At 46.6% G+C, this 58,033-nt stretch overlaps 1 protein-coding gene across 1 annotated transcript; it reads left to right on the top strand.

Moving 5' to 3' along the window:
• The first annotated feature begins 13,033 nt into the window (after positions 1–13,033).
• Positions 13,034–51,211, top strand: LOC119444364 (carboxypeptidase Q-like). Its single transcript, XM_049663301.1, has 5 exons — positions 13,034–13,174; positions 13,885–14,278; positions 21,894–22,143; positions 30,130–30,233; positions 50,599–51,211. The coding sequence occupies exons 1-5, from the start codon at positions 13,044–13,046 to the stop codon at positions 51,172–51,174; spliced, it is 1,455 nt and encodes a 484-aa protein (XP_049519258.1). The 5' UTR covers positions 13,034–13,043; the 3' UTR covers positions 51,175–51,211.
• Positions 51,212–58,033: the final 6,822 nt, after the last annotated feature.

The following is a 58,033-nucleotide window of genomic DNA, read 5'->3' as shown; positions in this document are numbered from 1 at the left end:
ACGATATATATGGCAACCCTAACTGGATGAAGTGTCGAGCACAAGTGTGTATGAGAATCACTACCATGTTGCATGCATGTGTCTCCAATCCTTTGTTTTCAAGAGTGCACCTAAGAAGGAAACTGTTTGTGTTCTGATTGGGTGATTCACTTCAGTGGCCAAGAGAAGAAACATGCAAATTATAAGATTTTTTAATAAGATAGCTGCATCGCACCAGCAGGACCTACCTTTCATACCATGATTGAGAGAAGGCAGATGGCACGTGACAAAATCCAGAAAATGTATCATCTATTCTAATTGTTGAGTAAGCTTCAATACCATGAGGGCCCAATGTGCCTTGGCTTTGGTATGACAGGAACAGTTTTCACAATATCAAAACATGTGCCTAAGGGACAGGAGTTGGCTCTGCCTGAAACCTATTGATGTCTCCACTATAAACGAGCAATGCCTCATGTCATGCCCCGCTAATTATTTTCCGAGAGAGAGGTAAATGAAAGGCATAGAGCAGAACATTGAAACGAGTATGAAGTTTGTTCTTTTGTAAGATCATGCCACACTTACCACAAATTAAACACTGCATTAGTTCTCTCTAATTTATTTGCTCATTTTAATAATGGTTTTATTCATTGTCTTAACTGAAACAGCATGAGACGACTATTAATATTGCACTAAAGTCTGAAAGCAAGTTAGTTAGGCAACATACATTTACATATACGGGATGAGTGAGAGGCATACAAACACACTCAGTGCTGCTTTCCAACTGAGAATATTCAAATTGAGCAACCCAATTTTAAACCTTCGTAGGTGAATGTTGCACATACAGCCATTGCATATGCATTTGCCCAAATCCAGTGCTTGTTCTATATTTCTTTCTCTTTTACAGGTAGTCATGCTGGATTACACAGAATATTACAAGTCATGTTAAACATTGGAGGCCATATTCATCAAAACAATATGGCCTTTAAGAAAATTTGGACAGGTGGTCAAAATAACAGCAACAAACAAAAAGAAAACAAATTAATAGTTGTTTGAAAAAAGCTAATAAGCTGGTAGCCTAGCATGGAGGTAATACTACCTGTGGGATCGACGATTTAGCTGGTGGGGAGGCCTGAATGGTCGGCTGAACAAAGAATGCCACAGGCCAGGCATTTTGGAGGACATGACATGACACTACCACTTTTTCAGAGCCGTACTGATGGTGACATGGTTGTTGTTACACTGTTAATGTGACAAAACCATGTGTTTGAGAAATTCCATGATTAAGTGACCCATGACATGTCTCTTGGTTCTTGAAAGTTGAGCTCCAAGACTGGTATATGCTGTGTATATCACCGACAGTAAGCAGTCGACTAACAATACCAGATTTACTTAATCTAGTCACTGGGGAATCAACCATTGCAATCATCTTTGATAAATTAGTCAATGGAGTTAGCGAGCTCTTTTGAATCACCTTTCCAACAGTGGAGTAACACTGTACTTGGTTTCAAAATATCTAGCTTCGTAACCATGTGCACCTTCAGAAGCATGCCTTGTACAGATACATTGGCAATTTATTCTCTCCACCATGGACGCTAAAAAATCTCAAAAAGCAAAATGCTACTCACTGAAAGATGCTTCATTTGAAAGAACATTTGCTTTTTTTACACACAATGCTTTATTGAATGTCACGTTCAGAGCAAGTGAATAGCACAATTATGTCTATAATTTCCTGCCCATAATGATGCTTTGCACAGACTTGCTGTGAAACAGTATTACATGAAACTACACTGACTCACTACAACTGCAGACAACTGCTCTTTAGCTTCGTTCAAGCAGCAATTACATTTCTGTACATTCATTGTCAGTGCGTCAAAATGCCTGTGCTCACATTGTTAAAGTTACATATTTACTGATGGTGAATTGCAGTTAAAGATACTGTGTCCCTGACAATGCTGGCAAAACTGATGCAGCTAGGGCTGCCAAATTTGAGCGTACACGCAAGTGTGTCTCGCCAGAGCAAATTTTTGGGGGGTAGGAAGATAGTAACTGAGTGTGGCACAAGAGGTGTGGGCGGATACGTATTCATGTTGTTGTGCGCTTTTTTATCTGACATGGCATTGACAGGGCCAGGACTGTGTCCTTGTACCTAGTGTAGGCAAACATTAGAAAGTGAGTTACCGTGAAGCTTGCTTATCTTCTGACAAAGTAATGTGGCTTTACTGACTTGCTTCAGCTGTTTAGTGGAAATGGTGTATGTCTGTATGTGGGCGATGTTTGATAAAAATGAGGCTGCCTCATTGGCGTCATGTATGGCTGTACCATGCACCAGCCTTGTTCAACACACTCTTGTCATGTATGATATGGAGCTCAAGTAGAGTTGCTGACAGCCATCGCACATTCCTTATTTCATAAAGAGGGAAATGCATAAGGCTGACCAATATCATGCTTCTGTTTCCTGTAATAGCAATGTCTGTACAAGATATATTGTCCAGAGGAACATCTGTGTACAGCAGTACCATGGCCTTTGGTCTCTTCTTGTAGCCAAGCAGTTTGATATCTGTCATGCAAGTGCATTTGCAGAGGGCAGTTATTCTACTTGAGGCACAGCAATAGTGATGTGTTGGGGAAATAGTCAAAGAGTTCAAAAGCAACTGCAACATGCGGCCTCTTTAATTCACATACTCATTCACATTCAATTGCTGATGCTGCTATGGTGTTCAGCTGGGCATGTTCTTTAGTGAACAGCAGGGTAATGTGATGGAGAGCAGCTATTGCCCTTATCACATTCTGAATAATGATCTCTATCCGGTCCCGCTGCTTCAGTGAGAGCCAGTAAAACTGAGCCTGATAAATAATGCCTGGCTGGAGTACAGACCAAACAATGTTACCGGCTACCTCAGTACATTAGTTGGTTGGTAAAAACTTTTATTAAGTGTCCTGCAGATTGATGGCCCGGGCTCAGGTCTCTGTCAGGACGTCCAGGCTTTGCCTAGTCACCGCTTCGCGGGCAGGCATGGCCTAGATTTGGTCAGCGAGCTCAGAGCTGTGCAGGGCATCAGCCCATCTCGCCGAGAGGATATTGGGATTAATGCCTTTAGTCTTTGCCTCACATTCCCAGAGCATCTGTTTTAATGTAGCAGGTTCTATGCCGCAGACCTTGCAGGTGCTGTCGGGATAGATCTCAGGGTAGAATCTATGACACGCTAGCGGGTTTGGATAAATATCAGTCTGTAGCTGCTGCCAGGTGGTAGCTTGGGCTCTGCATAACTTGTTGTTAGGCGGAGTGAAACTTTGTCGTGCCAGATAGAAGGCCTTAGTTATTTCATTGTAGCTCGTTAGCCTGTCCTTGTCTGCGTCAAGCACGAGAGCTGTTCTGTAACGGTCAATTATGTCGCGTGCAGCGGAGTTTGCTGTCTCGTTAAGGTTGGCAAGTTTAGGACAGACTGCGCCCATGTGGCCGGGGAACCAGATCACAGTGATAGGGGTCTTCCGAGCTTGAGTTCTGCTTTGGAGAATCCGGAAAGCTTCCGGCGAAATTCTTCCCTTGGCGTAATTTTGGACAGCTGTGCGCGAGTCGCTCAGGATAACTTGGGTTTCTATGTCAGACATGGCAAGTGCAATAGCCACTTCCTCGGCCATTTCGGGTTGTTTCGTGTTGATAGTGGCTGTGTGTGTAGCTTTACCGTCGGTGTTGACTGCCGCTGCGAATCGTCGGCCATCCAGGTAGCCAGCTGCGTCTGTGAATCTTGCTTCTTTGTTGTTGTGATATTTCCATAGCAGTGTTATGGCTCTTGCCTTTCTGCATCCCTGGTTGTAAGACGTATGCATGCTCCTTGGTATCGGGGCTACTTGGATCTTGTCTCGTATCTCTCTTGGCATATTGACTTTGTCGCCGTGTTGACGGTGGTACGCATTGTTTAGCGTTTGCAAAATGTGTCTTCCTGTGCTAGTGGTGGTGAGCCTTTCGAGGTCGAGATCCTCTGTGCTTCTGCCACCTCATTTAGGGTATTGTGTAACCCAAGCTGTACTAGTTTCTCGGTGCTGGTGGATTCGGGCAGTCCGTGTGCAATCTTGTATAACCTACGGATGATTATATTCATCTTATTCCTCTCGCACCTGTACCAGTTGTGCATAGCTGCTACATATACAATGTGGCACATGACGAAGTAGTGGATCAACCTGATGAGGCTGTCTTCCCTCATGCCACTCCTCTTGTGAGTGACTCGTTTAAGCAGTCTGACTGCGTTTGTAGTCTTATGCATGTTTTTTAACGGTCTGTCCGTTAACCCCATGTTTTTTATCAGCATGCCGAGGACTCTAATGTGATCGACAATAGGGATAGTGCCTCCGTTATTCGTGCCGAGCTTGATTTGATCATACTCCCTCTCTCTGGCGCAGCCCTTCAGTGGTCTCCCCTTGAGCGTGGGTCGATATAGTAATAACTTTGGTGAGCATCTGAGCCTGGTGTCAGCCAGATGTTCCTCCACTGTGTTGATAGCTTCCTGCAGCGCTGTCTCGATCTGTCCGTCATTGCCACAAACGGACCAGATCGTGATGTCGTCTGCATAGATTGTACGAGTGATGTTTTCCACTTCTAATTTGTTAGCAAGACTAATCATGATTAAATTAAAAGCATGCTCAGTACATGCTCCTCCACATTTAGGAGCAATCCTTCTTATCAGGTGGAGGGTTGACATTGGTCTCTTCTTTATTTTGCCTAGTTATTTGATCCTGTTCTGAGCTGCTGAATATTGAGACAAAGGATCTGCAATTCTCCCTTATGTAACAAACATCAGTGCAGTAGCCAGGAACTTTTTGGTGGTGTGTGTGTGCGCACGCGTGAGTGTTTGGGGGAGGGTCATGTATTTGACCTTGTGCAAGGGTGTGACGGGGGCCAGCGAGCATGTCTGCACGTCGTTCTATGCTACACACACAGAAATTTCGAGTTCGGAGGCTAGGGGTTACGTTCCCAGTGTGCCCCCCCTGGCTATGCTACTGACAAGCATGCTGCAAGGCAATGCTGGTCTAGTCTGGTACGGTTGGAAATGCCTCTCTCAAGTTAATTGCCTAGAATTGTTAGAAAGCTATATTGTGGCTCCAGGTGTGTATTGTACAGAATGAGTGATGCACGAATGATGGATGTCGCTACACCTATTGCCGCCTGCAAATGTGAACCACCATTCAGGCACACAGCAGTAGTGGGCAGTAGCACAAGTAAAACGGCACAATTGGCAAGGCTTCATTATGCATACACTGGACTTAAATGTCATTTGTGATTAAGATGCCTGGGACATGCATATGAGTATGCTTTGTTTCTGTGGCTATTATCTGGTTTCCGTGCATCCCCTGAATGGGCTGTATTATTGTTGCATCCCCCTTGACAACAAACATTTGCTTGTGAGTACTTGTTCTTGCTGCCTTTCTTATCGCATTTTTTCTTGATGCTCAGGTCCCTGTCTTAACAATGCGGCCTCTGGCTGTTTTACTTTGAGTAATATAGACTTGTATGGCATGAACATATCTGAATATAAGCAGTATAAGCACTCAATACCAGAGCTTTTGAAAGCTGCTACTATGAAATTGATGGTCAAGCTCAGAAAGGGTCAGCTGAAGCGGCCACAACCAATGAGTTACTGAAGCTATAAAAGCTGCTTTTTTGAATAACTTTTCAAAGACAAATACAGCAATATGTGTGCCACATTTTGCAAGAATTCGCGTTTATCTGACACATACTCGTTTTTAGAAATTGTCCCAAGTATCACAAGCACACCGAATGTAGAAGCTTCAAAGTAATACAATGAAAGCCACACCCTCTCGACCATGTGGAAGCAAAAAATCTCCTAAGGTAGGGCACAGCTCATTGAGTTAAAAAGAAAAAAAGAAACAAGAACACATGTGGTCGTTCATTGAAATTTCTATTTATTTTTAAAAGTGCAATTCAGAACAAGTTACTGCATAGTGTATTAATGTACATTCACATGTCCCTCTGCATGCAACACAATGTTGAATATATGCACTAATCATGCATGCCTTCCACCAGTGTGTATTATTTGGATCGAAACTGAGTGAATCAAATGGCATGTGGTTCATTTCTAGTTCCAGGCATAACTTGCCGGCTGATAGCACTAAGGACTAGAAACAATAAACAAATTGACATTAGTTAGGTGGTTTCTTTTAATGCAGTGAAACCTAACTGATGTCCGAGTACGCATTCACAAGACATGTTCACATGAACATGTCACTAAAATACTTCGAAGCCTGACACACATGCGCGCGCGCACACACACACACACACACACACACTCGCTCATTCATTCACTCACTTATTAAGAAGCTAGCTGACACCACAAATAGCTGCACTTCTTACATCTGCGCGGCAGCTAGTTCTTTTTCTTAGAATCTGCCTGAGAAAAGAAAAGCTTGAGCATTACGCGCGTAGCGCCCATTGGCTCCGCGCCGTCCGCGAACACTCACCACCGCAGCTAAAAAAGCCGCGTAAAACAGAAGACAAGTGGTAATCCGTTCAGTCGACGCCGTACGAGTGCGACTTCGGCACGACTGTGGGCGAGGATTCACTAGCTAGCCGCTAGCATATCGTGGCACAGCGGGGAAGGCCCCGAGCACGCGTCCGTGCGGAGAACCACAGATAACGAAAAGGCGATGGCTTCGCGGCGGCCGATCACCGCCGTTCTGCGCACCGGTGCACGTAATTCTTTTGTGTGGTATAAAGGCCGATGGCCGCCCAAATGCTACTCGTAAACACACATACCGACGCACGCGCAACTACGAAGAGCAAGATGTACGGGCGTCATCAGCAACGCCGACGACAGTGGCGCCATAGAATAAAGAACCAACTGGTGGCGCTTCGCGGACTTTGGCTTCAGTTTCACTTTTAGTTGATACGAACAGACGCGAGGACACTCTGGGCCGAAGCCATCGAAGTCCTGCATGGTCTGCTTCCAAATTCAGATGTCGGGGCCGATCTTGCAGTGCGACAGGGCATTTTAGTCGGCGAGACGAACAAATCGACTATTATATCACTTTGAAGAACTTAATTGGCACTCTAGAAATGTATAATTTCGCAGTAAAAAGGGAAAATTTTGAACAATGCATCTCTCATTGCTCGTTTACTTCCAACGCATGTGTAAAATAAAATAAAATAATACAGCGAATAAGAAATAGAACTCCGTTTATGCTAAAGGGAGGTTTGTCTCTTGGAAACTCCCTTTTAAAAACGATGTAAAATTGAGGCTCTCCCTCCTTATTTCCTCCCCATTTTGCGAGGGAGCAACATGGAGGACGCTAACCATTTCTACACCACTGTAAGGGAGCACGGTTTTCAGGCACGTAGTCCCAAGGGAGGTTGCAGCCCTTAGAGTACCCTTTTCGGCTTATTTCAGTTTACAGTGTAGGACAAATGCTGCTCATTTAGCTTAGTGCTTCCGGAAAGGGCATTTAACAAAGCAACATCTTAATCGTTGAGTAGTATCGTGCATTTGCAAGACGTGATGTTATTTGGGCACTTAATAAAAGGAGCAAGGACCCTAATCCTTGAATTAGGTGTCTGCTAGTGGCACTCGCACCCCGGCATTGGTGTACCCTGTTGTAGGGCGGGAAACCGAACTCAGTGGAGCAAGCCAACGGAACTGTCGGGAAACCGCCACGCACAGCGGAGCGGGCGAGCGAGCGAAAGAGGTGCTCTTCGCGGACGGCGCACGAAGAGCACCTTACGCGCCCATCTGGCGATGGCGTGAGAGCATGTAATGAGCGCCGGCACGCAGCTGGCGCGAGCGAGCGAGCGACAGAGCAGGGGCGCTCCGGGAGAGAAGCGAGAGAGGAGGGAGTGATGACATCCCTCCGCTGTGGTAGGTGTTCACTCTGTGAGGGGGTGTGTAGCTCTAATTAGCTTGTTTTTATTTTAATTAGTAATGAGCGGGTACCCCTTGGTTGAGTATGACGTCACTGATGACGTCACTTATGGTCTTGTTGTTTCACGGGAACCTGTACTGATGCGGTGGGTACCTAAAGTGTACGATTGTGTGCTTCGGGCGTACAGCAATCGAATTTTTTTAATTGTTTCTAATTATTCCTTACACTTAATTAGCTCGTTACTGTACTAGAAATGTGCTCTCATGTAATATCTATCATCAACTATAAGTATAACCGTCGATATATACTTGTTTGTATTTAGTTTTTATTTACTTTTAATTTCATCCCACCTCTGACAAACCGGAAGCCGGTCCCTAACCGGAAGTTGCTGCGCAATAAACAAGAGTGTCACTCGATCACTGCTCGTGCTACTAAGGAGGGAATCCTAGGCGGGAGAATAACAACCGAGATGGGTTTATAGGATGTTGAATGCTGCAAGTGACATTTCTTGTGTGTACGGCGATAATTTAAAATTTTGCTCAGTTAACTGTTTCATGACGCATCATCCTAAGTGAGGAAGTCAGCTAAGAGCCCAGTTAATAGCTGTGGCTTCGATCAATATTTTGCTACAATTTGTCCTTCAGCATTGCTGTTTATTTATTTATTCTAAATACGCTCAAATGCATTGTAAAGGGGAGGTGGTAACAAAGGAACAGTAAGTCATAAAAAAGTTATACAGAAGACGCGGTAATGCAGGAAACAATAAGGCAGATAACAACACGAAATAACGATAAACAGAAACCGCGGGATACAAACAAAAGAACTCGCTATATGGCATAATTACAATGAGAAACTTCCGAGCTCTTCCACTACGGTGAAGATGGAAGTCAGCGAAGCTGTGACAATGGTGGGTCTGCTATAGTGAATATTGCTATATACAGTAAGTTTTTATATTATCATTATGGACTATATTGAGCGTCTTCGGCATGTCCGTCAAAGACCAAGAACATCGGTGTTTTGTTTTTGCCCACCGCGATAATCAAGTAGTGCGATTGCTGCGCCAAGTCCGCCCCATCGTCACAGACTAGCGTATGAGCGACAGTGTTTTGATAGCCGTAGCACACTGCACGGCATTGTCAGGATCCAGACGTCAGGATCGTGGAAGCTGTCGTTAAACGAGCGTCCGTCCCATAGCGAGTCCAAAGGGCAACTGCTGATAACAGCGCTAGCGCGATCTCTACGTCGCGAGACAAAGGGGCACAACGATTGGTGGAACATGCCGCCGCCATGTGCCGCGACACCTCTGAAAGAGGCCTGGGTGGTGGCGAGGGGTATAACAATGGGTCATCCATCATCCGTTTTGACACCTGTGCTTAGGCACAGCTGCCGGGAAACCGCCGCGCACATGGAGCCGAAAACTTTTGATCTACTTCCGGTCTATCTATCCACTTCAGTGGCCGGACGCGATGTCTTGGAACCTAGCCTATAACAGCTTCGCTTTAAAAATGCGAATAAGTATTTTCTGAACAAATCACGATCCGTGATGGAAACAAGATGAGCGGGAAGGTAGTTTCAGTCACGTGAGGTGTTCGGTATGAAAGAGTGTAGAAATGTGTTTGTGCGAAAGGATATACACCCAACTTTACTAATGTGATCAACGCGCGATGAAAGTTACGTAGGTGCAGGGATGAACTCAGCATGTAGATGGTGATGATGGTAAACTTTGTGAAATAAACATAAGCGAGAAACCTTGTCCGGATAGTGATAAGTGAGACAATGATAAACTGGCTTTCAGTGCTGTTGCGCTGGACGTACGAAACTAATTGGCTAGTATCAAAAGAGTGCCATTGCTCTGAAACAGCTCAGTGGCGTTATTATGGTTATCGCGGTAAGGATCCCAAGCAGCCGCGATATATTCTAATTTGGAGCGCGCCAGGGTTCTTTAAAGAAGCAATTTTAATTTTATTGGATATTTACTGAAATTTCGACGTAAATATCCTACAATTTGATTTGCGTTAATAATTAACGTGAGTTTTCTGTTAGATCGGACGTTACATTGATTCCGAGGTATCGATAGCACGAAACTTGTTCAAGCGTAGTATTTTTAACTTTATCAACTGGGCGGTGTTCGTTTGTGCGAGAAACGCGCATTAATTTGCATTTATTAAAGTTTAATTCCATAAGCCACTTGTCGCATCAAACCATTAAATAATCCTAGTATGATTGTACAAATATATGTTCATCGTGCTCACTGCAAATTTCTCGATATACAACACAGTCATCGGCGTAAAGATGAATATTATGAGAAACAGAACTTGGTAGATCATTAACGTAGATTAAACAAACCAATCGGCCAAAAAGTGAGCCCTGTGGCACGCCAGATGAAAAATATGTTAGTGAAAAATCGCGATGGTTAACCGAGACATACTGAAGTCGATTGATAAGAAAATATTCTAGCCATGCCAGTAGTTTATTATCTAGCTTCAATGCTGAAAGTTTGATCATAAGAAGTGCGTGCCATACCTTGTCAAATACTTCGGTGAAGTCTAAATATATACAGTCAGCTTTCGAACTTCTGTCCAGTACGGCGTGCAAGTGATGTGTGAAAGGGAGTAGTGTATTACATAAGTAGGATAGATGGAAACCGTGTTGAGCACCCGTGAACAAGTTGTTTGAGCCTAAGAAGTTGACGATTTTAGAGTACAGCATATGCTCCATAATTTTACAAGGCCTTAATGAAATTGGGCGGTAGTTAAGAGGACAGTGCGAGTTACCAGATTTTTGCATCAGAACCACCTTCCCAACATTCCGGTCTGACGGTAAGGAACCATGATCGAGTGATTGTGGTGGCTCAGTCTCCAATAATTTGTGCCCGCTTTCCAGTAAAGCGGAAAGCACTGGACCCATTTCATGGTCGCATGGAATGTCCTTCATTAGTGAAAACACCGTAGCCTGCAAATCTTTTTGTGTCCTGAGAAAGTAAGAGTAAGGTGTACGGACAGCTGAACCGCATTGATGAGTAGACTACCATGTTTTAGTAGCTGCTCTTTTTTCCATTTTACTGCTTTACCTGGCTAAGCACCTTGTGGTTAAAACCAAATGCATAAACCTGTGTCGCTTCAATGTGGAAGTGCTTGGTAAAGAAATCACTTTGCTTTCGAAGGGAGCTGATTCCCACGCGAACGGTGTATCTCACGTGAACGCAATCTGCTAGACAACTCGGAACATGCAACCTTCTCTCTGCACTACCTCCGAGTAACCACCACCACAGCTCCTGCTACTTCGAAACGCGCAAGCTTTGTTGCGTCAAGTGCTCAGCATGTACCACCAGCAGTGTTCACACGCAGCAGTGTTCACACGCGGCCCGGGCCTGGCCCGGGCCCGTTTTCACATTGGGCGGCCCGCCCGACCCGATCAAAACGTTTATGGCGAGACCCGGGCCCGGCCCGGGTCCGGAAATAATCTACGTTACCCGCCCGGCCCGGCCCGCCACCCCTTTACCTTAAGCCCGAGCCCGGCCCGAGCCCGACTCGAAACCGGCCCGAACCCGGCCCGAGACCGAAAACTAACATGTTTTTCAGAGTTGAGAAGCCCGAGAATAACTCGCAGAAAGCCCGAGCCCGGCCCGGGCCCGCGTCAAAAAACCCGAGCACGGCCCGGGCCCGGGTCAAAAAGCACACTCCGTGCCCGAGCCCGTGAAAAAGCAACTCTACCCGGCCCGGCCGGGCCCGGGCTTTCGGGTAAGCCCGAGCCCGTGCAGTGCTCTAATGCAGGCATCATCCGCACGTAAGCTGTGAGCCCACGCGAGCTATCAGGGAGGCCACTGAACCACTTGCCCATGAAACTAATCATTGTTTACCACACTGAAAATCTCTCATGCTTGAAGAGCCATATTTATTTACTCATGCTTCCTTGGGAATATCTTGTGCCGTCAAACTAATGGAACGCTTTTATATTTGTTAATTTATGTGACACTCTTTCTTTCGTTTTGCTTTATTTGTCGCTCATGCTTTCATGGAGGCAGGGTGAAAGTTCTAACGTTGCACGAATGGACGGTGGCTGAATGCAAGGAATAATAAAGGTTTTGCTCGGGTGACCATGTTTTTCAACCTACGCAACCGCCTTCTCGCGTCACGTATATTTAGTGTCGTGTGTCTGCTTGGACATTTATAGATTCTCGTGTTCGGAAACAACATGATTATCAATGTACTTATGCATTAGTCATTTCGGTTTCGCGATGTATTTGCTAACGTGTTCTAAAGAAGCTTTCGTCGCATTCCCAAGAGCTTCCTTGCCACCTAGGATCTGGGTGCTTGAAAAATTCAGTTGATATTTTAGGCACAGGCTCAGGAACCCATGACTACACTGCCAGCTAAAGCGTCGAAGTGGTTGCTCGTGATAACAACTTGACAGAGACAAACTAATCACTAGAGGATTGTTTCCTATTATTCTGGAGGTGGCCGCGTTGTGTTGAAACCAAGCGCTATCATATGCGCGCCGAGCATGTTACCGCACTCTTCACAGTAAAAGCTTTCTCGTTAATATTCGGAGTTATAGCTCAGCGGGTTTACTGGTCAACGGAACGAGCGGGCGAGCGGAGAGGGCAGCGAAGCGCCGCACGAAAGGAAGAGTTTTAGCTCAGCGACCCCTCGCTGGGTTGAACTGAGTAAGTCAGAACTGAGCGCTTTGCTGAGCCACCTGTCGAACAAGGTTGGAGTTAGTGTCAGCTCGCGGCTAAGCGCTCGCTTCGGGTTCCCGATCGCGTTCATCCACGTCAAATCGTCGCCAAATGGCGTCGTTGCTGAAACCTCTGCCAGTATACGGAGGTCCTCTTCAGTGGTGAAACACATCCGAGGCTTTTTCGCCTGCCCGCGAGCGAGCGCCGCGTTTGAATAGAACGCGGACGACATGGGGCTGTTCGCTGCGGGTGGTCGCCATGTATGTTTCGCAAAAACGCTGGTCCGCTGCGCGCGCTCCGCTGGGGAGAGGAAACCACCGTAACGAAGGGCCCGCTCCGTAAGTAGGCTGGCCGCACCTGCGTACCGCACTGCGCAGTGGCGTCTCCGCTCGCCCGCTGGGCCCGCTGGCCCGGAAACCCGCTGAGCTATAACTCTCTATTGTCTCGCAGAAAAATTCCCCGCTGGGCTACCTTACGCAACTCGCACCTTCTGCGAAATTGGCCGCAGGCATTTAAGATGCTGAGAAGCGGGATCTCTACAGGAGCGTCATGGTTCGTGGCTTTTCTGGCTGTTTCAAGCATTTGCAATGGAGCGTTTTCCAAAGAGGATATCAGGAAATCATGCCACGACCGAGAAGTTCTTTCCAGGTAATGCATAATGACTCTCTCTGAACGAATAAATTTATGAAAATGTTTAAGTGGGATCAAATGCAGTGTGTGGGACTGCATAGTCAAATATCAGGCATTCACTTCTCGTGCTATAGCAGTAAACCGATGAAGATATTTGCACATGGCCTTCCTATCAACGTGTCAACCTGAAAATACCAGAACTGAATAATAATAATGAATGTTGAAAATTTATTGATAATGATCCCAGATATAATAGATGCGCTCGCGCCCCGGCCCTAAATAGTTAGTTAGTGGGGTTTAGCGGCGCAAAAGCGACTCAGGCTATGCTGCGGCCTTAAGCAAGTCCACCGTGCATTCCTTAGATGGAATTGTATAAATGCAGGGAAGTTTACTTAGAATTAGTACTTGTTATTCATTACGGTTCTAGATACACTAAGCTAGGACGCATTCGTCGTCTTCTGGACTTTCATGAGTGGACATTATTGCGCAATTCAGTAAGTGATAACCTCGATTTTACTTGTCTTTCAGATTTACCAGGTATTGTGCAAAGTACAAAATAGTTTAAATATAAATGGCAAATATAACCATGTGACCAATGTAGGCTCAGCGAATTTAATACCCTAATAAAATTCGTAGAATAACTTCATATCCATTGTTGCTTCGGTTGCGTCCATACCAGTCCAATAATACCTAAATTCTCATTACTGTTCCCGCCGCCTCCCGAGCAGGAACATTGCGGATGAGGTTCGAGGATATGCCCCGGTCATTAATTCCATCATCAATGAGGTTGTTCACGGTTCTGAGCGGAACAAGACCTACGAAGAGCTGGCGTTCTTCGTCGACACCTTTGGTACAAGATTCACTGGTACACGTGCATTAGAGAGAAGCATAAACTACATGGTGAAGTTGCTGAAGCGTCGTCGCCTTGATAATGTGCACACGGAGCCAGTGAAAGTGCCGCGTTGGGTTCGAGGAACTGAAGAGGCTTGGATGATGACACCGCGACTGAAGAAGCTGCCCATTTTAGGACTCGGATACAGCTCGGCCACGCCTCGTCGCGGTATTACTGCACCAATCTTAGTCGTCGACTCGTTCGAAGAACTACGGAAAAATCGCCAAAAGGTACGTTTTCCCTCAACTGGCGACCCAGCCAATTTCATTTTCGGAATATGCGTACGCAATTCTGAAAAGTATGGCGAGGGAAAAAGGCGGTCACTCTCGCTTTCTCTGTAGTGCACATCCGCGAGGCAGTTTCTGTGCTCGCACTGCATGGAATAGTCCAAGCTAGGTCTGGCGGTTGTGTAGTGAAGAAAGTTTTATTGAGTTTCATAGCGCAAGTGCACCGTGCATTGCCGGGAAATGATTGAAGCGCGCAGGACCTGTGGGTAAATCGAACGATCTGTTTTTGTAGGTATTCACCGCGAAGGCTGCCAACCTCGTTACTAAAGGTAAACGCGTGAATGAGCAACTTTAACTGAACAAATATTACGATGTGTACTTTTGGTAATCATAATTTGTTAACTGTAAAACAAACATCACAGTTTGCCTTTAAAAATATTTCATTTTGAACGCGGCCGTGACAACATTGAAGCAAAAACGTTCACATTTCTGGGTTGCTTGCATCAATGTACCAGTCCTTTCTGACTGCGCAATATTTAGCAATGTCGTCTTCAACTCAATCTTGACGAACAGTAGTGCGGTATGGAACATGCCGCATAATACACTGCTAGGATTTTTTATATGTTTTATAGAAATATCCTGGCAAACCAAATCTGGAACTGTGTATATATGCAAGGAACCAACCATTGTGTTAGTAGAAAGAATTGCTTTCCTCGTGGCCTTTAACATCGCAAAGGTACACAATGCTTACAACATATACATAGAAATTTGAATTGTCGCACTAACCCCTTACAGAGCAGCCCAGAATACTCTAAATTATACAGTACATAACTCAGCTTGGCAGCGTTTCCTAGGCTTGCAGAGCAGACGCAATGATATTAACAAAAATACAAGAGACTCGTGCAACATTGCATAATCATAGCCCAATTTTTAGCGACGCTGTTCTTTCGATAGTTGCATCGTAGGTTTCAGTTACTACCCGCAAGTTTATTTATTTTACGGATGTATTAGTCACGGATTTAAATGAGCCTGCGAGTTGGCGGCACTATTCGGCACATTCAGCGAGTTCTGAGGCTGGGCGGTATTCGGATGCATCCGGGCGGTATGGAAGTATAGCATGCAGTATCGAAGATGGCTCACGTCCGTATAGTAGAAAGAAAGGGGAAAATCCAGTGGTGGCTTGGGTGGCTGTGTTGTATGCATATGTCACGAAAGAAAGCACCAAGTCTCAATTAGAATGGTCGGAAGCTATGTACATGGAGCGCTTATCACCGAGTGTTCGGTTAAAGCGCTCTGTTAATCCGTTAGTCTGCTGATGATAGCTTGTAGTGGTGCGATGAATAGTATTGTACTCACTGAGAAGCTCTTGTACGACTTGCGAAAGAAACACACGCCCTCGGTCGCTAAGCAGTTCGCGTGGCGCGCCGTGGCGAAGAAGCTGCACAAGATGAACAAGGCAACATCACCAGCTGAAGCTGTTGGAAGAGCGGCGGTTTCGGCATATCGATTGAGATGGTCGACGGCCACAATAATCCATCGATTGCCCGCAGGAATGGAAGGAAGGGTCCCGTACAGGCCTATGTCGATTCTATCAAACAGGCGAGCCGGACACGGCAAAGGTTTTAATGGGCCAGGCGTGTGACTAGTTTTGCGGCGTCGACACACAATGCAGGAACAAATGTACTTGCGGACGTATGTGTACATTCCACGCCAGTAGAAACGCTGGCGAAGTCTATCATACGTTTTCAAAACGTCAGCGTGCGTGTTTTGTGGGCTTGCGTGGAGCGCAAATGGCGAGGTATAACAAGAAGCCATTTTCGACCATCGGGCTCATAGTTGCCGCGGTACAGCATGGCATCCCGGAGCGCATATGAGGTACTTGGCATTGAATGGCGCGAGAGAGCTGTGGGGCTGGTGTCGCCGAAGGCATAGAGAGAAGGTCGAGCAGCGAGGCTATCCTTGAATCCTTGCGCTGTTCTGAAGGCATGTTCAGTGATATTGATGCTAGCGAAGGAAGTTGCGGAAAGGGAAACCGGCGCGACGTCAGTGGGCACGGGCGAGCGGGAAAGTGCGTCGGCGGCGGTGTGCTCGCATCGTGAGCGGTAAATGACGCGAATATCAAATTCTTGTAAACGTAGCGTACAGCGTCCAAGTCGACCCGACGGATCCTTCAATGAAGCCAGCCAACAGAGCGGATGGTGATCGGTGACGACATCAAAGGAATGGCCGTACAAGTAAGGGTGAAATTTATGTAACGCCCTAACAATTGCCAAACATTCCTTCTCGGTAACCGAGTACTTGTACTCTCCCTCGGTGAAGGCACGAATCGTATAGGCAACTGCGTACTCAGAGAAGCCTGGCTTGCGTTGGGCAAGGACAGTGCCAAGGGCGATCCCACTAGCATCCGTGTATACCTCGGTCAGAGTGGTAGGGCCGAAGTGATGTTGAATGGGCGGTGAAGTCAAGATACGACTTAATGTTGCGAAAGCCTTATCACACGCCAGCGACCAACCAGACAGATAGCTATCGCCGGTGAGCAGCTTCGTCAGTGATGCTATTATTATAGAAGCGAAGTTATTCACAAAGCGGCAAAAGTATAAGCACAGACCAAGGAAGCTGCGAAGCATTTATCGGTGGTAGGTTTCGGGAATTCAGCAACAGCACAAAGTTTCTGCGGAGCGAGAAGGTCGCCGTCCTGCGAAACTACGTGACTCAGTACGATGCGCTTGCGAGCTCTGAAGCGGCACTTCTTGATGTTATACTGAAGGCCTGCGCGCGTCAGACAGCTCAGTACCTCGTTAAAATGACGGAGGTGACTGTCGAAATCAGGGGAGAAAACGACGACGTCATCCAGATAGCACAGGCAGGTCTTTGATTTCAACCCACGCAAGACAATGTCCATCATCCTTTCGAATGTCGCTGGGGCACTACATAGGCCGAAGGGCACAACATTGAATTCGTACAGTCCATCGGGAGTCACGAAGGCAGTTTTCCGGCGAGCAGATGGTGTCATAGGGACCTGCTAGTGACCGGACCTTAAGACTAGTGATGAAAAGAATTCGGATATTTGCAAGCAGCCCAGGGCATCATCGATGCATGGCAGGGGATACACATCTTTGCGCGTCGCTTTGTTCAATCGGCGGTAATTGACGCTGAAGCGGATTGAGCCGTCTATTTTCTTGACAAGAACAGGCGACGACCAGGGACTGCAGGATGGCTGAATAATGCCACGCTGAAGCATTTCAGCGACTTGTTCGGCGATCACACTACGCTCAGCAGGGGATACGCGGTAAGCGCGCTGTCTTAGAGGCGCTTGTGAGCCGGTGTCAATCGGATGGAGAACAGTATGCGTGCGGCCTGATGACGTCTTTTGGCAATCAAACGAGCCACGAAACTGGTGTAGAAGTGCAAGAAGTTTCTCGCGGTGCGCCTCTTTATGGTCGTCGTCGATGATGGAGACGAACATACGTTAAGGTGGGCAACAAGGCGTACCAGCAAGAGGTGTCGGGGCACTAAGTTGCAACTTGTCCGCGTTGTGAAGGCAGAAGATGGAGGATACGACGAATGCTTGAATTGTGCCTATACATTCTCCACGGAGTAAGGTTGAGGGAACTGGCAACGGCAACAAACAGGGATGTAGCGCCGTTGGGAATGTCAAGAACGGCAAAGGGCAACGTGAGATTCCTGCGGCGTTGAACGGTCTCGGAGGGGGTAAATAGAACTGTGTACTCACCAACAGCACCACAGGACACGGGGATAAGGGCTGTACTACTGGGTGGTATGCTCGTATCGTCGCCGACAAACAACTTTTCTATCGTAGGCGCAGACGACGCGGAACACAACGCAGGGAACGCCACCTCGGCACGAGCACAGTCAATAACAGCATGACGGTGCGAGAGAAAATCCAAACTGAGAATGACATCATGCGAACAGGCCGGTAGCACAAGAAACTCAACAGGATAAACAACATCTTGAATTACAACGCGGGCTGTGTAGGCGGCTGACGGCTAAATATAATGTACGCTGGCGGTATAGGCAGGGACAATCCCTTTTAAGTCGTGGTAACCTTCCGAAGCAAGCGGCGAAGTCTCATATCTATCACTGAAACGGCAGCACCAGTGTACACAAGCGCAAGGGTACCAAAGCCATCCACAATACGGTCGATGAGGTTTGCTGGAGAAATTTGAGGAATTGAAGTTTTTCAACGACGGCGCAGTTTGTGCCTCGGGAGCTGCAACATTTAGTCTTCCGCGTCAGAAGGGCAGGGTCGACGGCGCATAGGTGACACAGAGCGACGTGGAGGGGATGGAGATGGGCGGGTAGCGGAAGGCATGCGCTCGGGCGAAGAGAATCGTTGTAGCCGCGCTGTGTCGTCAAAGCGTCCAGGATCGTACGCCAATGGTCGCATGACATTTATTTGAACAGGAGGGCGACGGTGACAGAAGCGTGCCACATGTCCTGCATAACCACAAGAATAACATATAGGGCGACTGTCCGCAGTGCGCCATGGATTCGTTGGGACTGGTCGGCTGAGCGGAACTGGTGGGAGCCGAACGGGTGCCGACGCGGAATAGTAGGTCGGTTGACGACGCGACCCAGCAGCGACGACTTGCGCGTACGACAAGGATGCAGGCTCCGGAGGTGGCGGACGAGCGAAAGGCAAAGCGTCAATGACCTCAAGCAGCTCGTAGGTCAGTGACCTCATGAGGGACATGAATCAGTTCGTAGGTACAAACTGCTTGATCTGAATGAACAGTGCATTCTGGTCGCCTAGAGTCAAGGTCGCGATCGAGTCGCTTCGTTCCAGAGGGCGTCGAGTTTGGGCGCGTTGCTTGCGCAATTCATCGAAACTATCACAAGCTGACAACATCGGCCACGGTTTGTGGGTCTTTCGCCAATAACAGTTGAAATGCGTTGTCGGCTATTCCTTTGGGGATTTGTTTGATCTTATCCGACTCGTGCATCGACGGGTTTATACCCTGACACAAGTCGACGACGTCTTCAATATAACTGGTGAAGTTCTCACCGGGTTGTTGAGCGCGTTCACTGGGTCGCTGTTCTGCGCTGAGTTTGCGTACCGTAGGGCGCCGAAGATTTCTGAAAACGTTGTCTTGAACGACGCCCAGTTATTAATCTCCGCTTCGTGATTCCTGAACCAGAGACTGACGACGTCGGTCAAGTAAGAGATTACATTGGTCAGCCTAGTCGCATTGTCCCATTTGTTGACTGCGCTCACCCTCAGGTAAGTTGCCAACCAGTCCTCGATGTCTTGGTCGTCAGTCCCGCTGAATATTGGTGAGTGACGCTGAGGCAGCACGCCGGGACAGACGGTGGCTTGAGTCTGGAAGGGGCCTTGCGTGATAGTTTCTTCCGGCATCACTAACGCTGGAGGTAAGGCACGGCTTCGTAGTTCAAGGTTTGGAGACTAGGAGAATACCCAGCACCTTTCCACCAAACTATAACGGGGTTATTTACAAACAGCTAGGGCTACGCAACAGTCTTGGCCCAAGAGCGTCGGTCACCGTCGTTGTTGTTGTTGTTGTTGTAGCCTAGCACGCCTGTGGCTCCTACCCACGGAGGGGGATTGGCCAAGAAATGGGTGGATTATTCCAAATTAATATGGAGGATAGATTTCCGAATATCTATGAAATTAGTATTGAACAGCTTAGAGTTATATGTTAAAGTAAATCAAGAAAGTCATATCGAATGAGTAATCATTAATTTGAAAGTACAAAAAAAAAGAAGGATAGAATTTAGCAGGGTATTCGTTTGGAGTCTGTAAGGAACGTCTGGACGGCGGAGCAAGCATCCCTGTGGCTGAATCCCAAAGTGGACGCCCCGAACGAAAGAATATTAGGTTCTGTTAAGTCCAGGCCAAGCCTTCGAAAAGGTATTTCCAACAATCGTTTTCTTGCTGCAGTAAAGCGGCGGCAAGATAGAAGAAAGTGGTGTATTGTCTCTTCCTCATTACAAAACGGGCAGAGGGGGGAGGGAACCAAACCCGACCTGTGTAAGTAGAAATTTAGGGAGGGTATACGGCAACGTAATTTGGTGAGAGAGACCTCAAGCATCTTTGTGTTACAGGATTCGCTACGCCAGGGAAATATCAGGTGCTTATAATCTGGAGAAGCAGTCAGAACTGGGTTTGATAAGGCTTTTCTAATTGATCGCATCCGAAATCTAGCCGCCGTGATGTGTGCAGTCACTGGTAGAATGGGAAGAATAGGGCCGGAAAGTGAGGTCTTTGCCAGTGAATCGGCAGTTTCATTAAAAAACAACCCTTTACACCATCTCGCTTTGTTCGGGCTGCCGGACTTCGTCCTCTCTCAATAGATTCGGACTCTCTTCCCCACTACAATTTGTTTATTTATTACCTACCTATCACCCAGTGGCCATTACCGTAACGGGGGGGGGGGGGGTAATACATATCGAAGAACAGCGTTCATTTGGTAGGTATTAGCGGAATTGTTTCAATCCTGAAAAGATGGAGCAGCAGGCTGTCGTGCATGGCAGTCCCTCTTGGAAAGATCAAGCCGGTCACTGAATGACTGGGTATATGCCACCGGGTATGTACCGCTGGAGGTGCGCCGCTACTAATAACAGTCAAAACATATCATATCATCACCAGTTACACACACATGGTAGGAGATATTGCTAATCAATTTAGCGTCGTCAATCATCTAGAATGGATGCTCCGCCAACATTTTCAAAGCCACCTCAGTAACATACAAACTTTAAAATTTTGTTATACATCGCCCATAACCTGTACCACATTCTCTTCAAATGTAGCTGCCGCCGCTTTCGGTTCTCTCAAGGCTGCGGTGAAGCTTCGCAAGTGCTTCATGTGACATGTCTGAAGAGGCAGTAAACGAACGCTTAGCCATTTTCGATGAGCCCCCAATGCTGACATGATATGACCCCCAACATGCTGCCCCTTTCTTCTAAGTATACGCTTGGTACATGAGCTTCTTCTTTCAACACACCGTCATCAAGCGTTTTGAGCGGTTCTAGTCTTACCAACAGCTTCGCAGTAAAAAGTGAGAATGTACACTGGAAAAATGCTGGAAAGCCTGTGCTAGCGCAAGAATAGACGGATTCGGATGCGGTACTGTCGCCGTATATTAGAGATATTCTTCAACGCATTGTGTATTTATGAACATGTATATCAATTTAATAAGTGTAGAAATAAAACGTCATCTGCGCTTCGATATCATATGAGGCTGCTGACATGCTTTTTCTTCAAGTTTATCAAATATTGAAGTGTCGTTATAACTTGCATGCTATGAAAGGAATACTACGCGATTCTGAAGTAGAGATAGCTTTTGGGGAGAGGAAAGTAAAAGTTCGCTAGTAAACGTTGACTACCCCTAGTATCTCGCAAGCAACTATCTAAAAATTGCGCCTGTGTTTTCTCATGAAAAATGTTAATATCCTTCGATACACGGAGCAATCAATACTGTGCATTAAGTGCAGTCAAACGTTGACTCGCCATCATATATTCATAGCGTACGCATAGAGATGTATCTCTCATAGGGAATCTTCTAATCCATATCCGAACGTGCCCATAGCATATGGATAGACTACGGGCTTACGACTAGCGCATTCTTTCACTTTACAGGCAGTTGGCAAGATTGTTGTCTTCAACCAGAAGTTCGTTTCCTACAGTGCGTCGGTGAAGTACAGAAAGCAAGGTCCAGCCGAGGCAGCGAACGCTGGTGCAGTCGCCGTCCTTGTACGCTCGGTGACGCCATTTTCTATAGCGTCTCCGCACACCGGGACCACGTTGTTCACCAAGAAAGGAAATCGCGTACCAGCGGCATGCATTACTGTGGAAGACGCCGAGATGTTGAAGCGGCTGCAGAACCGAGGTAAGGCAATGGGCACTGCTGTGCTGTTTTCCAATCCCATTGGCTTTACTTGTTAACAATGCTTACGCGGAAAAGAAATCTATAATTGTCAGGACAGCACATTTTCTCGTCAGATTTATTGCTCATTTTAAATTTCTGGCAACCTGGCTCCCTTTTCCCTCTTTTGAGGGAACGCGAAGCAGAATACAATTTATAAAACGAAACTGTGAGAAAAGCACTTTCCTAAAGCACAAAGCATGGAATAAATTGTTACTAAGAAACCTATTTTGATGAAATTTACCGAACTTAAAAGCCAGTGAGCAATCACAGGCGATTCCACGAAACACCGCTCTCGTCGCGCGGACAGCGACAGACCAGAAGCACATCGTGTTCCTGACAATACTAATACTACTGGGCGACTAATCGACCCATTCTCTTATCTGTTGTATGAAAAAAAAAAAAAGAAGCAGCGAAACGCGTCAACCTTAAGAGGAATCCCATGAGTTTTATTGCGATAGCAATTATATGGACACTCAAAAGCAGATTTCTGCCGTCGGCGTCGCCGTCGCCGTGAGGTTCCGTATGACGTCATTTGGAGAAGAAATCGTCGCCGATGATAAGTGGTTCTTGAGGGAAAGGGAAAGGTTGGATAATGATAAGTGGTTCTTGAGGGAAAGGGAAAGGTTGGCGCTATCTTCTGCCGAACGCTGTATGTGCGAGTGAAAGGGCGCGAGGGGCGCGTCTTTCACGGGGAGTGAACGCACGGCGGAGAACAAACGCGCGTTCTGCGCCGTGCTCGCTTAAGGGCTGCAGAAGTAGGCGTCTCTTTTCTCCTTTACAATCACCATATATGTAGAGCAAACGCGCCTTCTTCTGACGCGCGACAGGCCGTGGGGGAGGGGGAGGGAAGGGAGGCGACGTTTAGCTGCGGCACCAAGTGCCTATTTATATCAGAGGCTCCGGCAACAGTCACCAACGCCGCACGCATTTTGAGCGAACGCGGGCAAAACGCCGATGGCGTCGTCAACAGTTCTGCGTGTTGCCGATGCTGCTGCATGTCCAAGTTTATACAGCTGATAAAGCTAATATCATTACTCCGTATAGCTCTCTACAAGTTTGCTATCGCAATTGATGCTTCGCCTTTCAGGTGAAACTGCGACAACTTTTTTAACTTATGATCTCGTCCGCGTGACGCATAAATAGGTGGTTTAAAATGCAGCGCTGTAGGATGGGCACGTTGGTACTTGGAAAATATTTTAGCCCCACAACAGAAGCATCATTTTAGCGTCATAACAGAAACTTGCCAGATGCGTTGATTGATTTAACGTTTTTAAAGTGTTCAGATACGTCGATGACTAAGTTATTTTTAATCTGGATGCACATTCTACAGTGCATCAAATTTTTAGTGTCCTTACTCAAGTCTTTAATCAACTAACACTGACGGTGGGTTTGCCCGCCGAAAGAGCGTGGTAGTTTCTAGATATCTAGCTTGAGTTCTCGGACCAAGGCACGTGTTGTTTATATAAGCCTAGAGCTAATAAGCCGTTGTTACCGTACAACTCCGCCCGTTCGAAACTTATTAAAAGGAGCAATGTTAGCTTACGTCTTGGAAATGCTTTAAAAAGTCCTGATATCACAATATTTACACAAGCCTGAAGAATCAATCGGAACGGCTAACTAAAGCGGGGTTTCCGAAGTCCTTGCAGCTTTGTGTTGCAGCTTTCTGCAGCAGAGGGGTTGCTGAAAATATGTGTAGAATATAGCACTTGGGATACAGCAAGTCAACAGTCGCAAAACAAACGAAAGTTAGCGGTTAGAGTTTTTTTTTTTTTGTCAGCTCCAGAAAAACTTAGCACAGTGTGTCGGTTGGCAGAACCGGGCCGAAAATCTTCGGTTGGGTGCTCCAAAAGGCATCGATGTCATTTTGTTGATTGTGAAGAGGCATTGATGTACGAGTTGCCGCTGTCCTGCGGTGAGAAGTACATAGGACAGACAGGTCAATGTCTCAATGGCCGACAAAGAGAACGTCGTATAAATTTGAAGAATTACCATGACAGTCATGTGACTGTTCACTGTCATGAATGCGGCTGCGGTCCTTTGATGATTGTGTTATTTTGGCCAGGCAAAGATGCGCTATGATAAAGATGTTCGGGAAATTATTGAGGCACAGGCTACTAATTGGAGTAGTGAAAGCTGTGTAAGCACTGAGCCCAATAAAATTAAATTATGGAGTTTTACGTGCGAAAAGCACGATCTGATTATGAGGCACGCTGTAGTGGAGGGCTCCGGACTAATTTTGCCCACCTGGGGTTCATTACCGTGCACTACAACGCAAGCGTACGGGCGTTTTTACATTTCGCCGTCATCAAAATGCGGCCTCAAAATGATCCCGCGACCTCGTGCTCAGCAGCGCAACGCCTTCGCTAACTGAGCCACCACGACGGGTAACTGTTAAAGATATTGATCAGGTGTGGCGCTACTGTACATGAAGTATACTGGTGGTTCCTTGATGCGAACGCATGAAATGGCCCATTGAGCTAAAAAACTGGCGTCTGTCGTAAGGACAAGCGAAAAACGACACCTAAGTTCCCTGTGGCTGCGACGCCACGTCACGAGCAGGCGTCGACGGAGATGTGAGGGCGAAAGGGCAAATCCGATGCCACGATATCGCGCAAGGTGTTACGTGAGGGAAGAGGCCATCGGAACGACGCCAAGTCACTCTCGCTTTGGGAAGCTTGGGCCGGTATCTTGTAGCCGTGCCTTCCCGGTAATAATGCCTTTTCGCGCTTATCGCGCTTTGTCAGTGGTCAGAGCGACGGTCCTCTCGCGTTATCAACGGGATCAGCCAGCCGTGAGCGGTGGATGATAAGACTAGTATAGAATAAGTCATAAGGCATCGCTACAAAATCGCGGCCCTGTGTTATCCGCGCGTTCCCTTTCCGCGCAAGCTCGCCCCTGCGTTATAACTGCGCTTCGCTAAGGCTAAATCCTAACGTGCCAAGCCAGGCCAAGCGTCTCAATGCGCTCGCTTGCCCGCGAGGAGTTCATAACTCGGAGGACCGCTCAGCGGTGTTCAATTGGACGTTAATGCTTTCACATTCAAAACGCATAAGAAGTACTTAGGTGTCCTGTGTTTTTTTTTCTGTGAATAAACTTGTTGAAGTTAGCGCATTGTGTTGTCCTCGTGTTCTTTCCGTCCTCGTCTGGTGGCGCTAAAAATGTTTTCCGAGTTAAAGTTCAACTCTTTAAGGATGCCTTGGTAATAAACCTTACGTCAATGTTTATTCTAAGATTTCAACGGTGGTCTTCCACGCTCATCTGATGTTGTTTTTTTTCTCTCCGCAAAACTAAACGTCCTATCATATTTACAAATGACATGCCGGACTGTCCCTTTCTCTAATCATTTCAAGTTTGTCAACGAGCTCAGCTATCTAAGGGTCCCAAAAAGTGCTCTCATAATCACACATGGATGAAATATGTGTTCTTTAAGGTAAGTTTCTTACTAACGGGCTAAAGTTTCATCGTAAAACACCCACGCCCCTTATCGCATTTTTAAAATATGCGGGACACACTAATTGCATCTTGAACCAGCAGTCACAAAGCAATCAAACATTTATAGTCTGTCGTGTTGTCAAGAATGAAGGTTAGTGAAGGCCCATAATTGTTATCATACAAACGCTGCCTTGTAATGGCGACGTGTACACGATTATTGAGTAAAGAGGAACTTTTAGCTCAGGACTTACAATTTAAGTACACAGGAATGATGAAATCGTTTGCTCAGCAACCACTGCAGGGATATTGATTAGAATTGGTGCATTTAAAATAAAAGCATAAAATTTAGCGACTTGCGCAGCAGATGTGTTATAAAACTGTCAATTGTTGAAAAAAAGTGACAAGTTGTATGTATATATATATATATATATATATATATATATATATATATATATTCTAAATGTGTTTATTTGGAAGAGCTCGAAGCAGCGCAACGTCGACGGGCAGGGCAGTCACAGCTTCCCAGCAGGAGAGCCGTTGCTGAGCGAGAGCGCTCGACGCACTAGCGTTTCGAGCCAGTAGCGCTGAATCCACTAACGTCTCGCTTGTTCACTACAATATATATATATATATATATATATATATATATATATATATATATACGCTCCATTGTCAAGTTTACAACTCTAACTCAGCAGTGCAAAGCGATATCACAATTGCGTTAACAGCACCTGATAATATATGTACCCCTCACAAGATTTATGTATCATGCATATGCTGCTCTGAAAAATACCTAAAGTTTGGAATTGGGAGTTTCGCTTTACAGAATTGCGGATCTGTAAACAATCTGGTTCTAATTTCTTTAATTTACTGATTTGCAAGAATTTTAACACGAAGGTGTTTTATACCGTGGTCCACCGTCAATGCCCTGTAACGGATGTGACGTCGGCGCGAACGCGTAAAATATGCGGTGTCTTGAGAGGGTTGGCACAGCCATCTAGGAGTGGTGAAGCGAAGTACTGCATCATGACGCTAACGAGTGCCGACAGTGAGCGCTGCCGTAATCTCAGCGGAGCGGAGGCTCCAACGCGGTGTAGCCCGGTGCAGGCAGTGCAGGCCTTCTGCTGAGGTGACGACGCAGTTACCGCACATTGTCTGTCTTTTGCGTCCAATTAGCCTGTGACACCTCGTCGCCTATACGGAGTGCAGCTTCAACATGCATCAGCAGTGCTTGCACATCCCCTACTGTTGCGCTTGCGATGATACCAACTAAGAAAACTGCTGCGCTAAGCGGCGCAGAAAGGCATCGATGTCGACGGTTGAATCTCACTTTCGTCCGGCGAGAGGCACGACAGCGTGAAGCAGAACGCCTTCGCGCGTTCGCGGCGCACACTGCGAACTCTGCCACTCGTATTCCTGAAGCTGAGCACGTCGCAACTCAACTGGCTGTGCAAGACACTGCGGAGTCAGACAAAAAAAAATGCTCACTCTCCCGTAATCGAGAGTAGATGTAAGCTTGAAATGTCTACCATATGGCGTCCGTTGCTACCTTTGGTGCCACTGCCTTTACCGCTTTTCTTCTTCCAATAGTGTAGCGCGCTCAGCGTCTGTCGCAACTTTTCCTTGTCACGTCGAAGTGGTCAGATGCAAACGTGCGGCCAACTTACGGACCGCTGGCGCTGAAAAGAGCACAGGCAAGCCTGTCTCAGCGCCAAAAGATGACAATCAAGTGTACCATGTGTAATGAAGTGCCCTCTATCTGCCTTTTGACGTCGCTATTGGATACTACAAATGAAATTTCAGCGTACTAGAAGTTACAGCTTGAGTGATATTGTGAACAAACATTAGAAAGAAGTCGGAAGGAATATTTTTTTAACTTGTTTGGACAGTAGCTACCGTATGTAATGCGGCGCTGTACAAAGGGTTGAGGGCCAGAGACCGCATTTCCTTCAGTTTTTACCGGTTGCCCGGATGATATCGTTTTGTTCTCGCAACGATGCACGGATGTTCTCTTTTGAGTACGTTTGAATGCTCGAATAATGGCTCGGGCTTTTTGCTCAAGGTCACTTGAAGGTCGCCGATAACGGAAGCCTACGCTTTTCATGCTTAAAAAAACGATTGTACGTTCGCCGAAGCGACTCGGCAGCAGAACGCCACACGCCAAGCCAACCTGCAACATCGTCGCCGACCCGCAAATCGTGCGCCTTTCGCTGCAGCAGATCGTGAGTTCACAAAGTAAAGACGGAACAGCTTCTGTAAAAACACGTTCAAATTCGGCTTCTGCCGATTCCTATGAAAGAGGGATGAACCATGCTTTTTTTTTAAGTCCAAGTTCTTAATCTAAATACTGCTTCCTAATGTTGCTAGACTGTATCTCTTTGTTTAAATTCGACGATTTTATTTCAAATCGGTCGCGGGTGTCTTATATAACCATTTCTGCGTTTTATAAGTATTTGAATTACGAAAGTATGGTCGGCCTCAAGCTCAAGCTTCCCTATAAGTGGAATTTTTATTCCATCACACGATAGGCATTAAAGTGCAATTCATGCCGCTGCGCAGGTATTTGAATTCGCTGTTGACGAATCTATGAACTATACAGTCATCAACATTTATTTACCGGAGGTGTTACCAACTACTCTATTATTACTTAATTAATGCTTTTGCTCTCTGTCATTTCACTTATGTTGCTGGAGTATTCAAATGGACGCAGGTAGAACTTGAACAAACTTAACACGATGATTAGGAAGCTCATTGAAGCTACCGTAGGGATACCGATCAACACTGCAACTGAGAGATTGATGAGTCTAGGGGTGCACAACACATTAGAGGAAATTGCGGAGACTCAGCAGCTAGCGCAACAGGAAAGATTGACAAAAACACGAGCCGGCAGGACTATACTACAGGCAATAGGGGCAGAGCGAAATAGGTCAAGGCGCCCACTGGAGGTTGAAGTGGAGTTACGAGCTAAGATTAGGGATCTGATTAGAACCACCCCCTACCTAGAAACATGCATCTAGAGCACCATATCAAAAGGAGAAAGGCAAGAGCTAAAGCACTCTTGCGGGAGATACAACAGCAGAATCAACAGGCGGCTTTCGTAGATGGTGACTGGGTGAAAGGGCAGTAGGCATATACAGCCGTTGCAGCAAACATTCTAGGGAAGGTACAAGATGCCATCACTGCATTTACCAAAGATTCCATGGTGGCGGAGCAAGTGGCAATTGCTCTAGCCATCAGGAACAATAAATGGGCTTTTATTTACAGCGACTCCAAAGCTGCTATAAAGGGTTTCGATAAAGGCTACGTGGCCGCGGTTGCAGCTAAACTTATTGAAAACACTATGAGTATGAGAACTGAAATCCAATGGTTTCCTGCGCATATAGTAGTGGACGAGACCCGGGCTAACCTCAATGAGGTTACTCATGACTTGGCACGAGGACTTGCTAGCCGTGACAGTCACAAGCGAGCCATCCACCACCAGGCCGGGCAATTTAGAGATCATTTATTAACATATAACGAGATTACTAAACACTACTATCAGGACGCAGACAATTTCCAGTGCCACATTCAAAGCTCAACAGGGCTCCGGCAGTTTGACTGCGACTATTACAAACAGGAACTTATCCCACGCCGTTACACCTTGATAAAATTTATCAAGAAAGGGAGGTGAAGAAAGATTGTCATGCGTGCAATGACATCATTGGGATCAGACATATGCTCGCGGGATGCCCTGTGACTCTCACCAACCCTGAAGAAGAATGCCTCCATTGGAAGAAGATGCTACAGAGTTCATCTTTTCAAGATCAACTATGGGCTGTCCAAAGGGCCCACGATGTCGCTGAACGGCTGGGCCTAACGGTGCAATCGTGGGCGCGGCCCGCCTCGGCTTTAAATAGTCGAGCCGCAGGACTTTCGTAAATAAAAGGTTTTCACACACAGACACCAACTACTCTAGCGTGGAATTAGGTGGGGCCGTGATGCACGGAAAATAATGCCACCGAAAATAAGTGATAGCGGGCTTCGGTGCCATAGAATGTGCATCGGATTCCGGTTAGTCGACATGCGACCAAAGCGTACTGCTCAAACAAGTTGAGCATATGGCTGTTTTATTCTTTTTAATAGTAACCCATACTTCCCTGCGAAATTGCCGGTCATGCTGTGATTGTGCTTTCCGTCTTAAAAGAAATAATGGGCCAGCAACCTGTAAAAAACCCTAAGCCTATTCAGCTGCATAATTCAAAGGCGACTGCTTTTTAAAAATTCGTATGTCTGCAAGAACTTCGCTTTCAGGGGCAACTTTGCTTCTTTTAACTAGAATATCCTGAAGAATATCTATCCTTTCACTGTGTGCTTCCTTGAAACACTGTGTTCTAAGAGTATACCAGTGCATCCTACAGCACATACGAGCGTGGGCCCGCTGTGACGATGTACAGCCGCAGAGTGATTGAACGAGCATTTTGGGTGCTAACCGTGGTCTTCTGCCTGTAAATTTCTCAATGTTCGGGCCTCACTCAGGAGTAACCGCCGTCGTCAAGCTCATCATGCGCAACAAGGATCTACCTGCAGTTACTTCCAGAAATACAGTAGCCGAAATAAAAGGCAGAGAAAAACCTCGTGAGGTAAGCTCCCGCAACTTTATAAACTTGGATCTTTGCTTGAAGCTGAAAAGAACTTTGGTGCTTTGGTGTCTGTGAAGCGTAACGGCTCGTAATCGTGTCAGCTTTTTATTTTGTTTTGGCAATTCCCAGTTAGGATATACCTGTTAGGATATCCCTTATGAAAATGGTTATGTCCTTTATGTATACTGTATGTTTCGCGGAGATCACTCGACGAAACATCATTTATGTTTCCTACATGTTGAAATTTGGCCACTGCTTTTGTTTCCTGCATGTCTCGGTCCTTGATGTATCGTTGATGTTACTGTATTTATATCCTAGATGTTGAAATTTGGCCAATCCTTTTATGCTTCCTTCATCTGTCTGTCCTTTATGTATCCTAGATGATGAAATTTGGCATCTGTTTTTCTGTTTCCATCATGTGTCCCACCTTTATGCACCCTTTATGTGTTCCTATTGGTAAGACTCTGTATTTTATGTAGACAAGCATAGATGAAGAGTTACATGTGGCAATTGCAAAAGTACTGAAAGTTGGGCGAGTTGGTATCTATTCATCTTGTAACTGAAGCGCGCACACGAGAAACGAGGACAAAAAGGTGAAAGTGACAGACAGGCGCTGTCTCGTGTGCGCGCTGCAGTTACAAGTTGTGGCAATTTTATATTGATGCACATTTTGTAAGCTTTAGAGTTTTCCATTGCTTTTTATTATAATGGTACTGTACCCTACATGTTGCAGCATACTGATTGGAACTCTGTTAAGGCACAGAAGTTCGCGCAAAATTTTTCTATAGTAATAATTTTACTATAATATAGCAATTGCAATACAACTTGCACCTTCCTCACTGCAGTGTTGATGTTGTTCTAGATGTTACTCCCACAAGTATAAAGAGTAATGTTTGGATGGAAAGATGTCAGGTTGGATAAGGACTTGCACTTTTAAAAGAAAGTTTGGCTATACTTTGCAAAGGTTTCTCTGAAACTACAAGCAGTTTATTGGACTATCTGCGTGTTACTACGATATGCCCCATCGGCTCACAGCAGACGTCTGAAATGTGGTGCTTGGATGAGAGCTCACAGGTCACCTGAAAAACAAAACAAAGGCGAAACATTTTCACTCATGCAGTAAATTTCACATAGGCAAGAACAGTTTGGCCTGTATGCAAACAGGTAAGAAACGTGCAGAAGTCAAAAGGATAGTTCATAAACAAAACATCAGGACAACACTGAAGCCTTAAACTAATTTTTCTTTGAAACAGACTTAGCTGTTGCTACCTGCCCATCCAGTCAGGTATAAACTGCTCACAAATTATATTAAACATTTATGCAGCAGCTGCTAAGTATTACATGAACTTTAGCAGCAGGAAACTGGCCAATAAGCCTTCTTGAGTTACCTGATGGCATAAAGGTTACCAAAGTTGAGGTCCTCGCTATGCTGAGCAAGAACTTGCACGTATTTAATATGAAAGCTTGCATATATCGCAGGCCTGCCATCTCACCACACTGTCGTCTACGCCATAAGGTGTTGTGCTCAGAAGTTATTCGCGCGCACATTCTAATACAGAATATAAATGTGTAATAATATCCTGCGCACTATTCATCTTTCCTCGAATTTTTTGTAGTTATTACAAATTTCTTTTATTGTCAGTTGCGGGCTGCAGGTGTGCACACTACTGAATCTTTAGCAAAACTTTTTACTACCTTCAGCATGCCACGAAAGGTGGCAGGCAAACATGCTGTCTATGTGTGCCTACAACAGCAAGCTGAAAGCAGCGTCTGCTTCACAAACATGAAAAGGTGCTATTCGCTTGGCGAGTTGTTTTGGTTTTATCAACATTTGACACGCTAGCATAGCCGCACAGGCAGCATAGCATTCAGCTATGCTGCCATGGTGCGGCTTGCAAATACTCTGCTAGGCTGACTGTCATGATTTAGCAATTTTCTATACCTATCACCACCTCACATTTCTGTGGCATATAAAGGAGACCAGCTTGCAGCTTGAAGCCCACCACCACCTGGCACACACATCGAACTTGTCACATTAAAAGATTAATTGTTTGTAGTTTGCTTGAAGAATTCAACTCTCATACTGTGACTAGTCAAAGTGCAACCTAGTCAAGGTCCAATCAAATTAGGAAGCATTACAGCCCGCCGCTGGAAACTGAACCTGGCAACGTTCAACACTCGCACCCTGTCGAGCGAGGCTAGTTTAGCACGGCTATTTGAAGAATTATCAGGTATTGCCTGGAATATTATTAGCCTTAGTGAGGTTATAAGAACTGGTGAGGCTTATACAGTACTGACTAACGACCACGTTCTCTGCTACAGAGGTCTTCCAGATAAGAGAGAATTCCGGGTAGGATTTCTAGTCCAAGAGTCCCAAGCGGGCAACATTTATGAATTCTACAGCATTAATGGGAGGGTAGCAGTCGTGGTAATAAAGCTTAATAGGAAGTATAGAATGAAGGTAGTACAAGCCTACGCCCCAACCACCAGTCACGATGATGAAGAAATAGAACAGTTATATGAAGATGTTGAATTAGCAATGAGAAAGGTGCAAACTCAGTATACTGCAGTAATGGGCGACATCAATGCAAAAGTGGGGGAAAAGCAGGCTGTTAACCAAGCAGTCGGCAACTACTGCATCAATTCTAGGAACACTAGAGGATAGATATTTGCAGAATTCGCGGAAAGGAATAGGCTCCGAATAATGAAAACCTTCTTCAGGAAGCGCAATAACAGGAAGTGTACCTGGAAAAGCCCGAATGGAGAGACACGGAAGGAAATAGATTTCATAGTCTCTGCCGATCTCAGCATAGTGCAGGATCTAGAAACGTTAGGTTGGATAAAGTGCCGTGACCATAGTTAGTGAGGTCTATGATTTCTCTCAATTTGAAGAGAGATAAAATAAAATAAGTCAAGAAGCAACAGACCAACCTAGACGCAGTAAGGATAAAAGGAGACCAATTCAGGCTCGTGCTCGCAAACAAATATGCAGCAAATATGCAAAAGGACCTCATAAGGAAACGTCAAAACATGAAACTGTCAAACTCGAGAGATCAGATAGAATTCGCTTAACTGTAGAAACTGATCAACAATAAGAAAGCAAGGGATATCCGACATTATAACGTGGGAAAGATCGAGGAAGCAGTTAAATATCGACGGAGCATAAAATCAGAAGAAAACTTGGCATAGGACAAGGCAAACTGTATGCACTAAAGGATATGGAGGGTAATATCATCAAAAATTTTTATGATATTGAAAAAGCAGTGGAACAATTCTATACTGACCTGTACAGTTCCCATAGCAGCTATGCTACTTTCATTAGAAGTAGTGATGAACAGGATACAGAGGCACCTTCCATAACTAGCGATGAAGTTAGAAGGGCCTTGAAAGCCATGACCAGGGGAAAAGCTGCCAGGGAAGATGCGATAACAGACGATTTAATCAAAGATGGAGGAGATATCATGCTTGAAAAGCTTGCGGCCCTTTATAGGCAATGCCTCACGACTTCACGTGTACCAGAAAGCTGGAAGAATGCCAACATTATGCTGATCCATAAAAGGGAGACGTTAAAGAATTGAAAAATTGTAGATGCATTAGCTTGCTTTCAGTATTGTATAGAAAATCAACCAAAATATTTTCGAATAGAATCAGGGCAACACTTCACTTCAGCCAACCAAGAGAACAGGCTATCTTCAGGAAGGGATATTCTACGATGGATCATGTCCATGTCATCAATCATGTAATAGAGAAATCTGCAGAATACAATCAACCTCTTTATATGGCCTTCATAGATTATGAAAAAGCATTTGATTCAGTAGAGATAGCAGCAGTATTAGACGCACTGCGAAATCAAGGAGTACAGGAGGCATACGTGAATTTTTTGGTAAATATTTACAAGGATTGCACAGGAACCTTGGCTCTCCCCAAGAAAAGAAAAAAGAGACCTATCAAGAAAGGGGTCCGACAAGAAGACACAATCTCTCCAATGCTATTCACTGCATGCTTCGAAGAATTATTCAAGCTCTTAGACTGGGAAGGCTTAGGAATGAGGATAAATGGCGAATATTGCAGCAACCTTCGGTTTGCAGATGACATTGTCCTATTCAGCAACAATGGGGACGAATTACAACAAATGATTGAGGACCTTAACTGAGAAAGTGTAAGACTAGGGTTGAAGATTAATGTGCAGAAGACAAGTAAAATGTTCAATAGCCTGGCAAGGGAACAAGAATTCAGGATCGGCAGTCAGCGTCTATAATGTGTACGTTTATCCACGCAAATTACTCACAGGGGACCCCGATCATGAGAAAGGAATTTATAGAAGAATAAAATTGGGCTGGAGTGCCTACGACTGGCATTACCAAATCCTGACTGAGAGCTTACCACTGTCTTTGAAAAGAAAAGTGCAAAATCATTGCATTCTACCGGTACTAACATATAGGGCAGAAACTTGGAGGTTAACAAAGAAGCTCAAGAACAAGCTAAGGACCGCACAAAGAGCGATGCAACGAAAAATATTAGGCCTAACGTTAAGAGACAGGAAGAGAGTGGTGTGGATCAGAGAACAAACGGCGATAGCCGATATTGTAGTTGACATTAAATGTAAAAAGAGGAGCTGGGCAGGCCATGTAATGCGTAGGATGGATAACCGGTGGACCATTAGTGTTACAGAATGGATAGCAAGAGAAGGAAAGCGCCGTCAAGGACGGCAGAAAACTAGCTTGAGTGATGAAGTTAGGAAATTTGCAGGCGCAAGCTGGAATTAGCTAGCGCAAGTAGGGGGTAATTGGAGATCACATGGAGAGGCCTTCTTCCTGCAGTGGACATAAATATAGACTGATGATGATGATGACTGTAACTAGGAATTTTACTGCTACCTAATAGAGCAACAAATTTTGCTGTTTTCATGCTGGCATTTTTTAGGAGATCAAGTACATCACTATATGTACTTGTTATATGCACTACATAACTAGGACCAATTAGAAGGAAGAATACAGGCGTGCAAGTAATAGTGTGAGGAGTGAACTCCACAAGACTGTATAATAATACAAGTAACCAAAGCCTCCTGCTTTTCTAGACTAGCTCACAAAAAGAGAAAAAGGTATTTGTCTGACACCGCCTGCTTCTCAACGATGTTCTTAAGATAATAATATGTGTAGACTAATATACAGTCTGTACGGAGTATCTATTGTATAGTTACTCAAGTCCCGTTTATATTTATCTCACAGCAGACAACTTTATTTAAACTCACTCATGTGAGGGCGATCCAGATGACAGCGCAAGTGATTTGTTAAAAGAAATCCTGAAAATGGCACACACAGTTATATGATTGCATATTACACAAACATATCCTGCAACTCACAGTGCAACGAGAGTTTTGTGCGCACCGTGTAAAAGCAAGAAGGTCATGTGCATCATTGTGCGGTCCATTGTGTAGCAGTGCAGCAGGTTTCTACAGGCTGTAGGGATGCCTCCAGAATCCGCATAGCCTTTAACATTAAGAAATGTTTAATTTATTGCGATGTGAAACTGCAAGCGTGTGATTTACAGTGTTAAGTGGAATTGCCAAAATAACCTGACACATAAAGTTACATCAATCTTTGTATATTTGTGCAGACGTCTGGTAGATATATCTGAAGTGGTCACACTGCTATATTGTACAATTCAGACTGAAAACAATCTGCACCAAACATCATACTACCAGGAATATCACCAAAACCTAAATATGTTGGAAACCAAAAGAGCAATCGATTATGAAGGAATCCTCAAGCATAATTTCACGGTACCGTTCTCCAAGAGGAGCGTCGATAAAGAAGACGCTGACGATCTGGCGCGTGCTCTCGGCCATATGGTTGAACGCTCGATCGCCTTGTAAATATAATGTAAATACGTTTACCTGTTGTGTTTGCCTCCCCGTAACATCTTGGTGGAAGTGCTGGGGGTATAACGTAAGACGGAGTTCCGCAGCGGCCCCCAAGTTGCCACTCCATCCATGTCTACCGGCGGCGAAACTGCGTCAGCGGCGACCGCCATGCCAACCGTCATCCTGGCTCCACCCCGTGACCCTGTGACCTTTTCCGGCACTGCTGGCGACGACGTCGACAACTAGATTCGACTCTATGAATGCGTAAGCGCCCATTACTGGTGTGACCCTACCATGATGTTGGCGAAAGCGAATGTCATATTCTATCGATAGGGAACCACGAAGACCTGGTTCGATAACGACGAAGCGGAGCTCACAAGCAGGAGCGTATATGACACTAAACTTCACGAGTTGTTTGGCCAACCTGCAGGCTGCCAGCGTGCCGCCAAGCAAGAACTTGCCTAGCGTGTGCACACGTCCACCGAGTTGTACTTGACGTACATTCAGGATGTGCTGGCCCATTGCCGGAAGGTTGACGCCAAGATGACAGAAGCCGATAAGGTCGCGCACGTACTGAAAGGGATCGCGGACGATGCGTTCAACTTGATCGTGTTTAAAAACTCTTCGACAGTCAATGAGATTATTACTGAATGCCGACGCTTCGAAGATGCTAAAAGCCGACGTATCGCCCACCAATTCGCCTGCCTTCCAAACACGGCTGCGACATCGACGTGTGAGGACGTTCGTATGCCGACTCAACCTTCAACATCGGAGACTATCACCAGGATCGTTCGACACGAAATTGAAGCCGCATCGCCCGCACATTTATTGCGAGGAGAGCCCAGTGATCCCCAACCTACAAAAGCCCTTATAAAATGCGTTGTTCATGAAGAACTGGCAAACGTGGGCCTTCAAACCGTCTGCTCTGTGCACCACCCTGACACTTACCCTTCCGCCACCTTCAACCCTCTCCAACGCCATTATCCCACTCCAAATTATCGCGATCCAAATGCCTGGCGGACGCCTGACGACAAGCCAATTTGCTTTGAACGTGGGCGTGTTGGACATATTTCACGATATTGCCGAAGTCCTTGGCCCTCGTCTTCTCGACCCAGCCTTTCCAGCTTCCGCTATCCACGCCGAAGTCAGCACCAGGTACCAAGCCAACCTGACCAAGAAACATCTGCCGAAACCACTACTAACTCCGCCCATTACAGCCGCTCGCCCTCACCACGACGCCGACCATCTCGGTCACCTCCACCACACCGTTCCCCGTCCCCATCTTACTACCGGCGTTTTCCTTCGGGAAACTGACAGCTGCAGCTCCTGGAGGTGACGCTGCTATTCTGACCTTCCCTTCAATTCCTCTGTTGACGCTCCCTACCAATCAGAACCTGACTGACTTCGAAGTGGATGACCTACCTGTTACAGCTTTGATTGACACCGGCGCACGTATTTCTGTTATGAGCTCTCACCTCCACCAGCAGTCGAAGAAAGTTATGACCCATGCACCATCACGTGTTGCAAGTGTGGTCGACGGTGGTAGGTCTCCCGTAGCTGGCCTTTGTACCGCACGTGTCATAGTTGGCGGCCGTCGAACTTCTGTTTTGTTCACCGTCCTTGTCTGCTGTTCCAGGACGTCATCTTCGGTTTTGACTTTTTGTCCGTCCACTCCGCCCCCATCGATTGTTCCGCTGGCACTGTACAGCTTGACCTACCGAGTATAATTGATAAACCCGCAGTAATGAAGAGTCGGTTCTGCTCTGCTGAGCACGTCCGTTTGCCGCCGCAAGCCGTGACTTGTGTTGCTGTGGCGCCCTCTCCACCACTACCCGACGGTGACTATGTGCTCGCTCCCATCACCGTCGTTCTGTTGACGCACAGTGTTGGTTTGCCTCACACTGTTATAACTATACGGGACAATCTTGTCTTCCTGTGATCAGTGTCGGACTGTGTTCAAAAGTGCTCCCACAGGCCATTTCACTCGCTATGCTGACGCCCTCCTGCGACTACGTTATCTCGACCTTGTCTCCTCCTGATGCTGGTCGCTCACACACCACCGATATGCCGTCTTCTTCACCAGATCTCTCTCCTTCCGACCTGAATAAAATGATCGCTCCAGACCTTTCGCCCCATCACGCTGACGATCTCCTTCGCCCCTTCTTCTTTTATAGTTACGTCTTTGGCCTTTGTGACAATCCTCTGGGTCAAACCTGCGCTGTCAAGCAACGCATAAACACTGGCGATGCCCATCCGATCCAGCGAAGGCCATACCGCGTCTCTCCAGCTGAGCGCCGCATCATTCAAAAGGCAATCGAGAAGATGCTCACCAAAGATATAATCGAACCGTCCTGCAGCCCTTGGGCTTTTCCTGTGGTCCTTGTTAAAAAGAAAGATGACAGTTGGCGCTTTTTCTTGGACTACGGGCATCTCAACAAGATCATCAAAAAAGACGTGTACGCGCTCCCACGCATAGACGACGCCCTGGATTGCCTTCATGGCACCACGTATTTTTCTTCAATCGACCTTTGGTCAGGGTACTGGCAGATCGCCCTTGATGACATGGACCATGAGAAGACTGCTTTTGTTACCCCTGACGGCCTTTATGAGTTTAAAGTCATGCCTTTTGGCTTATGCATCGCCCCGGCCACCTTCGAACGGATGATGGAAACCCTCTTACATGGTTTTAAATGTTCCATTTACCTGTGTTATCTTGATGACCTTATTGTATTTTCACCTACATTTGAAACGAATCTCGACCGACTTTATTCTAACCTTTCTCTTTTTCGCAAAGCCATTTCACCGTCACGGCCGATCACCACGCACTTTGCTGGCTTTCGTCGCTTAAGGATCCCACCGGGCGTCTTGGTCGCTGGGCGCTTCGGCTTCAAGAATACAATTACTCTGTTTATTATAAATCTGCCCGATTACACCGGGACGCTGACTGTTGGTCTCGCAAACCAGTGGATCCGTCTGAGGCCTCCGATGACGCGCCTGCATGTGTACTCTCGCTCTCCGCTTTAAGCCACATCCGGGATGAACAGCGCCGTGATCCCATTTTAAGTGAGTTTATTCAGAAGCTGGATTCCGCTTTGCGCGATCCTTTCCTTCGCCTCTTCGTGCTTAAAGGTGGTACATTATATCGCTACAACATCCACCCAGACGAACGCGAACTGTTGCTCGTCGTTCCTACACATCTGCGCTTGAGCGTTCTCGGCCAGCTACATGACGCCCCGACTGCTGGTCACCTTGGAGTTTCCCGGACTTACGATCGCGTTCGGCGTCGCTTCTTTTGGTCCGGTATTTACCACTCCGTTCGTCGCTACGTAGCTGCTTATGTTCCCTGCCAACGCCGAAAGAAACCACCTAATCCTCCTGCTTGCCTCCTTCAGCCCCTTGACGTCCCATCTGACCCCTTCTTCCAAGTTGGCCTTGACCTACTCGGTTCTTTCCCAGAATCTACTTCTGACAACAAATTGACTGCAGTTCCTACAGACCACACCACCCGATACTCAATTACACGCGCTCTCCCTACCAGTTGTGCTACGGACGTCGCTGATTTCCTGCTACTTGATGTCATCTTACATCGCGGAGCCCCATGTGAACTCCTCACTGACCGCGACCGCTACTGTCTCTCCAGAGCTATCGATGACCTGCTTCGCTCCTGCGCAACAAAACACAAATTTGCGACGGCTTACCACCCGCAAACCAATGGCTTGACTGAGCGCTTCAACCGGACGCTAACTGACATGCTTTCTATGTATGTCTCCTCTGGCCACCAAGAGTGGGATGCTACGTTGACCTTCGTTACATTCGTCTACTATTCGTCCCATCATGATACTGCTTGTTTTTCACCATTTTATTTTCTCTTTTGCCACGACCCAACGTTACCTTTTGACACTATGGTCCCCGATGCTGTCCATTTGCCAACTGAGTACACTCGCGATGCCATTTCCCTAGCTGACGAGGCACGCCAAGTTGCTCGCATTCACCTTACTACATCGCAAGGCCACCAGAAGCACCGCTATGACTCCCGTCATCGCGACGTAATGTATACTCAGGGTGCCCTTGTGCTTCTATGGACTCCGAATCGGCGTGTTGGACTCTCCGAAAAATTGCTTTCGCGGTACTCCGGACCCTACCGCGTCCTACGCCTTGTAACCGACGTCACGTATGCGATTGGCCCGCTCGCCCCTTCCTCTCCAACCGTTTCACCCCCTACTAACGTTGTTCACGTATCCCGCCTTAAACCTCACCACTCACCCCCAAGCAACGTAACAGTGCTTGAGCAGCCGGGGGTCATGTCACGGTACTATTCTCCAAGAGGAGCGCCGATCAAGAAGACGCTGATGATTTGTCACGCGCTCTCGGCCATATAACTGAACGCTTGATAGCCTTGTAAATATACAAAAAATAAAAGGTTTTGAAACCTAGGCCGCGATATTGCAGCGATGCCTTTTCCGACGCTTTTCCTTTTTCTCAGTGGTCTGACTGACACTCCACCCGCGTTACCAATTGGAACAGCCGGCTGTGAACGTTGGGCGGTAAGAGTGGCAAACATCGAGCGGAAAGCATCGCTACTAAATAGCAGACGTTATTTTATTACGCAGTGCTGCAACCCACTGTCTTAAACTATGATCGTAGGAGCTGCCATCCTGTTCTACAGATGAAAATTATAATAAAAGCCAGCGTCTTATTGATACGTCTTGATTAAAAGGAAACTTGGCTGTTGCAATATTAGCATATATTTGCCGTGCAATATGGAAGAAAACTGCGCGAGTACATCCAGGAACACAAACAATGCAGAGAGGCTCTCGCGAAGATGGACTTTAGGGTGAACTGTATATAGATACAGTTCAGTTTGAAGTCCACCTTCAGGAGAACCTGTCCGCGTTGTATCTTCACACAACCTAATATTTAACACACCAGTTGCGCAAGCGGGAGCCGTGCTTACCTTTCAAGATGCGGTCATCGAACGCTCCTTCATCTCGCAGGCACCACGGCACCGACGCTCTTTCCGGAGCAAACAATGTCAAATGAACGATGCACTCCAGCACACGACAGCACAACATTCAACAAATCCTTCCACACACCATGATTAGAAGCCACAGTGCCACGTTTTTCACCAGAGAACGTGGACAGGCGAGAACAAAGGTAGCTCGGGCGTTGTAGTGGACTCTAAACAGTGGCGTCTCACACGAAACATACGCCAAAATAATAGCATTACACAAATCCAGAGGTATCGTGATGATTAATACACACGATAGGGACAACATTTTGTCTAGGGACTTCCAAAATATGATTAAATTAACATCTTACTGCAACGAGCACTCATACCCACACAACGTGGCCTACCTCAACATAACATCCAGCAATTTCGCCGGGCATAGACGTCACTCCGCGGCAGTGCCGCACGGCGGCTAACAAGTGAATGTAGCTTCCGAGATCTATCTTCGCTTCTACAGAATGCAGTTTGCAAAAGCACGGCCTTCGAGATTTAATATTGATACATGCATATTGCGTGTTTCTTATGGACGATGCGCGTGGGCGCCCAGACGAAGAAGACGAATTGCGCTTGGCTCTCGAGCTGTCGGCTGAACTGGCCAGCGCTGCAGCTATCCTGTGTAAATATATTTTGTAAATAGTCTCCAGTACTCAATCCTTCGTTCGCGTAAAATTTTGGTGGAGCGTGCCGTTCCCCGTCCTCGCCACGGAGCTCCGCAGCGGCCGCACCGTCCAGCTTTCCACCATGGCTCCCGCTGACGAGACCTCGTCTGCTCCTACTACTCCGACTCCAACCACAACGTACGTCTTGGTTGCCACTCCCCGCGATCCTGGCATATTCTCCGGCCAAGATAATGTCGACGTTGATGACTGGCTCGGCATGTATGAGCTTGTTAGCCGCAACAACCACTGGGACCCTACCATTATGCTCGCGAACGTCCTCTTCTACTTGGACGGAACACCTCGTGTCTGGTTCCGGACACACGAGGAGGAGATCTCTAGCTGGGATGCTTTCAAGGAGAAGCTCCGCGACCTTTTTGGAAATCCGACCGGTCGGCAGCTGGCTGCAAAGAAAGAGCTTGCTACTCGAGTGCAGTCTTCTACTGAATCGTATGTCTCGTACATACAGGACGTGCTCGCTCTTTGCCGAAAAGTCGACGCGAACATGGTCGAAGTTGACAAGGTAGGCCACGTTCTCAAAGGGATCGCGGACGATGCGTTCAACTTGTTGATATTCAACAATGTGTCCACCATCGACGTCATTATCAAGGAATGCCGCCGCTTTGAGCTCGCCAAAAGCCGCCGCGTCATTCCGCAGTTCTCCCGGCTCCCTAACACGGCTGCGACGTCCTCCTGCGTCGCCATTACCGCTTCACCCCCGTCCAATGAGACCGTCACACGTATTGTTCGCCGCGAGCTCGAGGCTGTAAGTCCTGCCCCGTTCCATCCACGCCCAGTTGACCCCACCATTGACCGACCAGCCCCGGCGATCTCCCTCATTCAGGAAGTTGGGCGGCAAGAATTTGCCAACCTCGGTTTTCCTGCTGCCTGCTCCGTCTCGCGACCTGACGCCCGACTGGTGCCGACAGCTGCGCCTAGCACCAATCTGTATTCCCCTCCCAGATACCGCAACCCTACAGAGTGGAGAACTCCGGATGACAAGCCCATTTGCTTCCGTTGTCACCGCATTGGCCACGTCGCTCGCCACTGCCGCACCTCCTGGATATCGCCGTATTCGAGCTACTTCTCCCCGTCTCCGCGCCCATATGCCGACCCTCGCCGCTACTCGCCTCGCCGTATGCCTTCTACCTCTGACGTATCCATCGATGACAGTCATCCCGCTCGCTCACCGTCACCTCTGCGCCGTCGGTCCCCGTCGCCCCAGCCACGCCGCTATTCGTCGCCGACCAATTATGGGTCTTCCCGGACGGAAAACTAGACCATGCAGCTCCTGGGGGTAGTGCTGCATTATCTTCGTCGTGTCAAAATTCCCCATTGACGCTCCCAACGAACCAGAACTTACTTGATGTCCACGTCGACGGTGTCCCTTTGACGGCGTTAATAGATACTGGAGCCCAGGTGTCCATAATGAGTAATAACCTCCGTCGTCGATTGAAAAAGGTTCTCACGCCTGCTACTACACGAGCTGTACGCGTCGCCGATGGCAGCACTGTTGCCGTCACTGGAATGTGTACTTCCCGGATCAGTATCGCCGACCGCCACATTCCAGTTCTTTTTACAGTGCTGACCAATTGTCCCCATGACCTAATCTTCGGACTCGACTTCCTTACGGCGCATTCAGCTTTGATCGACTGTTCTACCGGTACCCTTTGCCTCGAACTTCCTCTACTCGCGCATATTCGTGCTGAACTGCCGAACAACTTTAGTCCGACCGCCTTCGTCCGCCTGCCGCCTAAAACCTTGACTTTCGTCGAATTGCTATCATCTTTCCCTCTGCCCGATGGTGATTACGTCGCTACTCCTGTTCCTGATGTCCTTTTGCTGCGCGATATCACTGTGCCCCACTCCGTCGTAACCGTCGTCGATAACCGGACATGCCTTCCCGTCGTCAATTTTGGACTAACAAAGCAAGTTCTACCCCAAGGCATATCGGTTGCAACGCTGCACGCTATAGGAGATGACCACGTCACGGCGTTTTCCGTAGACGGCTGCTCCGAGTCTTCACCATGTCCACAGGATGCTATTTGCCGTGACGAAACCTTTAGTCCCATGATTGCTGCGGACCTATTCCCTGAGCAAGCAGCAGCTCTGTGTCGCCTTTTGGTTTCGTACCAAGACATCTTCGACCTCAACAATCGACAGTTGGGCCAGACTTCAAATGTTAAGCACCACATAAATACTGGTGATGCCAGTCCTATTCATCGCCGGCCATATCGAGTTTCTCTTTCAGAGCGTAAGGTTATTCAAGATGAAGTGCACAAGATGCTTGCCAAAGGCATTGTTGAACCCTCGTCGAGCCCTTGGGCGTCGCCCGTTGTGCTTGTTAAAAAGAAAGATGGCACGTGGCGCTTCTGCGTAGATTATCGTCATCTAAACCGAATTACTAAAAAAGACGTCTATCCCTTGCCTCGCATTGACGATGCCCTCGATTGTCTCCACGGTGCCAACTACTTCTCATCAATAGACCTTCGGTCTGGTTATTGGCAAATTTCTGTGGATGAAAGGGACCGAGAGAAGACCGCATTTGTCACCCCTGATGGTCTTTATCAATTCAAAGTTATGCCATTCGGTCTGTGCAACGCCCCAGCCACATTCGAGCGTATGATGGACTCTTTGCTTCAAGGGTTCAAATGGACAACATGCCTTTGCTACCTAGACGACGTTCTCGTATTTTCACCTACGTTTGAGACACACCTCGAGCGCTTATCAGCTGTTCTTCAAGTCTTTCGCGAGGCTGGGCTCCAACTAAATTCCTCGAAGTGTCACTTTGGTCGTCGGCAGATTACTGTGCTGGGCCACCTCGTCGACGCTTCCGGTATTCAACCAGACCCGGAGAAAATTCGTGCTGTCACGTCTTTTCCTGTACCTCAGTCTGTCAAAGACGTCCGAAGTTTTGTAGGACTCTGCTCCTACTTCCGACGGTTCATTAAAGACTTCGCAGCGATTGCCCGACCACTTACGGATCTTCTGAAGAAGGACGTGCCGTTTACCTGGGGTCCCGCTCAAACTGCCGCGGTTTCCCACCTGGTCAACATTCTCACCACGCCGCCTATTCTGGCCCACTTTGACCCGTCTTCTCCTACAGAGGTCCGTACCGATGCCAATGGTCACGGTATCGGAGCCGTCTTAGCCCAACGCCAACAGGGACGCGATCGTGTTATCGCCTACGCTAGCCGCCTCCTCACAGCAGCGGAGCGCAACTATTCGATTACAGAGCGTGAATGCCTGGCCCTCGTCTGGGCGGTTTCTAAATTCCGCCCGTACTTGTATGGCACGCATTTCTCTGTAATCACGGACCACCACGCGCTCTGCTGGCTTTCCTCACTCAAGGATCCTACCGGCCGGCTTGGTCGCTGGGCTCTGCGGCTACAAGAATTTTCCTATGCGGTAGTCTACAAGTCGGGCCGCCTACATCAAGACGCAGACTGCTTATCACGCTATCCAGTGGACGAACCACCCGCCGACCCTGACACCGATGCCGACGCTTGCGTTTTCTCGGTTTCTCGGCTGCCACAAGTCGCCGACGAGCAACGCCGTGATGCCACCTTGCGCGCCATCATTGATCGTTTGGAATCTTCGCCTTCTGATTCGTCCCTTCATTTGTTTGTTCTCCGGGATGGTGTATTATACCGCCACAACGTCCGCCCCGACGGTCCTGCCCTACTCCTCGTCATTCCTCGGCACCTCCGGTCAGCTGTTCTCCAAGAACTTCATGACTTTCCAACGGCAGGTCACCTCGGCGTCTCCCGCACCTACGACCGGATTCGCCGACGCTTCTTTTGGCCAGGCCTCAGCCGCTCCGTACGGAAATACATTGCGGCGTGTGATAAATGCCAGCGGCGGAAAACACCATCGACGCTCCCTGCCGGGTGCCTTCAACCGCTCGACATTCCTTTGGAGCCGTTCTTTCACGTTGGCTTGGACTTACTTGGCCCTTTCCCTCTATCAACGTCTGGCAACAAGTGGGTCGCTGTGGCGACAGATTACGCCACGCGCTACGCCATCACCAGAGCGCTTCCAACAAGCTGTGCCACAGATGTCGCCGATTTTCTTTTACGCGACGTGATTCTGCAGCATGGAGCTCCACACCAACTGCTCACTGACCGTGGTCGGACATTCCTTTCAAAAGTCATCGCCGACATACTGCAGTCCTGCTCAACCAGGCACAAGCTGACTACGTCTTACCATCCACTGACCAATGGTCTCACGGAGCGTCTCAATCGAACCCTGACAGACATGCTTGCAAAGTATGTCTCGTCTGACCATACTGATTGGGACCTCGTCCTACCGTATGTCACATTTGCATATAACTCTTCGCGCCACGACACTGCCGGCTATTCCCCGTTCTTTCTGTTGTTTGGCCGAGAACCCACATTGCCACTGGACACATCCCTTCCAACCGCCGCAGCAGAGACCAGCGAATATGCACTTGACGCCATCACCAGGGATGCCCAAGCTCGCGAAATTGCCCGCGCTCGCCTCCTGACCTCCCAAGCGAACCAGCGGCGTTTGTACGATCGACATCACAGAGACGTTCACTTTTCGCCTGGATCTCTGGTACTCCTGTGGTCACCGACTCGTCACGTTGGCCTGTCTGAAAAACTCCTGTCTCGGTACACAGGCCCATATCGAGTGCTGCGTGCCGTGACTCCAGTTACGTATGAAATCGCCCCAGTCAGTACCAGTGCCCCATCTGCCCCGACTTCCACTGACGTTGTGCATGTCGCACGCCTAAAACCATATTACCCTCCTGTACCCACTGACATTTAGATGCACCGGGACGGTGCTTCTGCCGCCGGGGATAATGATACATGCATATTGCGTGTTTCTTATGGACGATGCGCGCGGGCGCCCAGACGAAGAAGACGAATTGCGCTTGGCTCTCGAGCTGTCGGCTGAACTGACCAGCGCTGCAGCTATCCTGTGTAAATATATTTTGTAAATAGTCTCCAGTACTCAATCCTTCGTTCGCGTAACAATATTGTTACACTGAGGAAGCCGTAGCTGCAAGGAAAGCTCGTATTTAAACAACGTTTAATGAGTTCAATATGCCTATGTGTGCTGTCTTTTCTATAAAGCATATACAGAGACTTTGGTGGTGGACACAAGCCAATCAGCGCATATTCCGTGCAGATAAATCTGGTTGCAATGGCGGACGGCCAACGGGCAGCTACGAGACCCACCGAGTCCGAATTCGTGATCACTGCCCATATAAACGCTTCTTATGGCGCCAATTGTAGTGTTTTAGAGAAAATGTGACCTCCTCTTGAATTGGTAGAACCATATTTACTCATAGCGTAAGGAATAAAGACGGCGAAATGTGGTGATGGCTGATTTGCTACGGCAGCTGGAGCTTCGGCCGAAGTGAAACATGCGTACTGCTTGCATGCCCGCGTACACAAACAAATGCGGCCATGCTCCGTACACAAGTTTCACTACTCAGTAAGCTGACAATTATAAATTATTCAGTTGTGCGCCCAAGCAAGCATTTACGGGATCCGCGCTGCCGTAGTTCTACCTCTGCTAATTTGAACACAGCACTGGCACGCAGTTTTGAAAAGAAATGCACATTTAGCTGCGACCGCAAGAGCTAAATTTGCTAGTGAGCAAACTTTAGTGTATAATTTGCGTCGAGTAGTAGCGGAAATGTCTCTTAACAAGACTATGGTCCGTAATTGCAGAGCTCCCCCATTCTTTTTACCTCAATACGCCAGTAGTTAATACATCTTGCAGGTAGATGATCTATCTGTAGCTTGTTTTAATGGATAATCACTGTGCGCACTCTACGTTACCTGGATATGCACAGCCAGGGAGTGCGTAGCCAGGTAACATAGAGTGAAAAGATAGTTAACATCCTGCCGTAATTACAATAGACACATGCTAGAGGAAAGATTAAGTGTGCTTCCTCGAGTCATACGAAAAGATGAGTAAAGATGCGGGACACACAAAGTATGTTTCTTGAAGTTCACATAAAGGACAAGCAAACAGAAAGGTCACATAGGGCACAAGGAGGAAACATAAAGGTAATGGCCATTTTCATAGTGGCCTCAGAAGGCGTCTTGCCGCCGTCTCATGTTACCTCATCGTCAGAAGCCTTCTAATGAGGGCATTCCCATTGCAACGGTAAGGGGACGTTACGCCTACATACATGTAGTTATGCCTCCACGAAAGCCATTGTGGAATGAGTCTTGAATCACCGTCGGCCATATTAACTCTTCGGCCAGCTTAAATGTAAAATAATCGCCGTTCGTGCAGGCAGTGACGCTCATCTAAATGTAATAGTGCTTCCAGCATCACCAGATTATTAAAAATGACCAAAAATAGTATTACGCCAGCCCATTTCTGAGTGTAGCAGGGTCCCTATAGGCGGGAATTATTGCACTAACCATCGTCGATCATCGCAGTGATTCCTTGCAGCACCGTTAACTATTGTGCTAATGACAAGCCAGTTCCGTCATCAGGAGGTCAACTGTCTGACACTTTCCTAAGTAGGAGTTCTCACTTTTCGTGCATTTCTTCAATATCTCGCGGGTAAAACTAGTGGCCTCGTTCTCCCTGCAACGGGTGAATGAGTTACATGAATTTGCTCACAGATATTTGCCTAGGAATACCAAAACTAACTTGAGATTTAAAGTCATAGCATTCCCTTCCATGTGGTGTTTTATATTTAGCCGAACGCCGTAGATAAACAATATAAGTGCTTTACTGCATGCAAATTTTGCGATAAACTGAAGGTTCGGTCAAACAACACGTGCGCAGGGGAACAAAGTATTTTACATGAAAAAAAAATAAAATGTGCGCAAGATATAGACGGGCGACTAGTGAAAAACTCATTATCTCCGCACATCCAAAGCGACGTGACGAATTAAATCTATACGAAAATAAAATACACGTGCCCTCATTAAAACCTATGGCGACACCACGGGCGTCACCTTCGTCGACGCAGCTGAATATCAAGACGGGCACCGCTTCGCCGCGGCTACCACAGTAAGCGGCTCGCTCAAACATGCCGCCAGCATCGTAACCCAAAACGCCGAGACGGCCGAGGAAGTGGCCATCGCCCTGGCCACCCTTGATCCGCACTGCCATACCATCGTGAGCGATTCCCGCACGGCAATCCGCAATTACATCAAAGGTCGTATTTCAAAACAAGTGCTACTCATCCTAAACCAAGCCCCTCACTCACTTGAGAAGCAAATCACTCTCGTCTGGTTCCCAGCGCACGCTGGCGACGTACATCCGCACCTCACTAACCTCAACGAGGTCGCTCACTCCGTAGCACGAGGCCTTGTCAACCGTGCCGGAGACAGCGCAGGTGCACCCGCGGAACTCGATCGCCTCACCAGCTACAACGACCTCACGAAATAATTCTATCTCGAAAGAAGAACCTTCCCCATCCCTCATCACAAGCTAAACAGAGCACAGGCAACCACCCTTCGCCTGTTACAGACAAACACGTACCCCTCACTAACACGTTACCACAGGATCTACCCGGACACCTACCCTAGTAACATTTGCAAGGTCTGTAAGACTGAGGCAGCATCGCTTCCCCACATGCTATGGGAATGTAAAAACCAATATCCGACAAATAATACCGTGACCCTCTCGTCGAGATGGCACGCCGCCCTGCGCAGCTCCCAACTCGACGACCAACTCTGGGCTACCCAGCAAGCCTGCGAGGCGGCGAAGAGGCAAGACCTCGATGTCCCCACGTGGGAGGCCTAGGCCCAGCCAGCTAAACTGCTGGTTTAAATAAAAGTTTGTTCCTCCTTGGCAAATGATCTGTAAACTCAGGTGACTGAACTCAAACTGTTTTGGAAACTCAAATCAACATAACGATATATTTGACAATTTAAGCATCATTTCCGACACATGTCTGTCTTCAAGAGAGATATTTTTTATATACAGGAATTACACAGAACTCGGCACACTAGCCTGCTACTTTGTAATGGAAAAAATTGATGGGGAACAGAAGTATAATGGAGAATGATGACGAGAAGAAGAGAAGAAGTGCTTTGGTATGTTATTACGTAGCTCCACTACTGAAGCCACTCGTCAAGCTCTGTGTGGCGCAGGTACCTCCAACAACGTTTTAAATGGTAGTGGTTGCACTTCAGTCTGGTCAGCTTCCGCCTCCTGGTGCCGTTTTCATTAAACTACCCACTTTTACAAGGTCGGCCACATGATCTTATGGGACACCGAATTGGCGAAATAGCTGAATACCTGCGAAGCCTGGGCGCATAGCCTTGATTTCAAAGTGTCGGTGCGCAGTGACCTTTGTGATATTTGCAGTGATCGAATAAATTAGAAGCCCAGCGCCCGAAGGGCGCATAAATTTGCATTGATCGGCGAACTCAATTTAGGAAAACTTTCTTCGCCAACTTGACGTACCGTCGATGTTCCTCTCTCTACGCTTTAGAGTAGGCCATAAAGGAACCTACAGACCTCAAAACGCAGTGTTTCAAAATTTTATTTTAGAGCCGTAATTTCTTCGCAGATCGTGGCAAACAAACCAACTAGAAAAGCATTCATTAGGGGCTCGCTACTACTGACATATGTATAATAGCACATAAATATTGCATTGCCCATCTCTGCAATTGCTCTGCACTGTTCGAAAAACGGTGTCACCAAAGCGGTTGTCCCAGTATTGGATTCCCACATCGTCGCAAGAAGGTAATGATACTTTAATAACGTGAAAGGAAAAGTTACGGCTAGCTTCTCACTCGAATGATACTGTTGTAATAAAGTAACGCGTCAGCGCAAGTGCGGCATAATGTTGCAATTTCTGCGTATTTGAATTAGGATTTCGAAACACAGGTCGTCATCGTCGGTGGCCACATCGACTCCTGGGACGTTGGTCAAGGCGCCATGGATGACGGCGGAGGTGCGTTCATATCTTGGCGGGCGCTGGACGTGCTCCGTCAGCTTGGGTTGCGACCACGTCGCACTGTCCGCTCTGTCTTATGGACAGCGGAAGAGATGGAGTTAATAGGTGCTGCGCAGTACTTCAAGGATCATGGGGACGAAAGGAAGGAGCGCGTAAACATCGCCATGGAGTCCGATATGGGCACGTTCAAGCCGATGGGGCTCGCATTTAGCGGACACAGTGAACAGGCAAAATGTGTGATTGCGGAAGTGCTCAGCCTTTTCAGCGACATAAACGCTACCGAACTCAGGATTGGGGCAGATGCACCAGATCTCGAGCAGTGGATCTCGGCAGGTTTTCCGGTCGCGTCACTTACGACGGACAATAGGAAATACTTCTATTTCCACCACACGGATGGGGACACCATGACTGTTCAAGACCCGATTATTCTAGACCTCTGCACCGCTCTGTGGGCCGGCGTTGCATACGTTCTTGCAGATCTGCAAGACAGTCTGCCTCGGAGATAAATAAAGACACGCAGGACTTCTATTGCTTTGTGTCGTATGTATTCATCCAGCTGGATAATTTTGTACACACAAAATCTGCTCCACCATCTCTAGTCTGCTTTTGCAGCCACTGAGAGGCGCGTCTTATGGCACTCAATAAATTAGTGATCTCAGTTTTTTTCAAAGTGGCTTTTCTGAACGACAATAATATCTGTTGTATAACTTGAGAGTACTGCTGATGTACCACTTAGACAACAAAAATAAATGAGTTGTGTGGGTACCAGCAGAGTCCTTCCATGTAACGGCTCTGCACATAGAACATGGAAGGACTCTGGTATCAGCGAAACATACTACACGCTGGCGTACCGTTGTGCATACACTGCTTAACCTTTCTAGAATGCTCTTACGACCGGTACGAAAGACTGCATGATCTATCGACATTTTCAATAACGTAATTAAGAAACGGAATATTCCTTAAAGCAGCAACATATCAGGATGTCGAACCGATGCCGAACCAATATTTTGCGATTGTGCCTGAACGCGAACCGAACCTGAACCGAAAAAAATGACCGTTGCCGGTTCGGCACGAAAAGTTTCAAGCCTATAAGTGGATAACTGGTCCTCAATAGTTGCTTCAATTATCATTAAAAGTAATGACAGCTTCGATCGGCGCACCCTACTAGAAGATTGTTACGACACACGACGAGTTATTTGTGAGAATAGGGATAGACGATGTGTATGTGCTGTTCAATACGGCCGCCTCGGCAGAGACGCTTGCACTTCGGAAGTCGACCTTTCAAGATGTGTTCCGTAGCTAAACAGTTATATCACGGGCTTTGAGGAATCAACATTACTGTTTACGCTCTCAATTCGACCGTTAAGTCAAGTTGTTTCTGAAACTAGATAACACAAAAAGATGAAAATACGACGTTTTCGTGGTGGGATATCAACAAGTACAGCGACATATGAGCTACTGTAATCATAACATGATGTCGCTAATGCATGCCTTCACCTTCTAAGTCACCGGTAACCGCGTCTATAAATGGCACGCGAAATCTGCTTGTGTTACGCGACATGGTTCAATGCACCATATGTTAAGTAGTCAGGTAGAGTAGAACGCCCTTCGAGTTGTGGAATATTTTTGTGGAGCACAATGTGTGTGCTCTTGACTTCTTTGTTCGCCCTTGGCCAGTGCTAGACTACGCGCACGTGCAGGTACGCACGTGCAGATAATCAAGGGTGTGATGATCCATTTACCATGAATTACGCCCATGTGCCTCATAGCTTTTTCCTTCATCCCGCAACGCCTGAAGAAATAATCGCAGTCATTTCGAATCTACAAAACACAGGGCCGGGTCTTGATAACTTCAGCCCACCTCTCTTAAAGATGATAGTGTGCTTAATATCCCGAATATTTTGCCACATAGTCAACCTTATCTTTAAGACCGGAATTTTTCCAAGTTATTTGAAAAAGGCCAAAATATTCCCTGTTTTCAAGAAGGGAGATAAACGTCTAACATCTAACTACCGCCCTATTGCCATACTTTCGTTCTTTAGTAAAATTGTCCAAAACTAATCGTAATGCGCTTATCAAGTTATTTGCCAAATTTCATGTCCTGTCATCAAATCAATTTGGCTTTCGGGAGGGATACTCAGCTGATTTAGCATTATTATTTCTAACAGATAAGATTTGGCAGGCAATTGACACTGGCAATTTTGCTGGTGCAGTATTTATTGATCTTTCTGAAGCGTTCGACTCACTTGTTCATAACATACTTTTTGCTGAATTGGATTCTATTGGTATAACTGGTCAGTCATTGCGATTATTACGGAACTATTTGGGCGATAGAGAGTACACTGTATCAATATCCAGTACTTACTCACACCCTGAAACAACTAACATTGGTGTGCCGCAAGGATCTATATTAGGACCTCTCTTGTTTTTAATATATATTAATGACCTCTCACAGTGCCTAAAGTCATCTGAATGTATCCTTTACGCCGACGACACCACTATATTCTCAGACAAAAGCCTTGATTTATTAATGTGCAAGCTTAACCACCACGCAGCAAACATTGTACCTTGGTGCCGACTAAACGGAATACGCATTAATACTGCAAAATCTAGCTTCTTCATTTTTTCAGCTGAGCAAAAGCTTATCTCGGGGTCTCCATCGCTAACCTTTGCTTCCGTTATACTTTATCCTACCGACAGTGTAGTGTTTCTTGGCGTCACATTAAACACCTAACATTTGATGAGCTGTTTCATCCTTAACCACGAAGGCAGCTTATGAAATTAGAATATTAATTAAAGTTCGCAATGTCTTTAATCTGAAGACAGTCATCTGTTTTACTACGCTTTCATTCATACGTATATTAATTATTGCATATCATCATGGGGAAAGACGTATCCAGCTCACTTATCGCCACTGCAGCATACCCAAAATCAAGCTATTCGCATCATCACACGTAGCAGCTACACATCAGAAGCATCTGAATTGCTCAGTTCTAATGGCATTTTATCAGTACAGAAACAAAATAAATACTCACTTGGAATACTTGTCCATAAATCTGCGAACGGAAAGCTCCCGTTCACGATAATTACGAACAGCCATATCTTCACTCGACATCTACCCGATTCGCTTCTACCAACAGCTGTCTATGACTAGAACCTAGAACTAATTATGGTAAATTTACTACTAATTTTGCGGCCACACAACTTTGGAACTTATTACCGTGTCATATTAAGATAATCTTTCATTTTTACACATTCAAATCAAGCCTCCGTAAATTTTTGCACTCAACGTAATCATTTCATGATTGCCGTTTTAGTAATAACTGCTTTGTGTTATTAAAATAGTTTACGATGTTAACTAGTGACTTATTTAATACGGTGTTTTGTATGCTTGCATATAGCTGCTTTGTATTTACATTACTTACTCATTTTTAACGGGAGGTCCCCTGTACATTCTGTTGACTCTGTATGTTTGTATAATCTCCATTCGTAACCTTACTATTAGCCACAATAAAGAACTCTCAACAAAAAAAAATATCGGCGTATGGTGCAGCCCGAACAGTCTTCGTCCATCGTTCAGAAGCATCACTGTCCTCACCTGCTTTAAAAAAAAGCAGAATACTGAGCGAAACGCCTTGTGCTGGTTCTTTCTATGCTGCAGACAAGACGTGCTAAGTTGGATTTTCGGGAATTCAGTGTGAATTTGCGCTGTCTTGGGTACTGTAGATGACATGCCAAGTTCGCTCACCACCAGTCCTGTAGTAAGGACCTGAACCAAAAATTAAGTGAGCCTGCTGCTGTCAAAGTAACGAGGGTTGAAGCTACGCAGACTTTACGCTGACGCAGCGATTGTAATTCATAATCATCATCATCAGCCTATATTTATGTACACTGCACGACGAAGGCCTCTCCCTGCGATCTCCAATTACCCCTGGCTAGCGTTAGCCGATTCCAAATTGCGTTTGCAAATTTCCTTATTTCATCACTGTCTTAAATAAGTACATAAATATTCAGGCTTGTCTGCGTAATCTATTCGTAAATTTTGCCGTCTCTGCATGAAACGTGCTCATGTGCCATGCGGGAAAGTCAATAGTACTATGCAGCATGTCACCATGGGACACGATAAAAGACTGCGCCAAATCAGTTTGCGAACCGGTTCAGTGTTGCGAACCGTTATACATTTTTATTTATCCGAACCGGACATGAACCAGAACGAAATCATAGCGTGTTGAAGCCAAACCCAACTCGACACGCTATTTTTTTGTTTGACACCCGGCAACATATTAATTATAAGACGTAAAAAAACATATAATATTAGCTCACCAGATTAAAAAAAAATATTCGGTTCCCACGCACTGTGGGGATTCATTTGTACCAAGCTTTTACTGGTGTACCGATATCTCGCCGCAGCATAAATAAAAGCTTCACGTGAATAAGCCAATGCGCACGATCCTGTGCGATACGTGCTACATAAATGTGTTTGTCCGAGCGTGAAAGAAGCTTGCGAATACACGCAAAATGCCTCGAGCGGCCAGCCACGCGGCAATTCTGCGTGTATTCGCGGGCTTCTTCACGCTCGGAAAAACACATTTATGTAGCAGTATTGATCAGCAGAAACCTGTAACGGGAGTTTTTCATGTTGCTCTACAATCTTCTCATTGACACTTTGACAATTAGGACCGTACTTCTCGAGTTAGATAATTATTTAGAATTACCTAATTAAATCTTAGTAACCAAAAAATTGCTGGTGGCTACTCCATTGTACTGCAAACATACGCACTAGATTTGCTTCGCATAACCCCGTTCCTCTTTTTTAGGGGCGAAGCTCCTTACGCCGTGGGTCAGTCTCTCCTCCGTCGTAGCCACCTCGTCTAGTTCGTGAAGCGATCACTAGATGTCGTTGGTGGCGCTCGCTCCATAGAGATACATGGTAAAGGCTAGTGTGACGGGATATCACTAGTTGGCGTTAGCGCAGCATAGTTGACGCATTAAAATACGAGATGGCACTGCGGTAAAAAGCGTAGTTCAGACAACAGATCCAGCAACAACAGAGAGGCCTGAGAGATCAAAATTTAGCATAGAAAGCTTTTATTGGAAAAAGGCAGCAGAAAATGTCCCTAACAACACGGCAGCAGGACCCGATGAAATCCCAATAGAGCTAATCAAAAACCTCGGTCCAAAAAGCAAGGCACTGCTGACTAATGCCACAGAGCAAGTGATTAGAACAAAGAATATTCCCGTTGGATGGCGTCAAAGCAAGATGAATCTCATCTACAAAGGCAAAGGAGATAAGGATAAGACGAGCTCGTACAGGCCAGTTACAGTAACGTCGGTGATATATAGAATGGCAATGCAAGCCATAAAATTAGAACTGTCGAAGTGGGTGGAGGAAAACGGGTGTATTGGGGGAACTACAGAATGGGTTCAGGCCAGGCAGACGCTTAGAAGACAATATGTTTGTACTAACTCAGTGCAGAGAGATTTCAGTAGCTCAGAAAAGACCTTTATGATAGCATTTCTAGATATTAAAGGAGCTTATGACAACGTAGACAGGGAATTGTTGTGGGATATTCTTCAATACGAAGGCATAGATGACGATTTCGTGGAGCTGCTGAGGGAGATATATCGAGACAACCAAGTACAAGTGGCATGGGAAGGCCGAAAAGGAAATGAAATGGTGGGAATTCACCAAGGATTGAAGCAAGGATGCCCTCTGTCACTATTGTTGTTCACGCTTTACGTCAAGGGTATAGAAAGACGACTGGAAAACAGCCAAATTAGGTTTTGATTTATCCTACATGCGTAATGGACAAATGGTGCAACAGAAGCTCCCTGGATTGATGTACGCAGACGACATTGTGCTACTAGCGGACAATAAAAAAAGATTACAGATACTTGCGAATATCTGTGGGAACGCAGCGACAAATCTAGGCCTTATGTTTAGCACAGAGAAATCAGGGATTATGATCTTTAATGAACACACGAGTAACTTCGTGGTGTCAATTCAACAGCAAGTAATACCCATAGTGAAGCAATATAAGTACCTCGGCGTACACATAAACGAAGGAAAGAATTACTCATACAACCACCAAGATAATCTGAAAATAAAGAGGAAGCGGAATGCAGCATTAATGAAACACAGAGCACTGTGGGGCCACAATAAGTATGAGGTGGTGCGTGGAATCTGGAAAGGAGTAATGGTGCCAGCGCTAACCTTCGCAAATGCCATTATATGCTTAAATCGGATATATTGGCGGGTTTGGAAGTTAACCAAAGATCAGTAGGCCGGTTGGCTTTGAGAGCACACGGTAATACGACAATGAGGCAGTGCATGGAGACATGGGTTGGGCCTCTTTTGAAGTCAGAGAAGCACAAAGCAAAATTAGTTTTGAAGAAAGGTCAGGAACATGGATGAAAATAAATGGGCGGCTAAAGTGCACAAGTATCTCTACATGAAAAGCGTGGACACGGAATGGAGGAAGAGGTCAAGGAAGTTGGCAACCAAGTACAGGATAATCGAAACTGTAAATAGACGACCAGGGGTCATCAGAAAAAAAGTGAGAGAAATAGAGACCGTGAATTGGATGCAAAGAATGGAAACGAAAAGGACAATGGAGATTTACAAGAATGAGAAGAAAGAAATTAGAAGGGAAATCATTACGATAACACAAAGGGCAGTGCCTTGCTATTTGAGGCTCGAGCCGGTTGCCTAAGGACGAAAACATATCGGAACAAATATTCGGAACTAGATGAGACATGTGTATGCTGCAGTAAAGATCCAGAGACCACTCAGCATACATCCTAATGGAATGCGACGGGATCCCCAGCGAGAACCGTAGGTAACGTGCAACTCCCAGAAGCGCTTGGGTTTAAAGTGGAAGGAAAAATAAACAGATCAGCCGTAGAGATCAGCAAGAGACGATTAGAGTACTGGTGGAAAAAAAAGCTGGGAAAAGATGGATACGACCTGATCTCTTAAAGTCATAGGCAGTACAAGCTAAATTTTTGAAAAAGAAAGATAATGAGAGGTATACAAAAATGCTAGATAAAGAACATGTGTAGTATACCTGATTAAATCAAGCAGCCTAGGTGACTATTTGTCGCCACCCCTTTCAAAGGGGATGTCAATAAATCATCATCAATCATACTCATCATCATTCAGATGTATGGGAGCGCATAGTGTGATGAGCGATCACTAGATCATTGGATGGAGGCGATCGTTCGAGATGTTTCGATGCAGTGCGATGGGAGACCGCCAGGGGTGAGAGCTATAAATGCGCTCGCACTTTGCGCGCTTCCTCTTTCTCGGAGTCGCTGCGCCATATGGAAGACAGAGCGGCGGAGCGGAGGGAACGGCCGAAAGCG

This window comes from Dermacentor silvarum, chromosome 3 (assembly GCF_013339745.2).
Source record: "Dermacentor silvarum isolate Dsil-2018 chromosome 3, BIME_Dsil_1.4, whole genome shotgun sequence".
Taxonomy (NCBI): domain Eukaryota; kingdom Metazoa; phylum Arthropoda; class Arachnida; order Ixodida; family Ixodidae; genus Dermacentor; species Dermacentor silvarum.
This window is presented reverse-complemented; position numbering and strand designations above follow the sequence as displayed.

What these genes read in the sequence shown, in the direction of transcription:
- LOC119444364 (XM_049663301.1), top strand. Translation starts at nt 13,044, where the DNA reads ATGCTGAGAAGCGGGATCTCTACAGGAGCGTCATGGTTCGTGGCTTTT. An exon ending in TACGGAAAAATCGCCAAAAG is followed by an intron (nt 14,279 to 21,893) that starts GTACGTTTTCCC and finishes TTCACTTTACAG; the next exon opens with GCAGTTGGCAAGATTGTTGT. An exon ending in GCAGAGAAAAACCTCGTGAG is followed by an intron (nt 30,234 to 50,598) that starts GTAAGCTCCCGC and finishes TTCGAAACACAG; the next exon opens with GTCGTCATCGTCGGTGGCCA.